At 38.3% G+C, this 72,089-nt stretch overlaps 2 long non-coding RNA genes across 2 annotated transcripts; both read right to left on the bottom strand.

Annotated features, from left to right (window-relative positions):
* Positions 1-21,733: 21,733 nt before the first annotated feature.
* Positions 21,734-37,848, bottom strand: LOC131421884 (uncharacterized). Its single transcript, XR_009223972.1, has 4 exons — positions 36,388-37,848; positions 31,356-33,827; positions 26,324-28,795; positions 21,734-23,763 (listed from the first exon to the last, which is right to left on the bottom strand). It is a non-coding gene; the product is annotated as an uncharacterized LOC131421884 (long non-coding RNA).
* Positions 37,849-38,677: 829 nt separating this feature from the next.
* On the bottom strand, positions 38,678-47,057 carry LOC131421885 (uncharacterized). Its single transcript, XR_009223973.1, has 3 exons — positions 46,452-47,057; positions 41,420-43,891; positions 38,678-38,859 (listed from the first exon to the last, which is right to left on the bottom strand). It is a non-coding gene; the product is annotated as an uncharacterized LOC131421885 (long non-coding RNA).
* Positions 47,058-72,089: the final 25,032 nt, after the last annotated feature.

Genomic DNA, 72,089 nt, shown 5'->3' with positions numbered 1-72,089 from the left:
CTTGCACACCTAACCGCTAAGCCACGGGGCTGGCCCTAAACATAGATTTTTAAAATGTCAAAATGAGTGGTACTCCTGGTATGTTGTTTCTGAATAACAGCTGTCATTGTCTTAGCTCTTTCCGCATAGTGTTTGCTCCTGCCTCACACCAGCCCTATGAACAGGGCCAGGGCGGGTATCAGTCCTGATTTCCTGATGAGAACGCTGAGGCCTTGTAAAGTTAGGAGATCTGTCTGGGCGCCGGTATTGATGATATCCTAGGATTTTTATCTACTATGTATTTTTCTTTATCTTCTGTAATTACCATTAGATTTCAATATAATTGGTAACTTGCTACCTTGGTTTTTCAAATGAAACCCACAAAGTTTGTGGGTATCTTTTGGTACCTTATTAAGCAAATGAGGAAAATGAGATTACCAGCTACAGCTGCTGCTCATATTGACAAACCATTTCATTTATTTTTCTACCTGACAATAGACATGCAATGTTCATGCAATAGACATTAAGTGGCTGTTATGAAGTTATCATGAAATTGTCAAGAGTGGGGGGATTGACAGGACAAGTGTGCACACTTCTCATGCTGAAGAGACTTTCAGTGCATTTGAGGGAAGATAAGATACACTCATGAAAGTGTTAAGCCGCTACCCTTCCAGACAGCACAACATTATTGTCAAAACGAGGGATGCAGGTGTGCCGTGTCTGTGTGTTGATTCCACAGGGGTCCAGGTGAGCTGGGGCTTCAACCTGACTTTACTGATTGACGAGACTCTGTGAGGGGAGGACCAGGGAGGGCCTTCTAGTGGAGTGGAGCTTGACTCAGGAAACAGGCAGAGACGAATTTGGGGGGTGGACGGGAGGCATGTAGAAAAATATAAGTGATAGTCTGGTTGAAGAGATGGCATCTGTAGACACTAAAAAGCCATGAAAAGAAATTGTGTTTTCCTTATTTTCTGCTACTGGAACCATGAGGTGAAGGAGAGGTTTTGAGATTACATCACAGCACTGTAATGTGTGAGAGCCCTGGGGTGTGGTTGAAAGCCTGGAGGACCAACTGAACTTTCCATATATATATAGTTTACATGGGGTTGTATAGAGTGCTTATAGCATACATTGTATTGGGGTGAACGTGGAATCCTAAGTGAAACCATTTATCCCTTTGGCTGTTGGTGCTGCCTGTTTTACATGGAGGCAGAGATGTCCAAGAATGAGTGGCATTGTATTAGGATGATGAAGCGCTCTAGGCAAGAGTCCATTCATCAGGTGATGTGCAGCTTGCTACCCGGATAGATGCCCGGCTACACCTTCCATGAAAGGTTCACATGATACAGATATGAAGGAGGCAAGATCCTGTGCCTAATGGCTGGCAACAGGCAGGGAGACATTTTCCTAAACCAGCAGCTGGCGCAGCACTGTCAGGACATCACACCTGACATCCTCGCTTGCCCGACTCTTATCTTCTTCCTCTAAGTATGAGGATATTCTCTGATGTTTTGGCCAATCCACATATACAGAATCCCTTCAGTTTCACCAATGAGAGCTCATTTCTAAATTCATGCTAATTAAACGAACCACTCATTTCACCAATGAAAAGCTATTTCTGATATTCAGTAAGCTAAGTAGCAAAGCCTGTGGTGCTTATCAAGATATGACTAGCTTAAAGATTTTATTTATTTATTTTTTCCCCTCCAATACCCCAGTAAATAGCTGTATGTCATAGTTGCACATCCTTCCAGCTGCTGCATGTGGGACATGGCCTCAGCGTGGCCAGAGAAGTGGCGCGTCGGTGCGCACCCGGGATCCGAACCCGGGCCGCCAGCAGCGGAGCGCGTGCACCCAACCGCTAAACCATGGGGCCGGCCCTAGATATGACTAAACAGCTTAAAGAGACATGAATAGCTGAAACGCACAGCCAGGTCTGAAATGTGACACTTTCTGATACAAGACTAGCTGACCCCTGGAATCTGAATTCTCTATTAGGGTCAATGACTGTCCCTGAAGGTAAAGCTTGAACTAACTCATCTATGCATTGTATATTACCGTCAATGCTGAAGAATATTTTATGAATTTCTTAATTTATTAAAAAAAATTACAGAAAGAGCATCTCCTGTCCATCAGTTAATTCAGTTTACTTTATAGTCTCAACATGATGACTACAGTATGTTTTTTGCTTTTAATTTGCTCTTTACCTCTGCCACACTCTTACTCTCCTCACTTTGCTTTATAATCAACAAAGGTTTAGGGAAATATACATATAGGTAAGGCAGATATCATGAGGAGAACCCGGGACATGCGGATATTGAACACACACACCCTAACCATGTTGTTGTTCTGAAACCCTAATGAGTAGCTTTGCAAGGTGTTTATAGGCCTCAAAGTGGCCTCCTTTGTGAGATTTCCACTTTACTCCCTGGTGCCAGGTGTAGTTATGAGCCTTCTCATTCTGTCCAGATTCTATTGGCCTGTAGCTGGGAAAAGTTTTCTTTGCCAGCAGATCCCTGTCCAATTCTTTTATTCTTGTCTGGTTTATTTACTTTTTCACTATATTTCTCCAAAACACTTCCCAACTTGGACCCAAGATAACTCGGTTTCCTGGGCCTTTTGTTGTTGAAGGCAGGGAAGCTATTATCATCCTGTGGTGCCTAGTATACGCTGTCCTTTGACTTTGCCACACGTATTCAAACAGATGGTAAAGGGACAGCATATTTGAATGTAGTAAAGATGCTAAGAAATTGCTTAAAAGATGCTTAAAGTTCAGGGAGATCTCCGATTGAGTGTCTGGATTTTCTGATTTTATAATCTCGGCCCACATGCCATCTCTACCTCTAAAGAAAGAGACTTATCGTCTCAAAGAATCAGCTCTTAGTTTCATTGAACGTTTCTGTTCTTTTTCTAGCCTCTCTTTCATCTATTTCTGCTCTGATTTTTATTTCTGTCCTTCTACTGACTTTAGGCTTTGTTTATTCTTCTTTTTCTAGTTCTTTTAGATACAGTGTTAGATTGTTTATTTGGGCTTTTTCTCATTCCTTGAGGTAGGCTTGTATTGCTATAAATTTCACTCTTAGTACTACTTTTGCTGCATCCCATATGTTTTCATATGATGTTTTTCATTTTCATTTGTCTCTAGGTATATTTTGAATTCTCCTTTGACTTATTCATTGATCCAATAGTTGTTCAGTAGCATGTGGTTTACTGTCCAAATATTTGTGACTTTTCCAATTTTTTCTTCTAGTTGATTTCTAGTTTCATGCACTTGTGGTCAGAAAAATGAGTGATATGATTTCAGTCTTCTTAGAATTATTGAGGCTTGCTTTGTTTCCCAACGTGTTTCTATCTTTGATAATGTTCCATGTGAACTTGAGAAGAATGTGTATTCTGCTGTTTTAGGATGAAATGTTCTATATATATCTATTAAGACCATCTGGTCTGATGTTTCATATAAGGCCACTGTTTCCTTGTTGACTTTCTGTGTGGATGATCAATCCATTGATGTGGGTGGGGTGTTGAAGTCCCCTACAATTATTGTGTTGCTGTCAATTTTTCCCTTTAAGTCTGATAATAGTTGCTTTATATAGTTTGTTGCTCCTGTGTTAGGTGCATGTATATTAATGTATTATGTCTTCTTGGTGAAATGTCCCTTTTATCCTTATGTAATGTCTGTCTTTGTCTCTTGTCAGGCAAGGGAAACAAAAGAAAAAATAAGGAAGTGGGACTACATCAGACTAAAAAGTTTCTGCACAGCAAAGGAAACTGTCAACAAAATGAAAAGACAACCTACCAACTGGGAGAAAATATTTGCAAATCATATATCTGACAAGGGGTTAATTTCCAAAATATATAATGAACACAAACAACTCCACAACAAAAAAATGAACGACCTGATCAAAACATGAGCAGAGGATATGAAAAGACATTTTTCCAAAGAAGTTATACAGATGGCCAACAGGCACATGAAAGATGTTCAACATCACTAATTATTAGGGCAATGCAAATCAAAACTACAATGAGATATCACGTCACACCCATCAGAATGGCTATAATTAAAAAGGCATGAAATAATAAGTGTTGAAAAGGATGTGGAGAAAAGGGAACCCTCATACATTGCTAGTGGGAATACAAACTGCTGCAGCCACAATGGAAAAAAGGATGGAGATTACTCAAATAATTAAAAATAAAAATACCATAAGATCCAGCTATTCTACCTCTGGATATTTATCTGAAGAATATGAAGTCAGTAATTCAAAAAATGTATGCGCCCCTATGTTCTTCACAGCATTATTCACAATAGCCAACACTGGGAAGCAACTCAAGTACTTATCAATGGATGAATGAATAAAGATGTGATATATATACATATATACCATGGAATACTACTCAGCCATAAAGAAGACAACCTCATGCCATTTGTGACAGTATGGATGGACATTGACGGTATTATACTAAGTGAAACGAGTCAGATAGACAAAGAAAAATACTGATTGATTTCACTCATATTTGGAAAATAAACACATAGATAAGGAGTACAGATTGTAGTTACCAGAGGGAAAGAGGGAAAGGTGTAAAGGGGCACATATGTATGGTGACAGATGAAAACAAGACTATTGGTGGGGAACATGATCCAGTCTATACAGAACTGAAATATAATAATGTACACCTGAAATTTACACAGTTATAAGCCATATGACCTCAATAAAATTAAAAAGAAATTTATTTTAAATATAGCAAGACCCATTTTACACCTGGGCTGCAGGCAGCCCACGCACTCACTGAATGATACAGAAGGGCAGTTTCCCAGGTGAGTCCTGTCTGTTTTGCCACCATCGGAACATCCTGATGAAGAACACAGGCCCTAAGGATGCTGAAGCAGGTGGGACCCCTGGGGCAGGGAATGTTCTGAGAGTGTGTGACACAAAGTATCTGTGCAGTGCATACTGGGTAGTGAGTTTGTACTTCTCTTCAAGGTATGCCTTTGGTCATAATCTGCCAATAACTCAAGGAAAATCACCCTTAGGCTTCTTAAATGGAAAATTCTCGTGTCCCAACTTCAAAGCTGCTGAGTTAGAATTCCGGGGAAGGGACACTGGACTTGTCCAGTTATTATCGTGTAGACTGAAGACTGAGAAGCACTGCTGCTGGTGTCCAGCTGTAGCCACTGCCCGAGGTCAAAGCTCCACATCTTGTGAGGCCTGAGACGGCTCGCAGGGGAGATTTCTGTCTGTCGTCTGCAGAGGGGCGGCCACCTCACCTCTTCCCGCTGACTCGCTTCCCTAACTGGCTTCGTTGTGCTTTTCTTAGTCCTTTTCTTTACCTTCAGAGATAACTGGGAAAGGCAAGATAGAGATACAAATTTTACTAAATCTAACACTTAAGTAATCTTTAAAAAATTGTACAGCGTTCAGATGTAATATTTATTTTTCTGTTGGGTTGTTTTTTGTCTTTCTCCCTTTTGTTGTCTTAAAGTATTTTGTGTTATTGGCTGGGAAGATAAGATGATATTAACATCAGCTTTGTATTGAGCCCCAAACCAGGAAAGCACTTTATATTTGTCATATGGAATTAAGAATCACATTTGTGTAACGATGTTTAAAGGAATTTGGTTGTTTTATTCCTTGTTTTTTCTTCTTTTTGGCATAATAAAGTCCCAGTTTCTTCTTGGTGGACTGATCAGGAATATTGATGTCTGATCTATAAGTGAAGAGTAAATAGAAGAGCATTGTTACTATTCATGAATCTCTTCCTCACTAACTTTTCCTAAATGATAACATGGGTGTTAGAGTTAAGAATTTTGATGTTTCCCCCATTGGATTATAGAGAGAAAGATAGTCATTAGAGACTTAACTTGGAGTTGTAGTCAAAGAGCATCACAGAAGAGCACTGAGCTTGGGCTCGGCCATGTATCAGCTTTGTAACCTGGCTGAGTTTTCCAGCCACTGTACCCGGTCTCTTCATCTATAAAATGATGAGAAGAACAACATCTACTACGTCGGGATATTTTGAGGGTTATGGGAGTTCATGTATGTTCAAGCACAGAATTAACATTCAGAGTGCAGTGCCTGGTTCAGTGGAAGTGTTTGCTGCTGTTATTTTAATTATCATTATTTCATGTCCTATCTTCCTCATGAGTTCCCTGTAAAACCAACAATATTCCACAGTGTAAACAGTTTTATTCCAGGTCCCTGCTTAAAGGCCTTCAGAGGGAGCCTCGTGCTCATAATCTCCTGTTTTTATCCCAGTCTCTAGAGGGATGCATTTATCTCTTTCTTCTTTGCACTGAGGCACTGAATGGGGGCCCACACCCAGCCCTGCATGTCCTCCTTTTAGTATCCGATGTTTTTGAGACACTGCTTAGTGTTTACTTGGTGGACTATACTCCTTGACATGAACAACTCATGGGAGATAAGACGTAGGAAACATTGTTCCATGTACGTCTCTGAGTTTATCATAACTCTGAGTACAGTTGATCAAGGGCCAAAGTAGAGTCCCTTAATGCAAAGATCTTCAGAGATGAGGGTGTTCTAATGTGACACCACCTGAAAATAAAGCAAGCACATAAAAGCATATGAAGTTTTCAAAGGAAAAGCACACAACTAGAAGAATTGATCCCATTAAATACACTATTCTATTTGTTTATGCATCAAATTACTGATAGGAAATAGCCAGATGTAGAGATAGTAGAATTGATCAATTTCATAGAGAATTCTTTTTAACAGTTGTTCATATCTTGTGTTTTACATCATTGATTAGGGTAATATTTTCATCATTTCCTTTCCTAGTGTCTTTATCTTTCTCAACTTTTGCAAGAGATATATTTATATTATCCTCTAAAATTTTAGGGCAATTTAAAAAAAGTTATCAAACATTTTAAGTTATTGATTTTGTATACTGGAGGAGATCTAGATTGAAAGTTAATTAGTGATAATTAGAGTTTTAGTTTGGTAAAGAATGGTAGTTGGAATTGATAACAGGATGTTTGTAACCTAGTTTTTTCTTCACTATTTAATGTAGTTTTCAAAATGACAGAGCAAGTAATTTTTCATGTAATATATTGTCTCATTTTAAAATATGTGTTCTTGGAGAGGGTGATGGAGGTAACTAGAAAATAATTTAATGTAGTGACTTGTTTTTCTCAAGTAGATCTGTTATAAACCCAACAGCTGTATAGCATCATTTTGTCCAAATGACCTGATGACACTTTCTTGACTTTCCTTGCTGTGACTCTAGCAATCTGAGGTCACACCACCTTCTCTCTCCTAGTCATGTTTTCAGTTGTAAGAGTGACACTATCAGTAATATAGTGACAACTTTGCACACAGTCTACTATTTACTAAAATATATATATCAATTGCAAACTTTGATAACATAATTATTAAGTAATGAACTATTTGCAGTGCACTTAACAACTGATTGCTACACATTATTGTGTAGTGACATCATGGTTAAAACCATTATTTGCAACATGTGACTCCTTTCAATTTTATTTTAAAGGAAAAGGTTCAATGACTTTTTTCTTTTTGAAGAAGAAAGATTTGCACTTCCATCTTAGAAAATTGAGAACTTGCTTTTTGCCTTTTTTTTGTCTTCAGCTCTTCTTCCTACTGGTTACTAATTCACATGTCCAGTTTCTTCAGACTCATGGTGCTACCTCTTCTGCCTTTTTCATGGTTCTCACTTTAATTTTTCTATAATCCCGTCTGAGAAAGATGCTTATCTCCACCTTCATATATCAAGGAAGGAACGGACCCTCCTTTCTGTGAACTTGGAGACAGAGGCCAAGGTGAAGCCTCGGTGCCCCTCCCCACCAGTGAGCTGCAGAAGGCCTGCAGAGTCCTGTGAATCTTTTGCTCCCCTCCTGACTCCCTACAGAGTTGGCATTGACTCCACGGAGAAGCCCAGCTTGGTACAATCGAATTTTTGAAGTCTATAGAAGCCTGCTGAAGGATAAGATTGGCTAGAAAGGACATCAGCAAGCAGTGTGCTCCAAAAGTTGGTGGCAGAAACATTAAGAAGAAGAAAATGTTTTCGTTTATCTTGTTTTCTTTTTATGTTCTCTATCTTCATTTTCCTTTACTTAGATGGTACGAACCCTGTCCACCCCCCATCGTGGTTCTTTTCCTGGAGTCCCACGGCAGTTTATTCATATCTCTTTCATTCAAATTATTTCTGTAGTGTAATTTATCTGGTCATATATATCTGTTTTCCTTGCAGACTGCCAACATTTCGAGACCTTTGGGCACATAGTGTATACTTAAGTATTTGAGTGAATAAATGAAGCTTTTTTGTGGCATAAGATCTAAATAAATAAAATACCTACTAAGCACATGAATGCAAGCATTTGAGAGAGAGTTTTGTGTCTCCTGAAGCAGCCTGTGGACCAGTTTAGGGGCTCAGTGCCAAGGTTACTTAATAGATTTAGATAAAATGAAAGAGATAATTAACTTTAGTTTTAAAATTCTTGGAGAACAGGAACAGCATATCTAGGTGTGGATCAGGACTTGATCATTCTTGTTGAATCTTTGGAAAATCCAGTCCTTTATCTTTCTATGAAAATGTGACTGGCCAAGAGAATGAACAGAGTACTGGCTTTTAGAAAGGCAATTTTGTCAGAGGAAATCCTGGAGGAAAAAATATAGAAGGAGAGCTGGTAGAAACACGGCAGAAACTTTTTGTGTAGAAACCCTAAAAATTGGGTTTACATGCTGTCTGAAAGAACTGTAACCCAACTTTTCTCCAATATAGATTTGAGCAGCTTTTAAATATCTAGGTATACAAAAGGATTAGAAAGGAAAATAGATCAAACTGAAAGGAATTTAGGATGGAACAATGAAATGAAGCTGAAGTAAGCCAGTGCACTGAAATGTGTTTCAGAAGGACCTGCAGTTTTTAAAGGTAGTTGGAAATGTATCCCTCAGGTTTCAAGTAGAAAGGGAAATGGGAACAATTCTGTATCACCTCATGTCCATGAGATTAAAAGCAACAGTCTCTCAGAGAAGCAATACTTTTCTGGCCTCTAATGTCCCAAAAAGTGTTTTGAATGGTGCCTAATGAAAGAGATTCTGTGTGACGTAATGCAAATACAGTATCATCGACTCATTTCCGAGTTTAGTTCAAACACTTTAGGACACGTTCAATTGAGGTAACGCAGAATTCTATAAGGGGCCAAGGAAGAGGCCGACAGCATTCTCTCTCAGCTTCTCACTTGACCAAGGGAGAAAATGTTCTTGAACAGATTGACCACATCTCCTAAAGACAATGCTGCATTTTCAATTTTTCTTTTTGTAAACTCAGTCTGCATTTCCCATTACATATGCAAGCTAAAGCCTATGTGTAGACATCCTTCGTTGGCAATGAGGAGCAGATCCATACTATTAAATAATCAAATAAGCAAAACATCTGGTTGGCCCCTTTTAGGAAAATTACAAGTTTAAGTCCACCTTCATTGGTGGAAGTACATGGTATATCAGAATTAAAATATCTACCACTGATTATGCAGCTAATCATAAGTCATGCTATTTAAATGAAACTGAATGAATTCTTCTTCTATTAAGTGGAATAGATTTTAGACAAACTGATGTATAATTTCATATAGGTGCATTTTTACTTAAAATGTAAAACTCTTTAGAGACCGTTTCATTCAGTTTTAGAGGCATATTTTGTATATTTTGATGATTTTATTTATTTTCCTTCATAGTAGAAAGGCACATCCTACTCTTTTTCTTGCTGCTTTCTCTCTACAAGATAAAACTCATCCAAGTTTATTTTGTTTTATAAGGCATAGGCTTACGTTGTGATGATAAAGAGATCATTTCTGAAACATGTTTGGAACTGTAGGGAGCCCAGAATTTTAGATTATGCTCAGAATTTTGTGAGGTAACTTCAAAGCAGATGGAACATTTAAAATTTGGCCAGAAAAGTTTTCTCTTACTTTTCTTCACAGTAATTAAAAAAAAAAGTTTAGTTTCTTAATTCTTCAGATGGGTGAGTGCAGGAGTTGGCAGGATTAAATGTACCCTTGAGAGAGCTCTTACTGAGTTACTCTTTCAAAACAACCATTGTGGGCCGACCCCGTGGCTTAACAGTTAGGTGCACGTGCTCCGCTGCTGGCGGTCCTGGTTCGGATCCCAGGCGCGAACCGACGCACCGCTTCTCCAGCCATGCTGAAGCCACGTCCCACATACAGCAACTAGAAGGATGTGCAGCTATGACATACAACTATCTACTGGGGCTTTGAGGGAAAAAATAAATAAATAAAATTTTTTAAAAAAAGTAATTAAAAAAAACACCACCATCCTAGTTTATGAGTATTTAATGGGGATTCTGTCAGTCCCAGAGCTGCTGACAGAGGCAGTTCCCAAAGCTCCAGCAGGTCCCGGGAGAAGACAGCACTGGTAATCAGTGTCACCAGAGTTTGCATGAGGAGTGGTCATTCTGTGGATGTTAGAACCGAGTGGAGTTCTCAAATGCAGGCCAGTGACTCTAGACATGCGCCCTGGTCAGAAGCCAGTTCACTTGTCATTCCCTCTGTACATGGTGTCTTCCCTCTGCTCGTGCCCCTTTTTGCCATTTCTCATGCTTCTCCTGACTCTTTCTCTTTCCTACACCTTCTTTCTTCTTTTTTCTCTCTTTCTTACTTTTACTCTCTGTTATATTCCTTCTCCTTATCATTTTTGTCTTCCTTTTCTTATTGTTCTCATTTATTTTCTTTTTATTTTGTAGCACAGTTACTCTGTACATCACGTTCATCTTAAAATCTTGACCCTCTACAACTCTTATATTTCAGTTAGCTATTTTGAAGAAAGTGTTTTGATAAATTTCTCTTAGATGTTATAACATGCTGATTCAAAGAGATAAAAACTCATGAAAGGGATGGGGATGGAGAATGAATTCAGTTCAGGTAGTCATGGAATTAGACAGAGGGAAACTGAAAGCTTAGGTGTTGATGTTCAAAATATTTCCTGATACATCTTTGTAGTTCATTGTTGTGGTAAACTGCACATGGTCTTATTTACTGTTGGAGCTCAGAAGTTTGCTCCTCTGGGCAGGTCAGCATGTCTCGGCCTATAGAAAAGAAGCTAGGAAACACTGCCTGCGTTTCTAACGTAAAGAACTGTTCGTGTTCCACCAGGAGATCTTTTGGGCTCTTCCCTGCACTATCTGAATAGAAAAAGAGGAACAGAAGCTTTTCTCCATCTGCACAAAGCCGGGACCCTATTTTGAGTTTGAGAGGATTTACATGTGACTGAAAACAAAAGTGTTCCCAAGTTTGGATTTGCTTTAACAAGATCTATTGGCCGGCTTTGATGTTAAAGGTCTTTATTCAAAATTGGCTACATCTAGTGTTAAGTTCAGAGTTGAGATTTCTCAGTATAAGACAGAAGAATGCCTTTTTGATTAACTCAGTGAAATACAATATTTGGGAAAATGGTTATATTTGAAAGCTACTTGTTAATATTCTGTTACCACAGTGACATCTGTAGGTAAGTGACTACTTCATGCTATTATCGATGATTTCTGTTTGAAAGACACGCCCTGAGCTTGATAAATAAATGGCAAGCAATAAGATATATTGGAGCATATGAGGAAGCGATTTGGAGTAAATCTAACTCGGCCTGAGTTTGTTTTTCCAAAAGGTCTTGTCACCTGTATTCTGTATCTGCTTTGCCATGTCTCCAAGAGAAGAGTAAATGCCCTTAAGATAAGAATGCAGCTTCCCCCTCATTGGCATTGCCTTAAGGATAAGCATTTCTCCCTAGGCTGTGATTTTACTGCTGCATTCATCCTGTGACCGCCCAGCTCCAGACAACAGACCTGACACCAGCCACATCCATCGAGACAGCAGACCTGCTCCCTGCTGTGTCCATCAATAGCTATTCTAGCAGGGCAACCTGGCAGGGCGATCTTGTGGTTATTGTAAAAGGTACATTACAATCCTATGTGATACATGCTCTTTGATGGTATATAACCACTCTGTACTCTCCACTTCTTTGGTGCCCTTCCTTCTTTAGGGAAGGAAGGCCCAGGGCCATGGTCCTCAAAAGTTAGTTCATAATAAACTCACCCTAATTTTGATTTATAGATTGATTATGGATTATTTACATCGACATGTTTTACAAGTAATAAAATATCTTGAAAGGAAACAGTAAAGCAGCAGCCCTGCATTACACATGAAAGTTGTGCTCCTCCTGGAGGGAAAATGAGGATACAACATGGGTCGAGTACTTGATTTTATAATCCACTGGTGCCTTTCAAAAATATAGCTATTATTGTAAGAGTAAAGATATCCTTAAGAATAGTGCCACAAAACAGGTTTTCCCAGTTTCTTTTGTCAGAGCTGAGACCGACATCAGGCTGGGGCACTTGAAGAGGCATGGTGGACTCAACTGAGGGTTACTTAATTACTGTGAGATGATTAGCCAATAGTGAATAAGATGCAGAATGATTAAAAACAGGTAAAGGGACATAAAGTTGGAAATAATTAAGAAAAATAATGCCTTCAAAATATCCTCTCATTATTTTTATAGCATATTTTGTGGCATGACTAGGATAGTATGTTAGATTTTTCTAAATCCTTATCTCCAGGGCATATATTACTGAGTTCTTCCTTGTATATGATAATGCCAAAGAAAACCTGGACAAAAGTATTCTGTACTATCAACAAGGACAAAACATGTACAACATTGTTGTATATATTAAGATTCCAGCTGTAATAGTCAAGATATATATTCAGGTGTGTAAAATTATAATGATTTTCTATTTTTCTCGGGCTGTGAACCATGGTAAAATATATAATAATAAGCAGAAAACCTGATGAACTAGGTGATTTAAAACACCTGATTTTACAGCTTGGACATTCAAGGGTGAAATACATCAATTTAAATTTCACACCTTCTCATTTCCTTCTAGCCAGTGAAGTGTCTGGAAGACACAAAATACATAAAATTAATTGAGAGTTAACAGTATTTGGAAGCAGTTGAGGTTAAGCCCTCAACAATGGTGGCCCTTACTTCTGGAACCATTGAATCTTTGTCATAAGTTTATTGTATAGACAAGTTCTCTTCTTAGATGATTTGTGCATGTTTCATAGACGAGAGACAGGGCAGGAGAATTAACTATTACTCTACACCCGTCCCTTTACTGTAGTACCTCATGCAATTCTTACAGTAATCCTTTAAAGTAACTATTATAATTCATATTTAACTGATAAAGAAAACCATGTTTAGCGGCCTGCCCGGTGGTGCAAGCGGTTAAGTGTGCTCGCTCCAATGCACCGGCCTGGAGTTCGCCGGTTCGGATCCTGGGCGCGCGCCAACGCACCGCTTGGCAAGGCATGCTGTGGTGGCATCCCGTATAAAGTGGAACCAGATGGGTATGGATGTTACCCCAGGGCCAGTCTTCCTCAGCAAAAAAAGATGAGGATTTGCAGATGTTAGCACAGGGCTGATCTTCCTCACAAACAAAATAAGACCATGTTCACAAAATTGATCAAGGGTGAGAGGGAAGATCTGAACATCAGTCTGTTGGGTTTTATGCCTCTATTCTCTCCACTGTGATAAAAATGGTGCTTCAACATGGGTACTCCCCATCTGGCTATTTAATACCAGTTCTTGCCCGCATCACTGGATGAGATGAGATGAGAAGTTTATTTCCAAAGTTATTCTATTATATTTAAACTATACTATTTATGAGTCAGATGTCAAGACATGTTTTAGAGGCAGAGAGAACAACTGATTACTTCACCTACACATTTTTCAGTTTTACTATAACTTTCGTGTGTCACATTGTGTCAACTTTGTGTCAACTTTACCAACTTTAGTGCTTCACTGTTCTTTTTTAAAAAACTCACAATTTCATTTTCCATGTAAAGCACCTTGCTGTTTTCTTCTTAGTCACTAGATGGCAGTTCTGTATCTCTGTATATTACCACTACAGCAGGAAACGAGAGGTCTTAAGCCAGTTTGCTCTGTACAAATGATGGACATAGGAGGATTTCTGGTCCATCAAGTCTGCCTGTGTTATTCCGTGGCCGTAACGGGGATGTCCAGGACTGCTTACTCAGAGGCATGAAGCAGAGTGAAAAGCATCCTCTAAGTTCTTCTTCAGATGTGAGTTCAGGCACCTATCCTCTCACCTGAGCACACTGGAGTTTATTGAATGTGTTCTGATTCTTACTCTCTCTCTGTAGTTAATAAGTCTGGGAGCTCCATACCCCTAGAAAAAACACACGACTCATAAAGCCTTTTCTCAACTAAACGGAGTTGAGGGCTATGGTGTTGCCCGAGAGTCTGATGCTTAAAGCAAACGCACCTGGTGCTCATGTGGAGGGAAAGAGCGACAACTACTCCTGGAGGGATTTTATTGATGCTCCTATGGAAGGAACAAGTTTAAAATAAAACCACATTGCTTAAACCTCACTAACTGATTATTTTATTTTCAAGTAATATGCTGTGAAAATCTGCTATGTCTAAAAAACTATTTCATAAAACTGAAACAATTCTGTTTTTTATTCTCTGGTATTTGAAATACGATTAAAACTGTAAATCCTTTAACATTCTACAATATACAAACAGGCAAATATGAATTATATTCTCAAAAAATGTCTGTTCCCATGCTAAAGATTAATATATGGTAGCAAAACGGGTTACCACCCAGTTTTTAACTAAGTTTTTGCTTTTGAAATTACATATAAAATTTGTGTTTTGAAGTATTTTCCTAAAACTCAGCAACTTTCCGATATAAATAGACTAGTTGACAGGTAACTAGAATGAAATTTGATCTTTAAAACTCTAGCTTTGTGTAAGAATTGATAATATCAAGCAGTTGAAAGTTGGGTCTCTCCACATTATGATATTTATTAATTGTGACTAGCCACATCTGTTACAAAGCGCTGAATAATAAAAAGAAATTAAACAATATCAGCACTCTCTTACCCCACATGTACAGTTTATATGCAAATAAACTCTCAAAGGTCAGAAAAATGCGTATGATTTCAGCTAACTGGTAAAATACTATCTCATTCCAGTTTTAACTTCATTTGAAATTGATTTAAAAAACTCTTCTCTTAGGATCCTGCTCTGATCAGTGCCCCCTGGTCCCCTCAATGTCTCATTTGGTTGCAAACCTATCTGAGGAATTGAATATTCTTTTCCATTTGTTCTCTTGAAGGTATCTGTGATAGTGCTTTTTATACAATTTATTATTATTTTCAGAAACATCTTGGGCCAGCCTCGTGGCTTAACGCCAAAGTGTGCAAGCTCAGCTACTGGCAGTCCGGGTTCGGATCCCGGGTGCGCACTGACGTACCGCTTCTCTGGCCATGCTGAGGCCAAGTCCCACATACAGCACCTAGAAGGATGTGCAACTATGACATACAACTATCTACTGGAGCTTTGGGGAGAAAAAAAGGAGGAGGATTGGCAATAGATGTTAGCTCAGAGACGGTATTCCTCAGCAAAAGAAAAAGAGGAGGATTAGCATGGATGTTAGCTGAGAGCTGATCTTGCTCACACACACAAAAAAAGAAACTATTTAGGAACAAATCAAGGAAACAGATGTGAGGAATGTGGGTTCGCCTAGTTGATGGTGCTTGAGGGATTCCTCACGTGAGTCTCGGCATAGAAAAGTTTAAAGAGTAAAGCAGCATTGGTCAGATCACAAGTGTGGGGTGAACATAATTCTGAAGGAATAATGATGGAGACATAAAAACAAGAAGCCACTTGAATTGCATTGGAAGATATTAGACACATCAAAGGGCTGGAAAAAAACCTTGTTTAATGTAAGTTCTTTCTAAACTCTAAGGCAAAAAGTAATATGAATTTACATGGTAATTATAAACCACAAAACATCAATTCACAAGACAAGTAAACAACTACAGTAGAAACCAGAATAAGAAAAATAGAGGTTAAAGGAGAGATGGAGAGAGATGATTGGGGTCAGAAAACATGGCTGAGTCATCCTTGAAGTCTCCCTCAGACTCTGATCATTCTTAGTGCTCAGTAAACACTTTGAGCCCATGAGCCTGGGGAGGGGCCAAGTGAGAGGTGGTTGGGAGGGGAGACAATGCATGGATACCCTTGTGGAGGCACTGACATTGAAAATCAGTGACATTTTGCCAAGGTGTTTACCATAATATATTAAGGATTATTCTGGAAAGTTAAGGATTTTTCTGGAATGTATATTTTCATTTTATGGAAACTCCAACTAGCCCAGAGAATGATTTAAACATTTCAGCTTTAGAAATAAAGAGAGGGGCCAGCCCTGTGGCACAGCGGGTAAGTGCACGCGCTCCGCTGCAGCGATCCCAGGTTCACATGATCAGATCCTGGCGCGCATTGATGCACCGCTTGTCAAGCCATGCTGTGGTAACATCCAATATAAAGTAGAGGAAGATGGGCACAGATGTTAACCCAGGGCCAATCTTCCTCAGCAAAAAGAGGAAGATTGGCATTGGAAGTTAGCTCAGGGCTGATCTTCCTCACAAAAAAAAAAAAGAAACGGAAATAATGAGAAAATTTTCTGTCAGTTTTAAGAATGAAAACCAGTTAGCATCTGGAAAACAGTTGCAATTTGAGATGAGAATGTGGAGAAAAATTAGATGTCACACGTTGTTTTTGCTTTTCTCTAGGGCAGTAAGGCTTGCAGGAGGAATGAAGTTCCATCTTTGCTCTATTGAGTTTGAGAAGGTGTAAAATTCATTTGTTCTGGGCAACACTGTTGACCTGTGGAGAAAGACAGATTGTTCAAGCAGCTGATCTAAAGGAATAACTGAGCTCATAAAAGTTTTTAGCTAATAAAGGGTGCTTCTTTATTGAACTTTACTGGACATCTATTGACCTATATATGCAAAGTATTTGTGGTAGGTATTGAGGGAAATACAAAGAATTGTAAGGTTCTAAGCTCCTCCACGTACATGAAATGGTTTGCAAGATGTAATTAGATTCTACCAAGGTATTAGTGTATGTTGTATTATAGAACTTAAAAAAATGGGAATGTTATCCAGAAATTGTAATTAAGGACAGCTTCTTAGGAGAGGTGAACTAGATCAAGTCCTCAAAGGGACCACTGTTGGGCAGGTGGAGGGAAGAAAGAGTGAGGATTTCAGATGGGGGAAGAGGGGAAATGTACAGGCATAGAAAGGAACATGGCATTTGGGCATGGGGGTGGGGAGGCCATGACAGGCACAGTCTTCCTGTGACTGAGAGGCAGCTCAGTTTCCTCCTCCAGGAGCCCAGCACTGCTTCACATCTCCTGGCCTCCTCCACCTGCAGACCCCCCCGCCTAAGCCAAGGCCTATCTTAGCTGGATCGCTGCCTAATCTCCCAACAGGACCCTTTACTTCCAGTCTTAATTTCTTCTAATCTTTCCTCCACAATGCCTCCAGAGTTACCTTCAAGAATCCAAATTTGTTTAAATGTGACATCTGCTTATACTCTTTCAATGACTGCTCAGAGAATCTGAGAGATCATTCAGATTCCTGAGCTGGCTTTCTATTGCTGTCCTCATCTTTAGCCTCATCACACACTGTTTCCTACATGTTTGCTTTGTTCCAGCCTTAAAAATACACCAATTTTGTGAAAGCTTTAGCATCCTTTATATCTGTATTTTTATATGTGTTTCTTCTGTCCTCCTACCCACTTTTTTGATCAACTTAATTCCTATTTCTTAACCTAAACTCATGTCAAATGTTCCTTCCTCTTGGACACTTTTCCTGAGAGGTCTCCATCTAGAGACCCCTTTTGATGTCCCCACTCTGGGCCCCTGTACTTATCTACTTTTCCATAACGGTTGTTTTATTCATGTCTCATAGACAGTGAGCTTCTTCAAGCGGAGACTATCCTACTTCTTGATGAATAAATGGCGAGCAATAGGATATATTGGAGCACATGAGGAAGCCACTTAGTGTAAAACTAATTGGGCCTGACCTTGTTTTTTTTTTTTTTTTCCCCAAAAGGGGCCTGTAGCCTCTGTTCATCCATTGTATATCTGCTTTAAACAATTAACATGTCCCAAAGACAAAAACAAAGCCCTTAAGATGTAAATGCAACTTTCCCCACATTGGTATTTCCTTAAGGATAAGCATTTCTCCCTAGGCTAGGATTTGATTGCTGTGCTCATCCTGTGATGACCCAACTCGAGACAACAGCCACGCCCATAGAGACAGCAGACTTGATACCCACTGTGTCCATCAATTGACATGCCGAGAGGTCAATGTCATGACTGCTGTAAAAGGGACATTGCAATCACATGTGATACGTGCTCTTTGATGGTATATAACCACTCTGTACACCCCACTTCTTTGGAGTGCTCCATTTCTTTGTGAAAGGACTCTCCTGGGCTATATGACCCTCTAAGTTTGGCTCATCATAAACTCAACCCAATTTTGATTTATAGATTGGTTATGGATTATATGCATTGACATTCTATTTGTCCCTCCAGTATCTAAACACAGTACCTGACACCTTTGGGTCACTCAGAAAATGTTTGATGAGTGAATATGTGGGAGACAACACTGGCTGGAGCAGAAGGGGCTTTTCAGGGAGTGGTAGAAAATACGCTCACATTCCTACCATAGTGGTTGAGGCTGTGGGCTTTGGACCAGTTTGTCTGGGTACCAATCCCAGTTATTCCACTTTTAACTGGGGAACCTGTGCAAAGTATTTACTCTCTGAGCCTTAGTTTCCTCATCTATAAAATGCGGCTAATGATTACTCCTGTCTCATAGGGTTTTAGTGAGATTTAAATGCATTAACTTATGTAAAGTACTTAGAAGAGCTGCTGGCACATAGTAGGCACTTAAATGTTAGCTGTTATGTTATCATTATTGCTCTTATATCTGAGCAATACTCTGGTTTTGAAAAGATGCTTTCATAATATAGTTGATCCTCATTATTTGTGGATTCCGTGTTTGCACACTTGTCCACTAGCTAAAATGTACTGGCAGCCTCCGAATAAACACTCACAGGGCTTTCATGTCCATTTGCAGATATGCACAAAGTGGTGAAAAATTTATTCACTGGATGAGCACGTTCCCAGCGGAGGGGAACCAGGTGACGCTCTGCCCTAGTTTCAGCTCATACTGTAAACAAGTGTCCTTCTTGCAGTCTATTTAGTGCCTCATTTCTTATCTTTTGTGCTTTGTGTTGGTGACTTTGCTATTTAATGTGTCCCCCATGTGTAGTGCTGCAATGTTGCCTGGTGTTCCTCAGGGCAAGAGGCTTAGCCTTTACAGAGAAAGTATGTGTGTTCAACAAGCTTCTTTCAGACACGAGGTACAGTGCTGTTGGTGTGAGTTCAATGTTAATATATCACCAATTATCTTAAATAAGGTGACTTTAAAGAGAAACACACAGAAAATAAGGTTATGTATTGATCAGTCGAAGAAAATGTAACTAAGGCTTGCAGCAACCTAACCCTGCATTTCCTGTAGTAGCAGTGGTTCATATTCACCAATTCAGTGTTCACGGTGACTTTATAGAATGTCACACTGTGCATAACAAGAACTGACTGTATCTTATGTAATCTTCACATACTCCTTTATAGTAGGCAGGGTAAGGATCAGGGTGTCCACATTCTACAGGCTATTACAGACCTTATGAGCAAAGTAGAGAATTTAAAATGTCTTGTGCTCAGCATAAGAGCCATGAGATTTTGAGCAAGGAAGATCTATGATGAACTGATGTTTAAGGAACAGTTACCTGGCAAGAGAATGTAGTTTTGAGAGGAAGAGGGAGAACTGAGCCGGAAAGGAGGACCAGCTGTTAAAGTCTCCAAGTATTCCCATTGTTAGGTGAGGAGATTCGGAGCTAAGGTGCTGATGTGATAAAGGAAAAGTAGCAGCCAAAGGATGAAATAATGGATTTGGTAACAATATATAGGGTGTAAGTTAGGCTGTGGTTCTCAAAGTGGGGTCCGTGGACCAGCAGCATCAGCATCACCTGGGAACTGGGTTTAAATGCAAATTCTCAGGTGCTGCTGCAGATCCGCAGAACTGGAAACTCTGGGGTGGGGCCTGGCAATCTGGGTTTCAACAAGGCCTCCAGGTGCTTCTGGTGCCCATCAAGTTTAAGAGCCAATGAATTAGAAAATGATTCAAACACGTCACCGTGCCCCGGTAAGCTGCATGGCAGGGACGTGGTATTTGTTTAGAGGATAAGATGCATTTTAAATTTTAGGCAAAAGTAGTTCAGTGTCTGTTTCACCGTAAGGATTCCAGAGATGCCATTTTAGCTCTCTGCGTTTAAGCTCTTTTTTCCACAATAAGTTCTCTTTTAGAGACCCTTTGATAACTTATTTACCACTTAGCACATATTCTGAGAGTCCCTTCTTTCTTGTAATCCCGTTTCAGACGTGAAAATATATTTTATTTTTGTGCACAATCTCCTTTATTTAAAATCTGGATGTCTCTTCCTATAGGATCATGTATTGCACGTGCAAACTTACTGTAAATGTGGAATGCCATTGGTTTGATCCAAAACCTTAGAATGTTTTAGAATTTAGAACCTGATGAATAGAGAATGTATAAGCTTCTGTGTAGGACTCATATTTTTCAGATGTCTAGAGGTATCCCAACTTGCCAGTAATGTGGCCTTAGATTTAGCAGAACTTGAAAATCTGAATATAGTAGAAAATGAATTACGTCTCTCATATTAACATTTACAAAATAAATGATCACAATGTTAACTTACCAATAAGCACTCTCTATATTTTAGGCTCTGAAAGTATCTTGCTTACATAATAAACATGATAAAGTTTCAAAGATGAGCCAATTAACTTTTCAGCAAAAGCTTTACTTGAGTGTATCTTGGCTTCCTTTTTGATAGTTTTAGCCTTAATGTTACAATATTGTTTTCTTTTTCTGGGAATCAGATAATCTTGTATTTGGTGAACATTTTAATTTTTAATGGCCACTTGTATTTTGTGATATGCAGGTGTTCAAACAATCTATAAGAACTAACCATTACTACCCACATATAGGATTATACAGGAATGGAGGAGTTTTGGCTGACTTGTATATAATGGCAGACTCTACCACTTACAATAATTTAGGGATTTGAAGCAGTATTTTTAAATACAAATAATCTCAAAATCAGTAATATATAAAGTATATTACTTACTGTGTTAACTAATCAAAATAGTTAAACTTGTTATTTTTCCTCCATTTATAAGGATGCACCCATTATACAGATTCTGTATAAATTGCAAAGATCACTTTTTTCCTTTTCAAAATTTATTTATTTTAATTTTTATAGTGAGAATCTTAGTGTTGGGTAAACTGCTGCACAATTACTGGAAATGCTGAGAGTCTTTTGGAAAAGTGTAGAAGTCGAAAGAGAATGTAAAGTACATTTCTCCAATGTCAAGTCCTTTGAGCCTCTGTCTAGTTGTACCTTGAAGAGATGGAAGATTAAGTACCAGCAAAGGACACAAGAGAAGAGGCTGCCAACTTGAGAGCTTCCCACTGACCACAGAATGCCTGGCAGATGCTTGGAGATGTCGGGGGAAGAGGGAGAATCTCTCTCTGCCCTTTCCCTTAAGGTTCTTCTGGCTGGCCAAATAATCAACAAGACAGGTTAGCAGGAGAAAATAATACCAAGGTTAATAACATGTATACATGGGAGAAAGCAGGGACACTGCGTTTCTCAACACAATAGCAGAAATTCTCATCTTAAATACCATTTTCAGCCAATGACAAAGGAGGATTTTGGGGGTGGGGGGAGTCAGTTACAGGAGATTACCACTAAAGCACAATAAACAAGAGTAAGGTTTATTATGTAGCTCAAGGCCTCACCTTCCACATTGATAAGTCACTAGAAATGAGCTCATCCCCCTCTCTTCCCAATACAGAGAGGGAGATACCTTTACAAATGGAGACTTCCCTTGTAAATGATTGTCTGGCAACTCCTTGCAGGGCCATCCAAAGAATGTGGCCAGAGAGACAGAACTCCTGATAAGATGGGCTTCTTGGTGCCTTTTCTATTGTAACCTCTATCCTACATTATCTTTATAGCAGTCATGATAGATCTGTTCTAGGAAGGAGCCACCATGTCAAATTCTTTAGGCAGTTAGTGGGGGAGGTCAAATGTCCCTAGAGAAAACAACCAAGGTAAAGAGATAGATTTCAGGGTGGCCAAACCTTGATCTCCCACAGTCCTGCCTTTGAAACTAAAAGTTTCACAGTCCTTTTGAAACTTAAAGAAGTTTCATAGTCCAGAAGCTGAGTTGGTAGATTGTTTCATCTCACTGAACACATTTCTTAGTCCTGATAATAGATCAGTTCAATTAAGTTCATTTTGGAAGGTGGTGATGCAGGTGGGCTCTCAAGGTTACGCCTATATTATGGAAGCAAGCAATCAAGTATTTAATAGAAGCATTTCTATGGAAACAAAAGAAAAACAAGGTTAATGGTTAGAGCAAGTCATAAAACAGTTTTTGAGTTTAGAGGACAGCCAGTGAAGAAGAATTTCAGATGTCAGCGTCAAAGCATCTTTTGCAGTTTAAAATGTCTCCGATGATGTCATCAAGTAATCTCTTAAGTTTGTATCAAGTCCATCAGCTTCAGTTTGTAAGGCTTCAGGAAAAAGGGCAGGTTCAGTTTTCAGTGATTTCAAATGAAAATGATGGAAAAAATCAAAAACGTTAGTTTGGACATCTGTAGCCAGATATTTTAGGAGACTAGAAGAAATCAGGATCCAGTCCAGTCAACAGATATAAAACAAAAACCTCAAAAGACAATTAACGAAACTAGGATCTAATATCCGCAAATGTATACTATAGTTTTTACTGAAACATAATTTTTTTCTCAAAAATCACCCTCATTTTTATCAAAGATAGCCAACTTAAAACTAACTAGTTTGCAAAATAAGTCTAGTTTCAATAGAGTTGGCCCAATTATTTCCATAAGTACAGCAAGAATAGCAATTGACCACATAGGCTCTTTTAAATCTGCTTTGCTGGAACTTTTGTAAGGAATCTCACATTGAACTTCAAAAGCCTCTCAAGGCCAGGAAAGCCAAACCAAGGATTTTGTCATCAGACTTTGCCTGCAATACCTACAGATTTGGGTGAATTCCTCTCTTCCAAGGTTCCCCCCAAATATTTCAACGTTCCTTGTACCTGCCAGACAAGTGACATTCTTTACTTATCCTGGTAAGTGCTACTTGGAACATAAGGTACCAGGCCAATATTTCCAAGTGTCTTTATTCCATAAAGTCCAATCTTCATTCCTCAAAAGCTATATGGTTATATCGCAAATATGATGTTCCAGTCACAACCTTGGTAATATAACAAGTGTTTCCAATTGTGTCCTGTTATAAGGAGAACAGATTCTTATTGAACTTATGCAAATAACCATATTGCCATGAAAACAACAATACTCACTTACTAAGAGTTTCCAAATCCTGGAGGGATCAGGTAGAGAGAAAAAGATAAATATTTCCATTTTACTTACAAAAATATCATTTACCAAATTGTTATAAGTCATAGCTAGCTCAGGAGAAACAAGAAAAAGTTTTCCTTAAATCTGAAAAAAACAAAACATTAAAAATTCAGCAATACTTCAAATGAAAAATCATAAAAATTATAAGCATCCTTATCAGTTTATTCAGTCCCGTATAATCCATTCTTGATCTCAATCTTTTTGTTAGCAGCTTCATGAAGTTATCAGTCTCTCCATCAGATGTCTGTAATTTCTTACCAAGTTTAGTTTTATGATCAGAAAGTTTATCAGAAGCCTGTACTTCAGTGTAAATGTCAGAGTCCTTTCCATGAATTTTTCTGAAGTTAAAACATATTTTGCAAAAACATTAGAGGAAAGAAATGAGTCTGTAAACAACAAGACCTCAAAATGGCAACTGACAAAGAAATTTGGTTAATTTTGTGACATACAACACTTTAAAATAATAATAACCAGAATTATGACTGATAATCAGGACAGATCAGAATTTCAGTAATGTTATACAATTTTAAAACACCTATATCAATAACATTTGCCCACATAATACCACCTAAGAAGGTTTTATCTTCACTTATCTGACAATGTTTTCTATGTAATTTAACATACTGAATAAGCCTAATAAGTTTAGTATCTTCCTCCTTATAGGAAGAGAGCAAATTTCTTTGAGAAATTTCAGAGCCCTTTGAAAATTCTCAAAGAAAAAAAGACTTATTTTAAGATATGAATTTTGGTGGAGCTTGTCAAAAATATAAACAATCAAAGCAAACAGAACATTAACAGTCCAAAAAGCCTTAATAGCGAGACCTCAGTCTTTTGAACGTAGGAAATTATTTTAACAGGTTTTTTTTTTTTTTTAGGTAGACTTACTCAAAGGTAAAGAAAAATCTTTTATAACCTCTTTATCAAGTTTAAGCAAATTATCTCTTTTTACGAGAAATTTCAATTTTGCACCAGCTTACTTCTGCTATTAAAACTCATTTACTTAATTAAATTCATTTCAATCTTAGCCAACTTGACCATACAAAAACTCCTTTTCCAGAATTCCTCTTCCACAAACCTTCTATAACTTTCTTTTTACATCTAGAATTTGTCCCATGTCTTTCTTTTCCCTTCTAGTACTTGAGGACAAATTTATCTTTCTTAACCAAACAAAATATTTCCATTCTTTGCACCTTCTTTATACATCTTACTTTCCTTGTACACAGACATATTTTTCTTAATATTTAGTAGCTTCAATCACATATATTAATTAGAAATTTTAACCTTTAGAAACCTTAATTTGTAAGTAAAAACTAAACAATTATAAACTTTTTTTTACATTAGTATCTTGTGGATTGGAAAATTTATAAACACTTCATAACTTCTAGAAACATGTTACTTTATAGTACAATCTTTTAATAAAATACATGTTTACCAATAGACCCAAAACACCTTTTAGTTTTCCTGTAATGAAAAGCCAAAAGTAGACAAACGTACATTTAGCAATCAATGTCTAATATCTTATCTTATTTGGAAATGATGATACTCAGAGAATTTTTTATCATAAATTTTAGCAAAACTCTAAAAGTCACCAAAAAGAGTTTGGAAGCTGTAACCACCACAACACATAATTATTGTTATAGTTCATCCAACATTTATCTTTTTCACAACTATTTACTTGTTCCCAATAATTATTTAGATTGCCTATAAGACTTCATAAGACTTCAGATAAAATTAGCCATCATTTAAATTACTATTTTTGTTAACCAGTTCTGTAATAGAAATAACATCAGTTTTTTCCTACAAAATTTCATGCAAATTTTATCACCTCTTATACCTTTAAACATAGTTATCATTAAGATTTTTATCAATAGGTCTTGGTCTTCTAATTTTGGACAATGGAAGCATTCCCAGTCAGACATTTTAAAACATACTCAGGCAAAGTTGATGTAACCTCTATATAAAATTAGCTCAAACATTCCAACCTTTATAATCTTATCAACACTTACACTTTTACATGTTCTCAATTCAATTGTAACCTGAGTCAAGGTCTTAAGGCTAGTCAAATTTTTCCCTTCTTTTTTTTTTTGGCCTTTTCTTAGGTACCAAATAACTAATTATGTGAGAGCTCTCAAAACATTTTTTTTCCCCCAATTTAGAAGTTTTTCCAATTCAAAGGATCCGTCGTCTGGCCATTGACTAGTAGGATCTTCATTTGTATATTTATTCCAATAGTGACTCGAACAATAAGCCTTTTTAAGGAAAGAACCGGAGGTAACTTTCCATGCTTAGAATAAATCTACCATGGACGCAAAGAGGCGTCCCTGGTGAGGGCGCAAATGATGTAGCCCCCGTGATCCACAGAATTCACTCCCAAAGATATTCAGAGAAAGTAAAGACCTTCGTTGCACAGGCGGTAAGGATGGTGTCTCCGGTCTCCCACAATAGTGTGGGACGCCTCCAGTCACAGACCCGCTAATCTGTGACACCAGGCAGGCGATACTGGAATGGGATTTTTCCAGCACTAACAAGCAACGAAGGTAAAGACGACAAAAGCCCTTATGGACTGGGCCCTTTATGACAAATTCCCCTGAGAGCTTGGCACAGCCGGACAAAGAGACAGTTCGGAACCCCAGTCTACTCGACTGGCCACCGAGGTGCACCCCGGTAAATGCACCTTCCGTATGGTGGAGACCAAGGAGAAGATTCTCACTGGTCACAAAGCCAAGTTTTCTCAGGACGCAGAACAAGACAGAGATTACTCTGGGAGGAAAAGGGATCAAGATCAAAACCAAGAGTACTCTACCAAATTTAAACCAAGAGTCACTAAAAGCCCAAGAAACTAGTTTCCCAAATATTTTCTCCTGCCAATCTAAATTTAGAAAGAGAAAAAATTCTCACCATTTCCTTCCGCCGGACTCCGCAGATAGAGATTCCGGGAGGCTGACATGGTAAGAAGTCTTACCTTTTGCCAGCTTTTGTCAGGCGTTCCCGTATCTCACCATCTGCAGTGGTCCAGGGAGAAGGCAGGTCTTCCAGCCAGAGAAGGCAACTTGTCAGCCAGTGTGGCTCCTGGCGACTACGCCAAAACTGTCGGGGGAAGAGGGAGAATCTCTCTCTGCCCTTTCCCTTAAGGTTCTTCTGGCTGGCCAAATAATCAACAAGACAGGTTAGCAGGAGAAAATAATACCAAGGTTAATAACATGTATACATGGGAGAAAGCAGGGACACTGCGTTTCTCAACACAATAGCAGAAATTCTCGTCTTAAATACCATTTTCAGCCAATGACAAAGGAAGATTTTGGGGGTGGGGGGAGTCAGTTACAGGAAATTACCACTAAAGCACAGTAAACAAGAGTAAGGTTTATTATGTAGCTCAAGGCCTCACCTTCCACATTGATAAGTCACTAGAAATGAGCTCATCCCCCTCTCTTCCCAATACAGAGAGGGAGATACCTTTACAAATGGAGACTTCCCTTGTAAATGATTGTCTGGCAACTCCTTGCAGGGCCATCCAAAGAATGTGGCCAGAGAGACAGAACTCCTGATAAGATGGGCTTGTTGGTGCCTTTTCTATTGTAACCTCTATCCTACATTATCTTTATAGCAGTCATGATAGATCTGTTCTAGGAAGGAGCCACCATGTCAAATTCTTTAGGCAGTTAGTGGGGGAGGTCAAATGTCCCTAGAGAAAACAACCAAGGTAAAGAGATAGATTTCAGGGTGGCCAAACCTTGATCTCCCACAGTCCTGCCTTTGAAACTAAAAGTTTCACAGTCCTTTTGAAACTTAAAGAAGTTTCATAGTCCAGAAGCTGAGTTGGTAGATTGTTTCATCTCACTGAACACATTTCTTAGTCCTGATAATAGATCAGTTCAATTAAGTTCATTTTGGAAGGTGGTGATGCAGGTGGGCTCTCAAGGTTACGCCTATATTATGGAAGCAAGCAATCAAGTATTTAATAGAAGCATTTCTATGGAAACAAAAGAAAAACAAGGTTAATGGTTAGAGCAAGTCATAAAACAGTTTTTGAGTTTAGAGGACAGCCAGTGAAGAAGAATTTCAGATGTCAGCGTCAAAGCATCTTTTGCAGTTTAAAATGTCTCCGATGATGTCATCAAGTAATCTCTTAAGTTTGTATCAAGTCCATCAGCTTCAGTTTGTAAGGCTTCAGGAAAAAGGGCAGGTTCAGTTTTCAGTGATTTCAAATGAAAATGATGGAAAAAATCAAAAACGTTAGTTTGGACATCTGTAGCCAGATATTTTAGGAGACTAGAAGAAATCAGGATCCAGTCCAGTCAACAGATATAAAACAAAAACCTCAAAAGACAATTAACGAAACTAGGATCTAATATCCGCAAATGTATACTATAGTTTTTACTGAAACATAATTTTTTTCTCAAAAATCACCCTCATTTTTATCAAAGATAGCCAACTTAAAACTAACTAGTTTGCAAAATAAGTCTAGTTTCAATAGAGTTGGCCCAATTATTTCCATAAGTACAGCAAGAATAGCAATTGACCACATAGGCTCTTTTAAATCTGCTTTGCTGGAACTTTTGTAAGGAATCTCACATTGAACTTCAAAAGCCTCTCAAGGCCAGGAAAGCCAAACCAAGGATTTTGTCATCAGACTTTGCCTGCAATACCTACAGATTTGGGTGAATTCCTCTCTTCCAAGGTTCCCCCCAAATATTTCAACGTTCCTTGTACCTGCCAGACAAGTGACATTCTTTACTTATCCTGGTAAGTGCTACTTGGAACATAAGGTACCAGGCCAATATTTCCAAGTGTCTTTATTCCATAAAGTCCAATCTTCATTCCTCAAAAGCTATATGGTTATATCGCAAATATGATGTTCCAGTCACAACCTTGGTAATATAACAAGTGTTTCCAATTGTGTCCTGTTATAAGGAGAACAGATTCTTATTGAACTTATGCAAATAACCATATTGCCATGAAAACAACAATACTCACTTACTAAGAGTTTCCAAATCCTGGAGGGATCAGGTAGAGAGAAAAAGATAAATATTTCCATTTTACTTACAAAAATATCATTTACCAAATTGTTATAAGTCATAGCTAGCTCAGGAGAAACAAGAAAAAGTTTTCCTTAAATCTGAAAAAAACAAAACATTAAAAATTCAGCAATACTTCAAATGAAAAATCATAAAAATTATAAGCATCCTTATCAGTTTATTCAGTCCCGTATAATCCATTCTTGATCTCAATCTTTTTGTTAGCAGCTTCATGAAGTTATCAGTCTCTCCATCAGATGTCTGTAATTTCTTACCAAGTTTAGTTTTATGATCAGAAAGTTTATCAGAAGCCTGTACTTCAGTGTAAATGTCAGAGTCCTTTCCATGAATTTTTCTGAAGTTAAAACATATTTTGCAAAAACATTAGAGGAAAGAAATGAGTCTGTAAACAACAAGACCTCAAAATGGCAACTGACAAAGAAATTTGGTTAATTTTGTGACATACAACACTTTAAAATAATAATAACCAGAATTATGACTGATAATCAGGACAGATCAGAATTTCAGTAATGTTATACAATTTTAAAACACCTATATCAATAAGATTTGCCCACATAATACCACCTAAGAAGGTTTTATCTTCACTTATCTGACAATGTTTTCTATGTAATTTAACATACTGAATAAGCCTAATAAGTTTAGTATCTTCCTCCTTATAGGAAGAGAGCAAATTTCTTTGAGAAATTTCAGAGCCCTTTGAAAATTCTCAAAGAAAAAAAGACTTATTTTAAGATATGAATTTTGGTGGAGCTTGTCAAAAATATAAACAATCAAAGCAAACAGAACATTAACAGTCCAAAAAGCCTTAATAGCGAGACCTCAGTCTTTTGAACGTAGGAAATTATTTTAACAGGTTTTTTTTTTTTTTTAGGTAGACTTACTCAAAGGTAAAGAAAAATCTTTTATAACCTCTTTATCAAGTTTAAGCAAATTATCTCTTTTTACGAGAAATTTCAATTTTGCACCAGCTTACTTCTGCTATTAAAACTCATTTACTTAATTAAATTCATTTCAATCTTAGCCAACTTGACCATACAAAAACTCCTTTTCCAGAATTCCTCTTCCACAAACCTTCTATAACTTTCTTTTTACATCTAGAATTTGTCCCATGTCTTTCTTTTCCCTTCTAGTACTTGAGGACAAATTTATCTTTCTTAACCAAACAAAATATTTCCATTCTTTGCACCTTCTTTATACATCTTACTTTCCTTGTACACAGACATATTTTTCTTAATATTTAGTAGCTTCAATCACATATATTAATTAGAAATTTTAACCTTTAGAAACCTTAATTTGTAAGTAAAAACTAAACAATTATAAACTTTTTTTTACATTAGTATCTTGTGGATTGGAAAATTTATAAACACTTCATAACTTCTAGAAACATGTTACTTTATAGTACAATCTTTTAATAAAATACATGTTTACCAATAGACCCAAAACACCTTTTAGTTTTCCTGTAATGAAAAGCCAAAAGTAGACAAACGTACATTTAGCAATCAATGTCTAATATCTTATCTTATTTGGAAATGATGATACTCAGAGAATTTTTTATCATAAATTTTAGCAAAACTCTAAAAGTCACCAAAAAGAGTTTGGAAGCTGTAACCACCACAACACATAATTATTGTTATAGTTCATCCAACATTTATCTTTTTCACAACTATTTACTTGTTCCCAATAATTATTTAGATTGCCTATAAGACTTCATAAGACTTCAGATAAAATTAGCCATCATTTAAATTACTATTTTTGTTAACCAGTTCTGTAATAGAAATAACATCAGTTTTTTCCTACAAAATTTCATGCAAATTTTATCACCTCTTATACCTTTAAACATAGTTATCATTAAGATTTTTATCAATAGGTCTTGGTCTTCTAATTTTGGACAATGGAAGCATTCCCAGTCAGACATTTTAAAACATACTCAGGCAAAGTTGATGTAACCTCTATATAAAATTAGCTCAAACATTCCAACCTTTATAATCTTATCAACACTTACACTTTTACATGTTCTCAATTCAATTGTAACCTGAGTCAAGGTCTTAAGGCTAGTCAAATTTTTCCCTTCTTTTTTTTTTTGGCCTTTTCTTAGGTACCAAATAACTAATTATGTGAGAGCTCTCAAAACATTTTTTTTCCCCCAATTTAGAAGTTTTTCCAATTCAAAGGATCCGTCGTCTGGCCATTGACTAGTAGGATCTTCATTTGTATATTTATTCCAATAGTGACTCGAACAATAAGCCTTTTTAAGGAAAGAACCGGAGGTAACTTTCCATGCTTAGAATAAATCTACCATGGACGCAAAGAGGCGTCCCTGGTGAGGGCGCAAATGATGTAGCCCCCGTGATCCACAGAATTCACTCCCAAAGATATTCAGAGAAAGTAAAGACCTTCGTTGCACAGGCGGTAAGGATGGTGTCTCCGGTCTCCCACAATAGTGTGGGACGCCTCCAGTCACAGACCCGCTAATCTGTGACACCAGGCAGGCGATACTGGAATGGGATTTTTCCAGCACTAACAAGCAACGAAGGTAAAGACGACAAAAGCCCTTATGGACTGGGCCCTTTATGACAAATTCCCCTGAGAGCTTGGCACAGCCGGACAAAGAGACAGTTCGGAACCCCAGTCTACTCGACTGGCCACCGAGGTGCACCCCGGTAAATGCACCTTCCGTATGGTGGAGACCAAGGAGAAGATTCTCACTGGTCACAAAGCCAAGTTTTCTCAGGACGCAGAACAAGACAGAGATTACTCTGGGAGGAAAAGGGATCAAGATCAAAACCAAGAGTACTCTACCAAATTTAAACCAAGAGTCACTAAAAGCCCAAGAAACTAGTTTCCCAAATATTTTCTCCTGCCAATCTAAATTTAGAAAGAGAAAAAATTCTCACCATTTCCTTCCGCCGGACTCCGCAGATAGAGATTCCGGGAGGCTGACATGGTAAGAAGTCTTACCTTTTGCCAGCTTTTGTCAGGCGTTCCCGTATCTCACCATCTGCAGTGGTCCAGGGAGAAGGCAGGTCTTCCAGCCAGAGAAGGCAACTTGTCAGCCAGTGTGGCTCCTGGCGACTACGCCAAAACTGTCGGGGGAAGAGGGAGAATCTCTCTCTGCCCTTTCCCTTAAGGTTCTTCTGGCTGGCCAAATAATCAACAAGACAGGTTAGCAGGAGAAAATAATACCAAGGTTAATAACATGTATACATGGGAGAAAGCAGGGACACTGCGTTTCTCAACACAATAGCAGAAATTCTCGTCTTAAATACCATTTTCAGCCAATGACAAAGGAAGATTTTGGGGGTGGGGGGAGTCAGTTACAGGAAATTACCACTAAAGCACAGTAAACAAGAGTAAGGTTTATTATGTAGCTCAAGGCCTCACCTTCCACATTGATAAGTCACTAGAAATGAGCTCATCCCCCTCTCTTCCCAATACAGAGAGGGAGATACCTTTACAAATGGAGACTTCCCTTGTAAATGATTGTCTGGCAACTCCTTGCAGGGCCATCCAAAGAATGTGGCCAGAGAGACAGAACTCCTGATAAGATGGGCTTGTTGGTGCCTTTTCTATTGTAACCTCTATCCTACATTATCTTTATAGCAGTCATGATAGATCTGTTCTAGGAAGGAGCCACCATGTCAAATTCTTTAGGCAGTTAGTGGGGGAGGTCAAATGTCCCTAGAGAAAACAACCAAGGTAAAGAGATAGATTTCAGGGTGGCCAAACCTTGATCTCCCACAGTCCTGCCTTTGAAACTAAAAGTTTCACAGTCCTTTTGAAACTTAAAGAAGTTTCATAGTCCAGAAGCTGAGTTGGTAGATTGTTTCATCTCACTGAACACATTTCTTAGTCCTGATAATAGATCAGTTCAATTAAGTTCATTTTGGAAGGTGGTGATGCAGGTGGGCTCTCAAGGTTACGCCTATATTATGGAAGCAAGCAATCAAGTATTTAATAGAAGCATTTCTATGGAAACAAAAGAAAAACAAGGTTAATGGTTAGAGCAAGTCATAAAACAGTTTTTGAGTTTAGAGGACAGCCAGTGAAGAAGAATTTCAGATGTCAGCGTCAAAGCATCTTTTGCAGTTTAAAATGTCTCCGATGATGTCATCAAGTAATCTCTTAAGTTTGTATCAAGTCCATCAGCTTCAGTTTGTAAGGCTTCAGGAAAAAGGGCAGGTTCAGTTTTCAGTGATTTCAAATGAAAATGATGGAAAAAATCAAAAACGTTAGTTTGGACATCTGTAGCCAGATATTTTAGGAGACTAGAAGAAATCAGGATCCAGTCCAGTCAACAGATATAAAACAAAAACCTCAAAAGACAATTAACGAAACTAGGATCTAATATCCGCAAATGTATACTATAGTTTTTACTGAAACATAATTTTTTTCTCAAAAATCACCCTCATTTTTATCAAAGATAGCCAACTTAAAACTAACTAGTTTGCAAAATAAGTCTAGTTTCAATAGAGTTGGCCCAATTATTTCCATAAGTACAGCAAGAATAGCAATTGACCACATAGGCTCTTTTAAATCTGCTTTGCTGGAACTTTTGTAAGGAATCTCACATTGAACTTCAAAAGCCTCTCAAGGCCAGGAAAGCCAAACCAAGGATTTTGTCATCAGACTTTGCCTGCAATACCTACAGATTTGGGTGAATTCCTCTCTTCCAAGGTTCCCCCCAAATATTTCAACGTTCCTTGTACCTGCCAGACAAGTGACATTCTTTACTTATCCTGGTAAGTGCTACTTGGAACATAAGGTACCAGGCCAATATTTCCAAGTGTCTTTATTCCATAAAGTCCAATCTTCATTCCTCAAAAGCTATATGGTTATATCGCAAATATGATGTTCCAGTCACAACCTTGGTAATATAACAAGTGTTTCCAATTGTGTCCTGTTATAAGGAGAACAGATTCTTATTGAACTTATGCAAATAACCATATTGCCATGAAAACAACAATACTCACTTACTAAGAGTTTCCAAATCCTGGAGGGATCAGGTAGAGAGAAAAAGATAAATATTTCCATTTTACTTACAAAAATATCATTTACCAAATTGTTATAAGTCATAGCTAGCTCAGGAGAAACAAGAAAAAGTTTTCCTTAAATCTGAAAAAAACAAAACATTAAAAATTCAGCAATACTTCAAATGAAAAATCATAAAAATTATAAGCATCCTTATCAGTTTATTCAGTCCCGTATAATCCATTCTTGATCTCAATCTTTTTGTTAGCAGCTTCATGAAGTTATCAGTCTCTCCATCAGATGTCTGTAATTTCTTACCAAGTTTAGTTTTATGATCAGAAAGTTTATCAGAAGCCTGTACTTCAGTGTAAATGTCAGAGTCCTTTCCATGAATTTTTCTGAAGTTAAAACATATTTTGCAAAAACATTAGAGGAAAGAAATGAGTCTGTAAACAACAAGACCTCAAAATGGCAACTGACAAAGAAATTTGGTTAATTTTGTGACATACAACACTTTAAAATAATAATAACCAGAATTATGACTGATAATCAGGACAGATCAGAATTTCAGTAATGTTATACAATTTTAAAACACCTATATCAATAACATTTGCCCACATAATACCACCTAAGAAGGTTTTATCTTCACTTATCTGACAATGTTTTCTATGTAATTTAACATACTGAATAAGCCTAATAAGTTTAGTATCTTCCTCCTTATAGGAAGAGAGCAAATTTCTTTGAGAAATTTCAGAGCCCTTTGAAAATTCTCAAAGAAAAAAAGACTTATTTTAAGATATGAATTTTGGTGGAGCTTGTCAAAAATATAAACAATCAAAGCAAACAGAACATTAACAGTCCAAAAAGCCTTAATAGCGAGACCTCAGTCTTTTGAACGTAGGAAATTATTTTAACAGGTTTTTTTTTTTTTTTAGGTAGACTTACTCAAAGGTAAAGAAAAATCTTTTATAACCTCTTTATCAAGTTTAAGCAAATTATCTCTTTTTACGAGAAATTTCAATTTTGCACCAGCTTACTTCTGCTATTAAAACTCATTTACTTAATTAAATTCATTTCAATCTTAGCCAACTTGACCATACAAAAACTCCTTTTCCAGAATTCCTCTTCCACAAACCTTCTATAACTTTCTTTTTACATCTAGAATTTGTCCCATGTCTTTCTTTTCCCTTCTAGTACTTGAGGACAAATTTATCTTTCTTAACCAAACAAAATATTTCCATTCTTTGCACCTTCTTTATACATCTTACTTTCCTTGTACACAGACATATTTTTCTTAATATTTAGTAGCTTCAATCACATATATTAATTAGAAATTTTAACCTTTAGAAACCTTAATTTGTAAGTAAAAACTAAACAATTATAAACTTTTTTTTACATTAGTATCTTGTGGATTGGAAAATTTATAAACACTTCATAACTTCTAGAAACATGTTACTTTATAGTACAATCTTTTAATAAAATACATGTTTACCAATAGACCCAAAACACCTTTTAGTTTTCCTGTAATGAAAAGCCAAAAGTAGACAAACGTACATTTAGCAATCAATGTCTAATATCTTATCTTATTTGGAAATGATGATACTCAGAGAATTTTTTATCATAAATTTTAGCAAAACTCTAAAAGTCACCAAAAAGAGTTTGGAAGCTGTAACCACCACAACACATAATTATTGTTATAGTTCATCCAACATTTATCTTTTTCACAACTATTTACTTGTTCCCAATAATTATTTAGATTGCCTATAAGACTTCATAAGACTTCAGATAAAATTAGCCATCATTTAAATTACTATTTTTGTTAACCAGTTCTGTAATAGAAATAACATCAGTTTTTTCCTACAAAATTTCATGCAAATTTTATCACCTCTTATACCTTTAAACATAGTTATCATTAAGATTTTTATCAATAGGTCTTGGTCTTCTAATTTTGGACAATGGAAGCATTCCCAGTCAGACATTTTAAAACATACTCAGGCAAAGTTGATGTAACCTCTATATAAAATTAGCTCAAACATTCCAACCTTTATAATCTTATCAACACTTACACTTTTACATGTTCTCAATTCAATTGTAACCTGAGTCAAGGTCTTAAGGCTAGTCAAATTTTTCCCTTCTTTTTTTTTTTGGCCTTTTCTTAGGTACCAAATAACTAATTATGTGAGAGCTCTCAAAACATTTTTTTTCCCCCAATTTAGAAGTTTTTCCAATTCAAAGGATCCGTCGTCTGGCCATTGACTAGTAGGATCTTCATTTGTATATTTATTCCAATAGTGACTCGAACAATAAGCCTTTTTAAGGAAAGAACCGGAGGTAACTTTCCATGCTTAGAATAAATCTACCATGGACGCAAAGAGGCGTCCCTGGTGAGGGCGCAAATGATGTAGCCCCCGTGATCCACAGAATTCACTCCCAAAGATATTCAGAGAAAGTAAAGACCTTCGTTGCACAGGCGGTAAGGATGGTGTCTCCGGTCTCCCACAATAGTGTGGGACGCCTCCAGTCACAGACCCGCTAATCTGTGACACCAGGCAGGCGATACTGGAATGGGATTTTTCCAGCACTAACAAGCAACGAAGGTAAAGACGACAAAAGCCCTTATGGACTGGGCCCTTTATGACAAATTCCCCTGAGAGCTTGGCACAGCCGGACAAAGAGACAGTTCGGAACCCCAGTCTACTCGACTGGCCACCGAGGTGCACCCCGGTAAATGCACCTTCCGTATGGTGGAGACCAAGGAGAAGATTCTCACTGGTCACAAAGCCAAGTTTTCTCAGGACGCAGAACAAGACAGAGATTACTCTGGGAGGAAAAGGGATCAAGATCAAAACCAAGAGTACTCTACCAAATTTAAACCAAGAGTCACTAAAAGCCCAAGAAACTAGTTTCCCAAATATTTTCTCCTGCCAATCTAAATTTAGAAAGAGAAAAAATTCTCACCATTTCCTTCCGCCGGACTCCGCAGATAGAGATTCCGGGAGGCTGACATGGTAAGAAGTCTTACCTTTTGCCAGCTTTTGTCAGGCGTTCCCGTATCTCACCATCTGCAGTGGTCCAGGGAGAAGGCAGGTCTTCCAGCCAGAGAAGGCAACTTGTCAGCCAGTGTGGCTCCTGGCGACTACGCCAAAACTGTCGGGGGAAGAGGGAGAATCTCTCTCTGCCCTTTCCCTTAAGGTTCTTCTGGCTGGCCAAATAATCAACAAGACAGGTTAGCAGGAGAAAATAATACCAAGGTTAATAACATGTATACATGGGAGAAAGCAGGGACACTGCGTTTCTCAACACAATAGCAGAAATTCTCGTCTTAAATACCATTTTCAGCCAATGACAAAGGAAGATTTTGGGGGTGGGGGGAGTCAGTTACAGGAAATTACCACTAAAGCACAGTAAACAAGAGTAAGGTTTATTATGTAGCTCAAGGCCTCACCTTCCACATTGATAAGTCACTAGAAATGAGCTCATCCCCCTCTCTTCCCAATACAGAGAGGGAGATACCTTTACAAATGGAGACTTCCCTTGTAAATGATTGTCTGGCAACTCCTTGCAGGGCCATCCAAAGAATGTGGCCAGAGAGACAGAACTCCTGATAAGATGGGCTTGTTGGTGCCTTTTCTATTGTAACCTCTATCCTACATTATCTTTATAGCAGTCATGATAGATCTGTTCTAGGAAGGAGCCACCATGTCAAATTCTTTAGGCAGTTAGTGGGGGAGGTCAAATGTCCCTAGAGAAAACAACCAAGGTAAAGAGATAGATTTCAGGGTGGCCAAACCTTGATCTCCCACAGTCCTGCCTTTGAAACTAAAAGTTTCACAGTCCTTTTGAAACTTAAAGAAGTTTCATAGTCCAGAAGCTGAGTTGGTAGATTGTTTCATCTCACTGAACACATTTCTTAGTCCTGATAATAGATCAGTTCAATTAAGTTCATTTTGGAAGGTGGTGATGCAGGTGGGCTCTCAAGGTTACGCCTATATTATGGAAGCAAGCAATCAAGTATTTAATAGAAGCATTTCTATGGAAACAAAAGAAAAACAAGGTTAATGGTTAGAGCAAGTCATAAAACAGTTTTTGAGTTTAGAGGACAGCCAGTGAAGAAGAATTTCAGATGTCAGCGTCAAAGCATCTTTTGCAGTTTAAAATGTCTCCGATGATGTCATCAAGTAATCTCTTAAGTTTGTATCAAGTCCATCAGCTTCAGTTTGTAAGGCTTCAGGAAAAAGGGCAGGTTCAGTTTTCAGTGATTTCAAATGAAAATGATGGAAAAAATCAAAAACGTTAGTTTGGACATCTGTAGCCAGATATTTTAGGAGACTAGAAGAAATCAGGATCCAGTCCAGTCAACAGATATAAAACAAAAACCTCAAAAGACAATTAACGAAACTAGGATCTAATATCCGCAAATGTATACTATAGTTTTTACTGAAACATAATTTTTTTCTCAAAAATCACCCTCATTTTTATCAAAGATAGCCAACTTAAAACTAACTAGTTTGCAAAATAAGTCTAGTTTCAATAGAGTTGGCCCAATTATTTCCATAAGTACAGCAAGAATAGCAATTGACCACATAGGCTCTTTTAAATCTGCTTTGCTGGAACTTTTGTAAGGAATCTCACATTGAACTTCAAAAGCCTCTCAAGGCCAGGAAAGCCAAACCAAGGATTTTGTCATCAGACTTTGCCTGCAATACCTACAGATTTGGGTGAATTCCTCTCTTCCAAGGTTCCCCCCAAATATTTCAACGTTCCTTGTACCTGCCAGACAAGTGACATTCTTTACTTATCCTGGTAAGTGCTACTTGGAACATAAGGTACCAGGCCAATATTTCCAAGTGTCTTTATTCCATAAAGTCCAATCTTCATTCCTCAAAAGCTATATGGTTATATCGCAAATATGATGTTCCAGTCACAACCTTGGTAATATAACAAGTGTTTCCAATTGTGTCCTGTTATAAGGAGAACAGATTCTTATTGAACTTATGCAAATAACCATATTGCCATGAAAACAACAATACTCACTTACTAAGAGTTTCCAAATCCTGGAGGGATCAGGTAGAGAGAAAAAGATAAATATTTCCATTTTACTTACAAAAATATCATTTACCAAATTGTTATAAGTCATAGCTAGCTCAGGAGAAACAAGAAAAAGTTTTCCTTAAATCTGAACAAAACAAAACATTAAAAATTCAGCAATACTTCAAATGAAAAATCATAAAAATTATAAGCATCCTTATCAGTTTATTCAGTCCCGTATAATCCATTCTTGATCTCAATCTTTTTGTTAGCAGCTTCATGAAGTTATCAGTCTCTCCATCAGATGTCTGTAATTTCTTACCAAGTTTAGTTTTATGATCAGAAAGTTTATCAGAAGCCTGTACTTCAGTGTAAATGTCAGAGTCCTTTCCATGAATTTTTCTGAAGTTAAAACATATTTTGCAAAAACATTAGAGGAAAGAAATGAGTCTGTAAACAACAAGACCTCAAAATGGCAACTGACAAAGAAATTTGGTTAATTTTGTGACATACAACACTTTAAAATAATAATAACCAGAATTATGACTGATAATCAGGACAGATCAGAATTTCAGTAATGTTATACAATTTTAAAACACCTATATCAATAACATTTGCCCACATAATACCACCTAAGAAGGTTTTATCTTCACTTATCTGACAATGTTTTCTATGTAATTTAACATACTGAATAAGCCTAATAAGTTTAGTATCTTCCTCCTTATAGGAAGAGAGCAAATTTCTTTGAGAAATTTCAGAGCCCTTTGAAAATTCTCAAAGAAAAAAAGACTTATTTTAAGATATGAATTTTGGTGGAGCTTGTCAAAAATATAAACAATCAAAGCAAACAGAACATTAACAGTCCAAAAAGCCTTAATAGCGAGACCTCAGTCTTTTGAACGTAGGAAATTATTTTAACAGGTTTTTTTTTTTTTTTAGGTAGACTTACTCAAAGGTAAAGAAAAATCTTTTATAACCTCTTTATCAAGTTTAAGCAAATTATCTCTTTTTACGAGAAATTTCAATTTTGCACCAGCTTACTTCTGCTATTAAAACTCATTTACTTAATTAAATTCATTTCAATCTTAGCCAACTTGACCATACAAAAACTCCTTTTCCAGAATTCCTCTTCCACAAACCTTCTATAACTTTCTTTTTACATCTAGAATTTGTCCCATGTCTTTCTTTTCCCTTCTAGTACTTGAGGACAAATTTATCTTTCTTAACCAAACAAAATATTTCCATTCTTTGCACCTTCTTTATACATCTTACTTTCCTTGTACACAGACATATTTTTCTTAATATTTAGTAGCTTCAATCACATATATTAATTAGAAATTTTAACCTTTAGAAACCTTAATTTGTAAGTAAAAACTAAACAATTATAAACTTTTTTTTACATTAGTATCTTGTGGATTGGAAAATTTATAAACACTTCATAACTTCTAGAAACATGTTACTTTATAGTACAATCTTTTAATAAAATACATGTTTACCAATAGACCCAAAACACCTTTTAGTTTTCCTGTAATGAAAAGCCAAAAGTAGACAAACGTACATTTAGCAATCAATGTCTAATATCTTATCTTATTTGGAAATGATGATACTCAGAGAATTTTTTATCATAAATTTTAGCAAAACTCTAAAAGTCACCAAAAAGAGTTTGGAAGCTGTAACCACCACAACACATAATTATTGTTATAGTTCATCCAACATTTATCTTTTTCACAACTATTTACTTGTTCCCAATAATTATTTAGATTGCCTATAAGACTTCATAAGACTTCAGATAAAATTAGCCATCATTTAAATTACTATTTTTGTTAACCAGTTCTGTAATAGAAATAACATCAGTTTTTTCCTACAAAATTTCATGCAAATTTTATCACCTCTTATACCTTTAAACATAGTTATCATTAAGATTTTTATCAATAGGTCTTGGTCTTCTAATTTTGGACAATGGAAGCATTCCCAGTCAGACATTTTAAAACATACTCAGGCAAAGTTGATGTAACCTCTATATAAAATTAGCTCAAACATTCCAACCTTTATAATCTTATCAACACTTACACTTTTACATGTTCTCAATTCAATTGTAACCTGAGTCAAGGTCTTAAGGCTAGTCAAATTTTTCCCTTCTTTTTTTTTTTGGCCTTTTCTTAGGTACCAAATAACTAATTATGTGAGAGCTCTCAAAACATTTTTTTTCCCCCAATTTAGAAGTTTTTCCAATTCAAAGGATCCGTCGTCTGGCCATTGACTAGTAGGATCTTCATTTGTATATTTATTCCAATAGTGACTCGAACAATAAGCCTTTTTAAGGAAAGAACCGGAGGTAACTTTCCATGCTTAGAATAAATCTACCATGGACGCAAAGAGGCGTCCCTGGTGAGGGCGCAAATGATGTAGCCCCCGTGATCCACAGAATTCACTCCCAAAGATATTCAGAGAAAGTAAAGACCTTCGTTGCACAGGCGGTAAGGATGGTGTCTCCGGTCTCCCACAATAGTGTGGGACGCCTCCAGTCACAGACCCGCTAATCTGTGACACCAGGCAGGCGATACTGGAATGGGATTTTTCCAGCACTAACAAGCAACGAAGGTAAAGACGACAAAAGCCCTTATGGACTGGGCCCTTTATGACAAATTCCCCTGAGAGCTTGGCACAGCCGGACAAAGAGACAGTTCGGAACCCCAGTCTACTCGACTGGCCACCGAGGTGCACCCCGGTAAATGCACCTTCCGTATGGTGGAGACCAAGGAGAAGATTCTCACTGGTCACAAAGCCAAGTTTTCTCAGGACGCAGAACAAGACAGAGATTACTCTGGGAGGAAAAGGGATCAAGATCAAAACCAAGAGTACTCTACCAAATTTAAACCAAGAGTCACTAAAAGCCCAAGAAACTAGTTTCCCAAATATTTTCTCCTGCCAATCTAAATTTAGAAAGAGAAAAAATTCTCACCATTTCCTTCCGCCGGACTCCGCAGATAGAGATTCCGGGAGGCTGACATGGTAAGAAGTCTTACCTTTTGCCAGCTTTTGTCAGGCGTTCCCGTATCTCACCATCTGCAGTGGTCCAGGGAGAAGGCAGGTCTTCCAGCCAGAGAAGGCAACTTGTCAGCCAGTGTGGCTCCTGGCGACTACGCCAAAACTGTCGGGGGAAGAGGGAGAATCTCTCTCTGCCCTTTCCCTTAAGGTTCTTCTGGCTGGCCAAATAATCAACAAGACAGGTTAGCAGGAGAAAATAATACCAAGGTTAATAACATGTATACATGGGAGAAAGCAGGGACACTGCGTTTCTCAACACAATAGCAGAAATTCTCGTCTTAAATACCATTTTCAGCCAATGACAAAGGAAGATTTTGGGGGTGGGGGGAGTCAGTTACAGGAAATTACCACTAAAGCACAGTAAACAAGAGTAAGGTTTATTATGTAGCTCAAGGCCTCACCTTCCACATTGATAAGTCACTAGAAATGAGCTCATCCCCCTCTCTTCCCAATACAGAGAGGGAGATACCTTTACAAATGGAGACTTCCCTTGTAAATGATTGTCTGGCAACTCCTTGCAGGGCCATCCAAAGAATGTGGCCAGAGAGACAGAACTCCTGATAAGATGGGCTTGTTGGTGCCTTTTCTATTGTAACCTCTATCCTACATTATCTTTATAGCAGTCATGATAGATCTGTTCTAGGAAGGAGCCACCATGTCAAATTCTTTAGGCAGTTAGTGGGGGAGGTCAAATGTCCCTAGAGAAAACAACCAAGGTAAAGAGATAGATTTCAGGGTGGCCAAACCTTGATCTCCCACAGTCCTGCCTTTGAAACTAAAAGTTTCACAGTCCTTTTGAAACTTAAAGAAGTTTCATAGTCCAGAAGCTGAGTTGGTAGATTGTTTCATCTCACTGAACACATTTCTTAGTCCTGATAATAGATCAGTTCAATTAAGTTCATTTTGGAAGGTGGTGATGCAGGTGGGCTCTCAAGGTTACGCCTATATTATGGAAGCAAGCAATCAAGTATTTAATAGAAGCATTTCTATGGAAACAAAAGAAAAACAAGGTTAATGGTTAGAGCAAGTCATAAAACAGTTTTTGAGTTTAGAGGACAGCCAGTGAAGAAGAATTTCAGATGTCAGCGTCAAAGCATCTTTTGCAGTTTAAAATGTCTCCGATGATGTCATCAAGTAATCTCTTAAGTTTGTATCAAGTCCATCAGCTTCAGTTTGTAAGGCTTCAGGAAAAAGGGCAGGTTCAGTTTTCAGTGATTTCAAATGAAAATGATGGAAAAAATCAAAAACGTTAGTTTGGACATCTGTAGCCAGATATTTTAGGAGACTAGAAGAAATCAGGATCCAGTCCAGTCAACAGATATAAAACAAAAACCTCAAAAGACAATTAACGAAACTAGGATCTAATATCCGCAAATGTATACTATAGTTTTTACTGAAACATAATTTTTTTCTCAAAAATCACCCTCATTTTTATCAAAGATAGCCAACTTAAAACTAACTAGTTTGCAAAATAAGTCTAGTTTCAATAGAGTTGGCCCAATTATTTCCATAAGTACAGCAAGAATAGCAATTGACCACATAGGCTCTTTTAAATCTGCTTTGCTGGAACTTTTGTAAGGAATCTCACATTGAACTTCAAAAGCCTCTCAAGGCCAGGAAAGCCAAACCAAGGATTTTGTCATCAGACTTTGCCTGCAATACCTACAGATTTGGGTGAATTCCTCTCTTCCAAGGTTCCCCCCAAATATTTCAACGTTCCTTGTACCTGCCAGACAAGTGACATTCTTTACTTATCCTGGTAAGTGCTACTTGGAACATAAGGTACCAGGCCAATATTTCCAAGTGTCTTTATTCCATAAAGTCCAATCTTCATTCCTCAAAAGCTATATGGTTATATCGCAAATATGATGTTCCAGTCACAACCTTGGTAATATAACAAGTGTTTCCAATTGTGTCCTGTTATAAGGAGAACAGATTCTTATTGAACTTATGCAAATAACCATATTGCCATGAAAACAACAATACTCACTTACTAAGAGTTTCCAAATCCTGGAGGGATCAGGTAGAGAGAAAAAGATAAATATTTCCATTTTACTTACAAAAATATCATTTACCAAATTGTTATAAGTCATAGCTAGCTCAGGAGAAACAAGAAAAAGTTTTCCTTAAATCTGAAAAAAACAAAACATTAAAAATTCAGCAATACTTCAAATGAAAAATCATAAAAATTATAAGCATCCTTATCAGTTTATTCAGTCCCGTATAATCCATTCTTGATCTCAATCTTTTTGTTAGCAGCTTCATGAAGTTATCAGTCTCTCCATCAGATGTCTGTAATTTCTTACCAAGTTTAGTTTTATGATCAGAAAGTTTATCAGAAGCCTGTACTTCAGTGTAAATGTCAGAGTCCTTTCCATGAATTTTTCTGAAGTTAAAACATATTTTGCAAAAACATTAGAGGAAAGAAATGAGTCTGTAAACAACAAGACCTCAAAATGGCAACTGACAAAGAAATTTGGTTAATTTTGTGACATACAACACTTTAAAATAATAATAACCAGAATTATGACTGATAATCAGGACAGATCAGAATTTCAGTAATGTTATACAATTTTAAAACACCTATATCAATAACATTTGCCCACATAATACCACCTAAGAAGGTTTTATCTTCACTTATCTGACAATGTTTTCTATGTAATTTAACATACTGAATAAGCCTAATAAGTTTAGTATCTTCCTCCTTATAGGAAGAGAGCAAATTTCTTTGAGAAATTTCAGAGCCCTTTGAAAATTCTCAAAGAAAAAAAGACTTATTTTAAGATATGAATTTTGGTGGAGCTTGTCAAAAATATAAACAATCAAAGCAAACAGAACATTAACAGTCCAAAAAGCCTTAATAGCGAGACCTCAGTCTTTTGAACGTAGGAAATTATTTTAACAGGTTTTTTTTTTTTTTTAGGTAGACTTACTCAAAGGTAAAGAAAAATCTTTTATAACCTCTTTATCAAGTTTAAGCAAATTATCTCTTTTTACGAGAAATTTCAATTTTGCACCAGCTTACTTCTGCTATTAAAACTCATTTACTTAATTAAATTCATTTCAATCTTAGCCAACTTGACCATACAAAAACTCCTTTTCCAGAATTCCTCTTCCACAAACCTTCTATAACTTTCTTTTTACATCTAGAATTTGTCCCATGTCTTTCTTTTCCCTTCTAGTACTTGAGGACAAATTTATCTTTCTTAACCAAACAAAATATTTCCATTCTTTGCACCTTCTTTATACATCTTACTTTCCTTGTACACAGACATATTTTTCTTAATATTTAGTAGCTTCAATCACATATATTAATTAGAAATTTTAACCTTTAGAAACCTTAATTTGTAAGTAAAAACTAAACAATTATAAACTTTTTTTTACATTAGTATCTTGTGGATTGGAAAATTTATAAACACTTCATAACTTCTAGAAACATGTTACTTTATAGTACAATCTTTTAATAAAATACATGTTTACCAATAGACCCAAAACACCTTTTAGTTTTCCTGTAATGAAAAGCCAAAAGTAGACAAACGTACATTTAGCAATCAATGTCTAATATCTTATCTTATTTGGAAATGATGATACTCAGAGAATTTTTTATCATAAATTTTAGCAAAACTCTAAAAGTCACCAAAAAGAGTTTGGAAGCTGTAACCACCACAACACATAATTATTGTTATAGTTCATCCAACATTTATCTTTTTCACAACTATTTACTTGTTCCCAATAATTATTTAGATTGCCTATAAGACTTCATAAGACTTCAGATAAAATTAGCCATCATTTAAATTACTATTTTTGTTAACCAGTTCTGTAATAGAAATAACATCAGTTTTTTCCTACAAAATTTCATGCAAATTTTATCACCTCTTATACCTTTAAACATAGTTATCATTAAGATTTTTATCAATAGGTCTTGGTCTTCTAATTTTGGACAATGGAAGCATTCCCAGTCAGACATTTTAAAACATACTCAGGCAAAGTTGATGTAACCTCTATATAAAATTAGCTCAAACATTCCAACCTTTATAATCTTATCAACACTTACACTTTTACATGTTCTCAATTCAATTGTAACCTGAGTCAAGGTCTTAAGGCTAGTCAAATTTTTCCCTTCTTTTTTTTTTTGGCCTTTTCTTAGGTACCAAATAACTAATTATGTGAGAGCTCTCAAAACATTTTTTTTCCCCCAATTTAGAAGTTTTTCCAATTCAAAGGATCCGTCGTCTGGCCATTGACTAGTAGGATCTTCATTTGTATATTTATTCCAATAGTGACTCGAACAATAAGCCTTTTTAAGGAAAGAACCGGAGGTAACTTTCCATGCTTAGAATAAATCTACCATGGACGCAAAGAGGCGTCCCTGGTGAGGGCGCAAATGATGTAGCCCCCGTGATCCACAGAATTCACTCCCAAAGATATTCAGAGAAAGTAAAGACCTTCGTTGCACAGGCGGTAAGGATGGTGTCTCCGGTCTCCCACAATAGTGTGGGACGCCTCCAGTCACAGACCCGCTAATCTGTGACACCAGGCAGGCGATACTGGAATGGGATTTTTCCAGCACTAACAAGCAACGAAGGTAAAGACGACAAAAGCCCTTATGGACTGGGCCCTTTATGACAAATTCCCCTGAGAGCTTGGCACAGCCGGACAAAGAGACAGTTCGGAACCCCAGTCTACTCGACTGGCCACCGAGGTGCACCCCGGTAAATGCACCTTCCGTATGGTGGAGACCAAGGAGAAGATTCTCACTGGTCACAAAGCCAAGTTTTCTCAGGACGCAGAACAAGACAGAGATTACTCTGGGAGGAAAAGGGATCAAGATCAAAACCAAGAGTACTCTACCAAATTTAAACCAAGAGTCACTAAAAGCCCAAGAAACTAGTTTCCCAAATATTTTCTCCTGCCAATCTAAATTTAGAAAGAGAAAAAATTCTCACCATTTCCTTCCGCCGGACTCCGCAGATAGAGATTCCGGGAGGCTGACATGGTAAGAAGTCTTACCTTTTGCCAGCTTTTGTCAGGCGTTCCCGTATCTCACCATCTGCAGTGGTCCAGGGAGAAGGCAGGTCTTCCAGCCAGAGAAGGCAACTTGTCAGCCAGTGTGGCTCCTGGCGACTACGCCAAAACTGTCGGGGGAAGAGGGAGAATCTCTCTCTGCCCTTTCCCTTAAGGTTCTTCTGGCTGGCCAAATAATCAACAAGACAGGTTAGCAGGAGAAAATAATACCAAGGTTAATAACATGTATACATGGGAGAAAGCAGGGACACTGCGTTTCTCAACACAATAGCAGAAATTCTCGTCTTAAATACCATTTTCAGCCAATGACAAAGGAAGATTTTGGGGGTGGGGGGAGTCAGTTACAGGAAATTACCACTAAAGCACAGTAAACAAGAGTAAGGTTTATTATGTAGCTCAAGGCCTCACCTTCCACATTGATAAGTCACTAGAAATGAGCTCATCCCCCTCTCTTCCCAATACAGAGAGGGAGATACCTTTACAAATGGAGACTTCCCTTGTAAATGATTGTCTGGCAACTCCTTGCAGGGCCAAAGAATGTGGCCAGAGAGACAGAACTCCCAATAAGATGGGCTTGTTGGTGCCTTTTCTATTGTAACCTCTATCCTACATTATCTTTATAGCAGTCATGATAGATCTGTTCTAGGAAGGAGCCACCATGTCAAATTCTTTAGGCAGTTAGTGGGGGAGGTCAAATGTCCCTAGAGAAAACAACCAAGGTAAAGAGATAGATTTCAGGGTGGCCAAATCTTGATCTCCCACAGAGATTAAATCTGGGCTTTGTCTATGGGTGGACCCTGAAAGGAGGATTTTGCTTAAATGACCAGAGAATACACAACCATTTTTCTTGATAATAAGTAATACTTACCATGTAAATTTCTTCATAAATCTCTGAATAAAATAAAAATATATAACCCATATAGATATAAACTCTTACTGACAAACCCCACAGCCTTCTCTAGAGAGCCCAACAGAAAATGTCTCAGCTGACTGTGAATTGGTCTTCTGTAAAAGCCAGCCAGCCCTTCACTGATAGCCCTGGATAAGGAAGGGCAGATAAAATTCTTTGAAGATGTTTAGCTGAATTCAGAAGCAAAAATCCTACCTCCAGTTGGCTCCTCTGTGAGAATGGATGGCCAGCCTTATTTCACAGGCTGGGCAGCTGAGGTTTCAGATGAGCTTATTTGCCCTGTTCCCCGGGGATGCAAAAGGAGGAATGTGACATTCATTCAGGGCTGAGATTTTGCAGGTAAAGATAGGGTTGTCGGGATAGAGGGAGACTCTCCCTCTGCCCTTTTCCTTAAGGTTCTTATGGCTGGCCAAATAATTAACAAGATATGTTAGAAGGATAAAATAATACCAAGTTTAATAACATGTATGCATGAGAGAAAGCAAGGACACTGCGTTTCTCAACACAATAGCAGAATTCTCATCTTAAATATCATGTTCAGCCAATGACAAAGGAAGATGTTGGGGGTGGGGGGAGTCAGTTACAGGAGATTACCACTAAAGCACAGTAAACAAGAGTGAGGTTATTATGCAGATTTAAGGCCTCACCTTTTACATTGATAAGTTTCTAGAAATGAGGTCATTCCCCCTCTTCCCAATTCAGAGAGGCAGATACCTTTACAAATGGAGATTTCTCTTATAAATGTAAATGTCTGTCTGGCAACTCCTTGCAGGGCCATCCAAAGAATATGGTCAGAGACAGAACTTCTGATAAGATAGGCTTGTTGGTGTCTTTTCTATTGTAACATCTATTGTACATTATATTTACAGCCATCATGATAATAACTCCTTCCTGAAACAGATGTTTTGTTTTAAATTCTTTAGGCAGTTAGTGGGGGAGGTCAAATGCCCTCAGAGAAAACAACCAACGTAAAGAGATAGATTTCAGGGCGGCCAAATCTTCATCTTCCACCGGGTCATAGAAGGGAATAAAGATTTCAGCAAATTGGTTTTTTGTTCTCTACAATGGAAGTAATTTAAGAAGATAGTCTCTCACTCCAACTTCTCTTCCCTGTTCTCTATCTGTAATATCGCTGTAAAAATTCTCTCTACAAAAATTTCAGTCTTTTTTCTTTGCAGTCTATTATCATCTTTACGAATTCTTTGACTTCACCACCTTCTTGGCACTACAGCGCTAGCCATTGAGATATTATTATAGATTCAGTTTTGCAATTTCATCCTCTTATCTCTATTTCCTCTGCCATTTCTTAGTTTTAGTTCTTATTGTATCTTATGTTTGAAAACATTTCAAGCTTACAGAGTATATCAGTTCGTTATCTTCTCAACTTTTTATTATCTAAGTGCCCTCAAATATCACTTTTTTAAAAAAAGAAGTGAAATAGATAATAGAACAATATATTGTAATAAATTGACCACTTATAAAATTAAGTTCAACCTGCAATCCCTCCCCACTTAACAGCGACCATCTTTTATAACTCACCATGCTTTAGTTTGGGCAGGGTCAGTTTATCAATGATTTCTGGATGTTTTAAACCACATGAGACAAATACAGTGTAAGGTAAAATTGTTACTCTTGCAGAAGTTGTAGAATATCCTGATGGTTATGGAAGTTGGTGGCGGAGAACCTGAATCATATGAAAAGTAGTTGATTAATTAGCACCTGACAGAATTTGTTAATTGGGTAAGGACAATAATAAGACATAAATGTTGAAACGATAACTTTGCATATCAGAGTATTGTCAAAGGCCACTGGGGAAATTCATAATATTCTCAAATAGCACAAAAAATGACCACTTTTTCATAAAAGATGTCATACATGATGGCACCATATACTTCTGTCAGAAAATTTGCAATGAAGGAAATTAAGACGAGTCATTTTAATTTTAACGATTTGTTTCTGCTTACTATTAGGTTAAAAAACCCTTTTAGAAATAAAGTGATAAGGGATGTACTTGCTTAATTTTTATTTTTTTTTTAAGAAAAAGTCTTTTTCACATTTTAAAAAAATATTTATTTGTATTTATTTTATGCTGAATTTATTTGTGCGCCCAAAGCCTTTTTTTAATTAACTACCACCAATTCTTTTCAAACTCTTTCAAAAAGTTGAAGAGGAGAGAATACTTCTAAAGTCATCCTATGGAGTTAGCACTACCCTGATATGAAAGCCAAAGACACTAAGAGAAAAGAAAACTACAAGTCAGTATCTTTGATGAATATTGATACAAAAATCCTCAATAAAATAATAACTAACCAGATTCAGCAGCATATTAAAAGGATTATACATCATTTTTAAGTGGGATTTATTTCTGGAATACAAGGATGTTTCAATATATGAAAATGAATCAATGTAATAAAGCACATTAACAGAATGAGGGAAAAAAACACAGGATCATCTCAATGGATGCAGAAAAAGACTTGACAAAACTAAACATGTTTTCATGTTAAAAACACTAGAAAACTCTCAGAGTAAAAGGAAGCTACTTCAACATAATAAAAGCCAGATATAGAAATACACAGAGAACATCGTATTCAAGGGAGAAAGACTGAAAGCTTTTCTTCTAAGATCAGGAAAAAGGCAAGAATGCCCACTGTCACCATTTCTATTCAACATGGTATTAGATGTTCTAGCCAAAGCAATTAGGCAAGAAAAAGAAAGCAATAGCATCCAAATTGGAAAGGAAGAAGTAATATTATATTTGTTTACAAATAATATCTTATATGTTGAAACCCCTAAAAATTCCACAAAAAAATTTTTAGAACTGATAAATTCTGCAGAGTAGTTGAACACAAAATCAACATGAAAAAATTAGTTGTTCTTCTATACATTAATAATAAGTAATCTGAAAAGAAATTTAAAAACTTTACATTTTTATTTACAATATCATCAAAAAGAGAAAAATACTTAAGAATCAACTTGCTCAAGGAGGTAAAAATTCCAATGATTTTTTTGCACAAATAGAAAAATCTATCCTAAAATTCATATGGACTCTCAAGGGACCCTAAATAGCCAAAAGAATGTAGAAAAAGAAGAACAATTTAGAGAAGTCACACTTCCTGATTTCAAAACTTACTACAAAGTAATCAAAACAGTGTGGTACTGGCATAAATACACACAATATACTAATGAAATAGTATAGAGAGCCCAGAAATAAACCTTTGCATATACGGTCAAATGATTTTTGACAAGGGTGCAAAGACCATTCATTGGAGAAAGGATAAGATTTTCAACAAATAGTGATGGGAAAACTAGATGACCACATGCAAAAGAATGAGACTGGACCCTTACCTTACACCATATACAAAAATTAACTCAAAATGGATCAAAGATCTAATATTAGAGCTGAAGCTATAAAATCCTTAGAAGAAAACACAGGGTAAAAGCTGCATGTCATTGGGTCCAAATGCCATTGCCAACAATGATTTCTTTAATATGACACCAAAGACATAAGCAACAAAAAAAACAACAAATTGGACTTCATCAAAATGCAAAAGTTTTCTGTATCACAAGATACTATCAACAAAGTAAAAAGGCAACCCACAGAATGGTTGAAAATATTTGCAAATCACATATCTGATAAGGGATTAATATCTAGAATATATAAAGAACTCCCACAATCAACAATAAAAAAACAACCCAATTTAAAAATGCACAAAGGACTTGAATAGACATTTCTCCAAAGACATAAAATGGCCAGTAAACACATGAAAAGATGCTCAACATCACTAAGTATCAGGAAAATGCAAAATAAAACCACATTGAGATACCTCTTCACACACATTAGAATAGTTTTACTATCACAAAATCAGAAAATAACAAGTGTTGGCAAGGATTTTGAAAAATTGGAACCCTTGTGCTTGGATGGTGAGAATATAAAACTGTGGAAAACAGTATGGCAGTTCCTTCAAAAATGAAAAATAGAATTACCATATGATCTAGAAATTCTACCTATGGGTTCTGAAATAACAGAAAATATATTTATGGATCTCTGTCTCCAGTTCCTGGCACAGAGCTCCTAAAATCCTTGTAATTTCCTAAATGATAAGAACACTAGGAGCATCTCTTGTTCTAATATTTGTCTTTGACCCCATCCCTGACACAGAGCTCCTAAAACCCTTGTAATTTCCTAAGTGATAAGAACACTAGGAGAATCATTTCTTCTATTGAGGCAACTCTGGGTGGGCTCCTGGATGGCTCCTGGATGGGGGCTGGTCACCAGAAAGACCAAGCCCCGATTAGAAGCTTGGAATTTTTAGTCCTATCCCTTATCCTCCAGAGAGGGGAGAGAGGCTAGAAACTGAGTTAATAATTGATCATGCCTACGTGAGGGAGCCTCCATAAAAATCCCAATAGAATGAGTTTCAGAGAGCTTCCAGATTGGCAATGACAAGGAGTGCTTGGAGAGTGGTGCACCTGGAGATGGCATGAAAGCTCTGTGCCCCTTCTCCATACCTTTTCCTATGCACCACTTCCATCAGGCTGTTCTTGAGTTATATCCTTTTATAATAAACTGGTGATCTAGTAAATGTTTCTCTGAGTTTTGTGAGCCACTCTAGCAAATTAATCAAACCCAAGGAGGATGTTGTGGGAATCTCTGGTTTACAGTCACTCAGTCAGAAGTACAGGTAACAGCCTGGGCTTGTAACTGGCATCTGAAGTAGAGGTGAGGTTGGGTGGGTGTGCAGTCTTATAGGACTGAGCCCTTAAACTGTGGAATCTGATGTATCTCTGGGTTGACAGCATCAAATTGAGTTGAATTATCTTACAACCAGCTGGCATTCCCAGAATTGCTTGTTGGAGGTGTGGGGAACCCTCCCACATGTGAAAAAATGAATCTCAGAACACCATATATGGGTATAAACCCAAAAGAACTGAACGCATATATAAAGACATATACGTACACCCGTGTTCTTAACAGCATTATTCAAAATAAGCAGAAGCTGGAAGTAGGCCAGGTGTCCATAAATGGATGAGTTGACAAAAATTGTTGTGTAAAACACAGTGGAATACCATTCACTCTTAAAAAGGATGGAATTCTGACACATGTTATGACATGGATGAACCTTGAGGACTTTATGCTAAGTGAAGTAAAGCCAGACACAAAAGGAAAAATACTGCATGATTCCACTCATATAAGGTACTTAGAGTAGTCAAATTCATAGGAATAGAAAGGAGAATGGTGGTTCCCAGGGTCAAGAGGGAGGGACAACAGGGAGTTGTTGCTTAATGGGCACAGAGTTTCAGTGCAAGGTGGAAATAGATCTGTGGATGGTTAGAGGTTATCACTACACAGTTATGTGAATGTACTGAATGTCACTGAACTGTACACTTAAAAATGGATAAAGTGATCAATTTCATGTTATGCATATTTTATGACCATCTAACAACATTAATTATTTTCAACAAATGAACTAACACTAGCTACATGCAATAGCATGGATGAATATCACAACCATAGTGCTGAATAAAAGAAATTATATTCAAAAGGCTATATATTTTATAATTCCATTTATATAAAATGCAAAAAAGAAACAAAACCGAGGTCTAGCTTCCAGTACTAGTGGAGTAGCTTGTTGAACTAACACTCTCACAGATAACAATGATAAAATCTGCATGAAATATTATATATATTTATATAGAATCATGTATTTATATGTAATACACATATAATAAATGTGTATATGTATGTATGCATAAATCTCTTCCAAAGGCAAGCAGAACTGAAGGGGAGTCTTCCCTTGAATCATGGGAATTTTACCAGGAGATATTTGCAAGCTTGAGTCTTTTGCCTCAAAGCATTCCAAAATCCGTACATGGCCCAGACGGGAAAAACTATAGTATTACTTGTAATGTTAGAGGATGTATTTTGGGGCTGGCAGAGTAGCCGGAAAGTTAGGGGAGAAATTCTGGAAGGGAGGGAACCACAAAGAGGAAAATCTTAAAATATGTATGAAAGTCTGCCCCCCACACACACAGCAAATTGGCAGATCTTTGAACAACACACCTGCAGGGTAGGCCCCAGAGGGCGTAGTGTAAAAACAGCAGTTGGAAGATGAAAGAACTGAATGAGGATTTCAGCTATACCCATTGTAAAGGAGATAGGATTGGAGTTTCAGTCCAGCCAAGTTAACTCTCTGCTAGAAAAATAACAACACTCTTCACAGGGATACAATAGAATCCAGAGTCTCTATAACTATCATCCATGGTTTCCAGTACATAATTTAAAAAATCATGAGATTTGAAGAAATAGGAAAATATAATCCATATAAGACCAAAAGTGGGCAGTAGAAACTATTCCCAAGGTGTTGCAATTAGCAGACAAGGATGAGAAAACAGCTTTTATAAAGATGATCATGGTGGTAAAGAAAAATATTCTCATAATGAATGAACAGATGTAGAAACTCAGCAGAGAAATGGAAATTACAAAAAAGAACCAAATAGGAAGATGAAATACAGAAAATATTTTTGAGTTTACTGGTAGATTAGAAACAGTAGAAGAAACATGAATATAGAGCAATAGAAATTATCCAGTCTGAAGAAAAGAACATAAAAGTTTTGAGAAAAATGAAGACAGCCTTAAGACCTGTGAGATGAGTGAGTCCCCATCAGAGAGGGGAGAGACAAAAAATTAAATGAAGCAGAAAGGCAAATCAATGAGTAATAGCATAAAACTTCCAAAATTTGGTGAAAAATCTAAAATTTTAGATCCAAGAAAGTCAGGAAACACACAAAATAAAATACAAAATAAAATCATACCTAGGCACATGATAGTCAAGCTGCTAAAATCCAAAGATAAAAAGAAAATCTTGAAAGCAGTCAGGGAAATACATATATACAGGGGAAGACATTACATACAGGGAGAAATAATGTGAATGATGGATGATATATTATCAAAAACAAAAGAGACAGGGGCCGGCCCGGTGGTGCAAGCGGTTAAGTGCGCGTGCTCCGCTGCGGCGGCCCGGGGTTCGCTGGTTCGGATCCCGGGCGCGCACCGACGCACTGCTTGGTAAGCCATGCTGTGGCGGCATCCCATATAAAGTGGAGGAAGATAGGCACCGATGTTAGCCCAGGGCCGTCTTCCTCAGCAAAAAAGGAGGAGGATTGGCGGATGTTAGCTCAGGGCTGATCTCCTCACAAAGAAAAAAAAAAAAAAAAAAAAAAAAAAAAAACAAAAGAGACAAATCAACAACAAAATGACATCTCTCAAGTGCAGAAAGAAAACCCAAAAGTCAACACAGGATTTTATATTTAGCAGAACTCACTTTCAAAAAGGAAGCAGAAGCCACAATAAGATACCACACACCTATTAGGTGGCTAAAATAAAAAATAAATTTGCAACTACAGAGTGCTGGTGAGGACTAGGAGCAACTAGAACTGGGAATGCTACATGATAGTTGCATTCGGAAAACACTTAACAGGTTCTTATAAAGTTAAACATACACTTATTATATGACTCAGATATCCCACTCCTAGAGATTTACTGAAGCAAATTGAAAACTAATGTTTAAACAAAACTCTTTGCATGAATCTTCATAGCCATTTTATTCATAATTGTGAAAAGCCGGCAACAAACTAAATGTCCTTCATCAGGTGAATGGAGAAAGAAACTGTGGTGCATCAGTACATTAGAATACTACTTGGCAATAAAAAGGATAAACTCTTGATTCACACAACAACAAGGATTAATCTTGGATGCATATCTCTAAGTGAAGGAAGCCAGATTCAAAAGGCTATATAGTATATGATTCCATTTATATGACTTTCTAGAAAAGACAGCATTACAGGGATGGAAAATGATCAGTGGTTGCCAAGGAATGGAGTGGGGGAAGGGGTTGACTACAAAGAGACAGTATGAGAGAATGTTGGGAGTGAAAGAAACAGCTGTGTATGGTACCGTGGACATGGATACATGACCATAAAGTTGTCAAAACCCATACAACTGTACACCACATAGAGTGAATTTTACTCTGTAAATTTTAAAAATCAATCAGGATGCTGGGGAACTCAGATGGAATGCAGTGACAAATGTACCTCACTGTATTACAAGCATGTGACATAACCACACAGAAGGGGTGGGGATGAAAGGTCCTGACCAAAGTAACTTTGGAAGACAGTGTTTTGATGGGATACTGTAAAACTAAAGTACTGTACAAAAACACTGTACTCTAGGTGGTAAATTTGTTTTTCATACGGGTATGGATTAGCGATTCTAAACTAATTGACACATTAGTAAATATATTGTAGATAACTGGAGTTAAGTTTCTCACTGTTGGTGAAAGAAGTTACAAATAAACAAAAGGAGAATGCTGGAATAAACTCTGTGGTGCTGGATTGGAGTTGGAAGTATCAGTATGAATCCATGTCTCTTTTAATATATCTATCCAGATAGATAGATAGATTGATAGATTGATATATCGATAGGTAGATGTGTATACCTGAGTTTACATTCATACATACATTTCCAAGCTCTGCTGAGAGGGTCTAGAAGCAGTGACACCCTCGTATCAATGGTCACACCTAGCTCCCAGATTTTGGTTTCTAAATATCATTCTTCAATAAAAAGAACCAGGTTTTCTTGGAGAAATGGCTAATTCAAATCTGGGGATGGGAAATACAATATGAGCCTGGAGCTTCTTGTAGTGCCAGAAAGTAGGAAAGTGCTTTCAAAAAAAAAACACAGAAAATGATGAGATGTGTCAAAAGGAATCAATCTGGGCTGGCCCTGTGGCTTAGCGGTTAAGTGAGCGTGCTCCGCTGCTGGAGGCCTGGGTTTGGTCCCGGGCGCGCACCACATCTCTGGCCATGCTGAGGCCATGTCCCACATACAGCAACTAGAAAGATGTGCAACTATGACATACAACTATCTACTGGGGCTTTGTGGGGAAAAAATAAATAAATAAAATCTTTAAAAAAAAAACCAAAAGGAATCAATCTTAAAGACTTCCGTACGGCTCAAGCTGGAAAACTGGGAGCAACAAAATAAATAATGGTAGCATTGGATTATTACCCAGAGAATAAAATAAATATCCATGAGTCTATACTGATATAAAGAAGATTAAATAAGAAAGGAAGAAAGAAAAAAAGGGGGGGGGAGAATGAGAGAAAGAGAGAAAGACAGGAAGAAGGCAGGGAGAGGGAGGGGGGAATATTCCTCACAGAATTCCAAATAATAAACGCGGCTGTATAGCATGAAACAGAAAATCGCCACTAGACCACCACAGTAATAATTACTGTGGGCAAGACTGACTGATGAATGCAAAAACTGTGAGTGAAACTTAGAGAAGAAACAGCACATTTGCAGAGCCTCAAAGCATCTCCCTCCAAATACTTAACTTTTTACTCTTAATTTCTTTAAAAGACCTATGACTATTTAAAGAAAAATCATAACACTGTATTGTGGGATTTATAACATGGGTAGATGTAAAATTTATGACAACATAGCACAAAGGACAGACAGAGGTAAATGGAACTGTTCTGTAGCAAGGCTTCCATAATTTACATTGATTAAACTGGTGCACTATTAAGTCTAGGTAGGCTGTGATATGTTAAAGATGCATATTGTAATCTGGATCAACCACTAAAAACTGCAAAGGTGTGTCACTTAAATGCTAATAGAGGAATTAAACAGCATACAAAAAGGGTTTGTACAAGAATGTTCACAGGAGATGACCTGCACGTCCCCAGGAGGAAGACGAGCCCACTTCGGGGCATCCACAGAGCAGAACGCCCTCAGCCATGCTGAGGAGCAAACGCTGACACACACGTGCTGGGTGAGTCTTGATGGTGCTCAGGGCAAGCTGCCCCAGGAAGCACCACTCTGGTATGCGGATTATTTCGAGCTGAAGACAATAAGGACTCAGAGAGCTCAGGAAAAATATTTGAGTTTCCCCTCCCAAACTGCCTAAAAAATTTAAAACCAAAAAAAATCTGTTTTAGGAAGGGGTTATTATCATGACTGCTATAAAAGATAATTTAGGATAGAGGTTACAATAGAAAAGGCACCAACAAGCCCATCTTATCAGGAGTCCTGTCTCTCTGGCCACATTCTTTGGATGGCCCTGCGAGGAGTTGCCAGACAATCATTTACATTTATAAGGGAAATCTCCATTTGTAAAGGTATCTCCCTCTCTGTTTGGAGAAGAGAGGGGGGGTGAGCTCATTTCTAGTAACTTATCAATGTGGAAGATGAGGCCTTGGGGCTGTATAATAAACCTTACTCTTGTTTACTGTGCTTTAGTGGTAATCTCCTGTAATTGACTCCCCCACCCCCAAAATCCTCCTTTGTCATTGGCTGAAAATGATATTTAAGACGAGAATTTCTGCTATTGTGTTGAGAAACGCAGTGTCCCTGCTTTCTCCCATGTATACGTGTTATTAAACTTGGTATTATTTTCTCCTGCTAACCTGTCTTGTTGATTATTTGGCCAGCCAGAAGAACCTTAAGGGAAAGGGCAGAGGGAGATTAGCCCTCTTCCCCCGACAGTTTTGGCGAGCCAGGCAGGAGAAGCACTGGCTGGTAAGTTGCCTTCTCTGGCTGGAAGACCTGCCTTCTCCCTGGACTACTGCAGATGATGAGATACGGGAACGCCTGACGAAAGCCGGCAAAAGGTAAGACTTCTTACCACGTCAGCCTCCCGGAATCTCTATCTGCGGAGTCCGGCGGAAGGAAGTGGTGAGAATTTTTTCTCTTTCTAAATTTAGATTGGCAGGAGAAAATATTTGGGAAACTAGTTTCTTGGGCTTTTAGTGACTCTTGGTTTAAATTTGGTAGAGTACTCTTGGTTTTTGATCTTGATCCCTTTTCCTCCCAGAGATAGTCTCTGTTTTTCTCTTTTGTCTGTGTCTTTTGTCATAAGAAGGAAATACCATAGGGTAGGACGCAGGCATAGGCCCTACAAGCCTGCTGTCCGGCCGGCCCCACAGACTGGTGAGTTTGCGGGTCTCACCAGACCGGCGTCTACAAACTTTGCTGTGGGTTATTATGCACATAAAGTGAAGGTCATTGCCAAGGGCATCTTGGAAGCCAAAAAGGCCGCAAATTTAAGTGGGCGCGGGTCGAGCAGTTAAGAGCCATTAGGGCGCTCGCCACTTTCAGAAGACTCCCGTGTCAGGATAAGTTGGGTCACGGAACGGGGTAGATGACACAGGTCCCCCGCCAACTGCAAGAAAATGTCCGTGCAACGACGAGGTACTCTGTAAAAGCACACAGTCCCCAACCCCGCGGCACCTCCCCCTCTAGGTATTATTCTGGCTCCAAGAGACCTAAGGCGTGACTAAAGCTGTCATTGTGCAAAGAAAAAAAACCGGATGAGGTTTTTCCTTCTGTCTTGTTCTGTGTCCTGAGAAAACTTGGCTTTGTGACCAGTGAGAATATTCTCCTTGGTCTCCACCATACGGAAGGTGCATTTACCGGGGTGCACCTTGGTGGCCAGTCGAGTAGACTGGGGTTCCGAACTGTCTCTTTGTCCGGCTGTGCCAAGTTCTCAGGGGAGTTTGTCATAAAGAGCCCAATCCATAAGGGCTTTTGTTGTCTTTACCTTCGTTGCTTGTTAGTGCTGGAAAAATCCCATTCCAGTATCGCCCGCCCGGTGTCACAGATTAGCGGGTCTGTGACTGGAGGCGTCTCACACTATTGTGGGAGACCGGAGACATCCTTACCGCCTGTGCAACGAAGGTCTTTACTTTCTCTGAATATCTTTGGGAGTGAATTCTGTGGATCATGGGGGCTACATCATCTGCACCCTCACCAGGGACGCCTCTTGCATCCATGGTGAAGATTTATTCTAAGCGTGGAAAGTTACCTCCGGTTCTTTCCTTAAAAAGGCTTATTGGTTCGAGTCACTATTGGAATAAATATACAAGTGAAGATCCTACTTGTCAATGGCCAGACGACGGATCCTTTAAATTGGAAAAACTTCTAAATTGGGGAAAAAAAAAATTTTTGAGAGCTCTCACATAATTGCTTAATTGGTACCTAAGAATTAAGGCCAGAAAAAGGAAGGAAAAAAATTTGACTAGTCTTAAGACCTTGACTCAGGTTACAATTAAATTAAGAACATGTAAAAGTGTAAGTGTTGATAAGATTATAAAGGTTGGAATGTTTGAGCTAATTTTATACAAAGAGGTTACATCAACTTTGCCTGAGTATGTTTTAAAATGTCTGACTGGGAATGCTTCTCTTGTCCAAAGTTAGAAGACCAAGACCTATTGATAAAAATCTTAATGATAATTATGTTTAAAGGTATAAGAAGTGATGAAAATTGCATGAAATTTTGTAGGAAAAAACTGATGTTATTTCTATTACAGAACTGGTTAACAAAAATAGTAATTTAAATGATGGCTAATTTTATCTGAAGTCTTATGAAGTCTTATAGGCAATCTAAATAATTATTGGGAACAAGTAAATAGTTGTGAAAAAGATAAATGTTGGATGAACTTTAAACAATAATTATGTGTTATGGTAGTTACTGCTTCCAAACTCTTTTTGGTGACTTAAAACTTTAGAGTTTTCTTAAAATTTATGATAAAAAATTCACTGAGTATCATCATTTCCAAATAACATAAGATATTAGACATTGATTGCTAAATGTACGTTTGTCTACTTTTGGCTTTTCATTACAGGAAAACTAAAAGGTGTTTTGGCTCTATTGGTAAACATGTGTTTTATTAAAAGATTGTACTATAAAGTAACATGTTTCTAGAAGTTATGAAGTGTTTATAAATTTTCCAAGCCACAAGATACTAATGTAAAAAAAAGTTTACAATTGTTTACTTAGTTTTTACTTACAAATTAAGGTTTCTAAGGGGTAAAATTCCTAATTAGTATATGTGATTGAAGCTACTAAAAATTAAGAAAAATATGTCTGTGTACAAGGAAAGTAAGATGTATAAAGGTACAAAGAATGGAAATATTTTGTTTGGTTAAGAAAGATAAATTTGTCCTCAAGTACTAGGAGGGAAAAGAAAGACATGGGACAAATTCTGAATGTAAAAGGAAAGTTATAAAAGGTTTGTGGAAGAAGAATTCTGGAAAAGGAGTTTTATGCATGATCAAGTTGGCTAAGATTAAAATGAATTTAATTAAGTAAATGAGTTTTAATAGCAGAAATAAGCTGGTGCAAAATTAAAATTTGGTCTTCTGTCTCTTAAAAGGATAATTTGCTTAAACTTAATAAAGAGGTTACAAAAGATTTTTCTTTACCTTTGAGTAAGTCTACCTAAAAGACAGAAAAAAAAAAAAAACTGTTAAAATAACTTACTACGTTCAAAAGACTGAGGTCTCTCTATTAAGGCTTTTGGACTGTTAATGCTCTGTTTGCTTTGATTGTTTACATTTTTGACAAGCTCCACCAAAATTCATATCTTAAATAAAGTCTTTTTTTTTTTACTTTTTTCTTTGGGAATTTTCAAAGGGCCCTGGAACTTCTCAAAAAAATTTGCTCTCTTCCTATAAGGGGAAAGATACTAGACTTATTAGGCTTATTCAATATGTTCAATTACATGGAAAGCATTGTCAGACAAGTGATGATAAGCCTGCTTAGGTGCTATTATGTGGGCAAATGTTATTGGCATAGGTGTTTTAAAATTATATAACATTACTGAAATTCTGATCTGTCCTGGTTATCAGTCATAATTCTGGTTATTATTATTTTAAAGTGTTGTATGTCACAAAATTAACCAAATTTCCTTGTCAATTGCCATTTTGAGGTCTTGTTGTTTACAGACTTATTTCTTTGCTCTAATGCTTTTGCAAAATGTTTCGACTTCAGAAAAATTCATGGAAAGGACTCTGACATTTACACTGGAACTGTACAGGTTTCTGACAAACTTTCTGATCATAAAACTGAACTGGGTAAAAAATTATAGAAATCTGATGGAGAGACTGATAACTTCATAAAGCTGCTAACAAAAAGATTGGGATCAAGAATGGATTACACAAGACTGAATAAACTGATAAGGATGCTTATAATTTTTATGATTTTTCATTTGAAATATTTCTGAATTTTTAATGTTTTGTTTTTTCAGATTTAAGGAAAACTTTTTCTCTTTTCTCCCGAGATAGCTATGACTTACAGCAATTTAGTAAATGATATTTTTGACACAATTGGAAACACTGGGTCTATTACCAAGGTTGTGACTGGAACATCATATTTGCAATATAACCATACAGCTTTTGAGGAATGAAGATTGGACTTTATGAAATAAAGCCACGTGGAAATATTGGCCTGGTACCTTTATGTTCCAAGCAGCACTTACCAGGATAAGTAAAGAATGTCACTTATCTGGCAGGTACAAGGAACCTTGAAATATTTTGGAGAAACCTCAGAATAGAGAAATTCACCCAAATCTATAGATATTACAGGCAAAGTCTGATGACAAAATCCTTGGCTTGGCTTTCCTGGCCTCGAGAGACCTTTAAAGTTCAATGTGAGATTCCTTATAAAGAGCCTATGTGATCAACTGCTATTCTTGCTGTACTTATGTAAATAATTGGGCCAACTCTATTGGAACTAGACTTATTTTGCAAACTAGTTTTAATTTTGCTATCTTAATAAAAATGAGGGTGATTTTAGAGAAAAAAATTATATTTCAGTAAAAACTATTTCAGTATAAGTTTGCAGATATTAGATCCTAGTTTTGTTGTCTTTTGAGGTTTTTGTTTTATATCTGTTGACTAGACTAGATCCTGATTTCTTCTAGTCTCCTGAAATATCTGGCTACAGATGTCCAAACTAACTTTTTTGATTTTTTCCATCATTTTCATTTAAAATCACTGAAAACTGAACCTGCCCTTTTTCCTGAAGCCTTACAAACTGAAGCTGATAAACTTGATATAAACTTAAGAAATGACCTGACGACACCATCAGAGACATTTTAAACTACAAAAAATACTTTGACGCTGACATCTAAAATTCTTCTTCACTGGCTGTCCTCTGAACTCAAAAACTGGTTTACAATTTGCTCTAACCATTAACCTTGTTTTTCTTTCGTTTACACAAATATGCTTTTAGAGTCTGCCATGCTGTTGACACAATTTGAAAATCCTGTAGATTCTTATCTTCTGCAAGAACTCCTATTGCTAATGGACACTTAATTGCAGCCTTATTACAAGCTATTCACCTTCCTTCAAAAATTGCCATTGTTCATTGTTCAGCCCATACTAAAGAGACTGATGTCATATCTTTAGGGAATGACAGGGCTGACAGAGCTACTAAACATGCAGCTCACTATAGACCCCCTTATCCGTTTTCCACCCAATTTTTAAATCTGCCTTTATCCCTGACTGATGTTATTAACTATTAGGCAAATGCCCCACAATCTGAAAAAGACAATTAGATACAAAAGGGTGCCAAACAATTATCAGATAGATTATACATTGGACCAAATAGACTTCCAGTAGCTCCTTTTCTTTTGACTTTTTGGCTTGCACTTATCTCCCACCAAGTGGGACATATGTGCAAACGGGGGATAGTTAAGGAACTGAAAGACAATTGGTTTTGCCCTGGCATCCATAAAATTTCTGACCAAATCCCCTCCCAGTGCCCAACTTGCAAATCTTACCAAGTCTCTGGGAGAAATCAGTGTGATCCAGGAAGTCCTCCCAGGCCCACGCTGCCTTTTGTGGCACTCCAAATGGATTTTATAGACTTCCCTTCAGCTTTAGGTTACTCTCACTGTTTGGTTATTGTCTGCATGTTTAGTGGATGGACTGAATGCTATCCGACCAGACATACAGATGCCACAACAGTGGTAAAAAAATTAATAACTAAGTTATTCCTCGCTTTGGCATTCCTTTATAGATTGAATCAGACCAAAGAACTCATTTTACAGCAGAGATAAACCACTTGCTTACAAAAACTCTGGGGTATTCATTAAAATTTCATACCCCATATCACCCTCAGTCATCAGGGCAAGTGGAACGTAAAAATCTAGATATAAAAAGAACTCTAAGAAAAGTCTGTCAAGAAACTGGACTTAAATGGTCAGAGGCTCTGCCCTTGGCCCTTATGAAGATTCAAAATACTCCAAATAGAAGACATGGACTGACTCCTTTTGAAATAGTTTTTGGACGTCCGATGCCTACTGGCGTCTCTAAACCTTCAATTCCTGGATTAAATGAATATTATGGGAACTTAAGTGAACAATTTGATGCTATGACTTGTTATATACAAAAATTAACTAGTATACTTGAAGCATATCGTCAACAGGTAAAAGAGCCATGGCCACCACCTTCTGACAAGCCTTGCCATCCCTTTCGACCAGGAGACCGGGTGTACATCAAGGTCTTTAGAAGAAAACACGCACTGTCACCTCGCTGGGAAGGACCTTATGAAGTCTTACTGATGACCTGCACTGCCATCAAAATAAAGGAAAAATCTTCCTGGATCCATGCGAGCCACGCCAAAATAGACCCAGAACATCGCTCTCAAGACAACTGGGAGATAATCCCCACAGGTGACCTTAAACTAAGGATTTCGAGGGCCAAAAGCCAGGCCCCAGAAGCAGCCGACATCACGAAGTAGACAGCTTTTCCCAAGATCACGGATCAAAAAAACCTACTTTGACCCATTTCCTCCCCCTTGCTTCAAAACTCCCTATATATATACGCACTCACACACACAAACTATTAGTGGATATATATATATATATATTTTTTTTAATCATTTAATAGAAAGCTGACTGGAGAGTGCTAGTCTCTATCTGCCCCTCTTCCCCTCTCTAAGTCTCCGCTAAGGGCTCTTTTCCCATCCGTGTCTTGCTTTTACTAACCCTCTCCTTTTCAACAGGTCGGGCACAGACCAAACACCCCCTTATGCCAGTTTACCAAGCCCTAGCCACGCTAACTAATCAATCTGACTGTTGGTTATGTCAACAGCTAGATAGTGCAAAAGAACCTGAACTAGTCTTTGTTCCTGCTGATATGAACACCTGGTGGACTAAGTACGGAAAATGGACGAGTAACAGAGTATGGTATCCGCAAGAAGGGAAACTTCACTCTGCTTCTTCTCCTGGTGAGTCACTTGGGCCCCAAAAAGATTACTTAGAAGGTCAAGGACTGTCCCTTGCCCAAGCACAAACAATAAGTGAAAGTTTTTCCCTCTGCATTGAAAGTAAACATGGCACTAGACCTTTCCTGGGTGATATACCGAGACAATATTGCCGTCAAACTCTGTGGTTTGATTCCGCAGGTGGCATCTTCAGAATTCTCAAGGGAATTGTAAGTGACTCTATCACTACTCCCTCTGGCACAAACATTTGCCAAATCACCAAGTGCTCTGGATGGCTTACGAGCCACCCGTGTGCAACTTGGGGTATAGCAGCTATCCACATGGTTAAGCTGCCCAATGCCACAGACTATATATGGGTGGATCAAAAATCTGGACTCACCTGGTCAGGTGACAAGACCAGGCTTTATAGCTGTCAGAATCAGACTGCAGGCCTCCTGTACCAGCTATTCCGCAATCTGTTCTGTTCTCGCAGACTGATAGGAGTTCATGGGAAATGGAGATATTTAGGTAGTAACAGTGCAAGTGGCACAGATCATGAAATAGTCCAGATCCTGGGAACTACAGACTCAATTCTAACCTTGTCTTTAAACTACACTGGTCTTTTCATTTTATGCGGCAACAAAGTGTATAAAGGATTCCCACCTAATTGGTCAGGACGATGCGGACTTGGATACCTGGCTCCTTCTGTCACCAAACACTCCACCTTAAATCCTAGCCAAATTACAAACTTGGGTTCGTTTGTTCATAAGATTGTGCCACATAAATGTGCCAGTCGAGAAATCGTGGAAAATCCACTTGTGTATCACAACTCCAAGTTCTTTTCAGCCTTGAGAGTCCTATTCCCCGGCTTTGGAGATTATGAGTTGGAGAAAGCAATATTAAATCTCTCTATGGTAATGGAACAAGAGTTCAACACCACCATGCAAACCTTAAACATACTCCAGTCAGAGATTAACAGCCTAGCATCTGTGGTGCTCCAAAATCATCGTGCTCTGAACGTACTCACTGCCCAGCAAGGAGGAGCATGCGCAATCATTGGAGAAAAATGTTGTTTTTATGTGAATCAAACAGGTCAAGTAATATCTAACTTAAATCTATTAAAAGAGAAGATTGACATTTTTCATCAGATAAACGAAGCTCACACATTTTATTGGACTGACTTGTTTCCAGGATTGGGGGACTGGTTTAATGGAGTGTGGGGAAATGTGCTCCGATTTGTTCTTTTCTGCTTGTTCATCCTCATTCTAATCTATGTTCTTTTCTCTCTTTGCAGACTTCTTATCACCCGGGTACTAACACGATTTCTCTCTCCACAGTCACCAGCTCAGCTTTTAATATGTGAAACTTCTAGGGAAGTTTCAGAGGAGGGAACTGATGGTGCTCAGGGCAAGCTGCCCCAGGAAGCACCACTCTGGTATGCGGATTATTTCGAGCTGAAGACAATAAGGACTCAGAGAGCTCAGGAAAAATATTTGAGTTTCCCCTCCCAAACTGCCTAAAAAATTTAAAACCAAAAAAAATCTGTTTTAGGAAGGGGTTATTATCATGACTGCTATAAAAGATAATTTAGGATAGAGGTTACAATAGAAAAGGCACCAACAAGCCCATCTTATCGGGAGTCCTGTCTCTCTGGCCACATTCTTTGGATGGCCCTGCGAGGAGTTGCCAGACAATCATTTACATTTATAAGGGAAATCTCCATTTGTAAAGGTATCTCCCTCTCTGTTTGGAGAAGAGAGGGGGGGTGAGCTCATTTCTAGTAACTTATCAATGTGGAAGATGAGGCCTTGGGGCTGTATAATAAACCTTACTCTTGTTTACTGTGCTTTAGTGGTAATCTCCTGTAATTGACTCCCCCACCCCCAAAATCCTCCTTTGTCATTGGCTGAAAATGATATTTAAGACGAGAATTTCTGCTATTGTGTTGAGAAACGCAGTGTCCCTGCTTTCTCCCATGTATACATGTTATTAAACTTGGTATTATTTTCTCCTGCTAACCTGTCTTGTTGATTATTTGGCCAGCCAGAAGAACCTTAAGGGAAAGGGCAGAGGGAGATTAGCCCTCTTCCCCCGACAGTCTCATCTACCTCGTGCTGAGGGATGCAAGCTAGACAGAAAACAATACACGTGGGCTGATTTCTGCCAAGATGAACATATGGTGAAAAAAACAGATCAGTGGTTGCCTCGGGGGAAGGAAAAAATTGCCTGGGAAGGAACAGGAAGGAGTTTTCTGGGGGTGAAGGAAATACATTATTCTTAAAGGGGTGAAGGTTATATGGGCATGTTTATTTGCTAAAACTGTACGATTGAGATTTGTGCCTTTCAGTGTGTGTACATCTTACCCCCCCACACACAAAAAGGACTAAAAGAATAATAAAGTGAGGTGAGAATGGGATGGAGTCTAGATAAAACAAAAATGGCAGATGATTAGTAGTTGTCGAAGTTGGGTGACGGGCCTACTATGCTTTTTTGTTTATTTTGTATATTGTTTAAATTGTCCTGTACTAAAACACTTGTATAAGAAGACAAACTCGATATACAGTGTTTGCTGGTAAGATATTGGTTACCTTTGGGGAGGAAGGAGGGAGAAAGGGATTGTCGGGCCTGAATGAAGCTGGTGCTAGTTCTTGGTCACACAAGTGTGTTCACTTTGTAATAATTCTTTGAGGTTTACATGGATGACCTCTGCATATATTTCTGTATGAATGTTATACATCAATAAACACTTTAAATCCTGCATATTTGCACAAAGATAAACTCAATATCTGAGAACAACAGCTGTGTTTTGTTTTAAAGTGGAACACATTCACTCATGACACCATTAGATGGATTTTAATACTCCCAAGTATCGATTAATGCCCTCACCCTTCCTTGGTGCCCTAGGTCTTTCCATTTTTGCCTCAATTTGGCAAGTGGCATGGCTTTGAGTTTTTATGATGCAATCTTTTTCCATCAACGTCCACCCCCATAATGATGCTCACCAAGGCCTTGACATCTAGCACAGTGCAGTGTTCACAGCAATCACTCAAGACCTGTGGGACTGGGTTGAATGAGGAAGAAAACGAGGAGCAATGATGTTCATAACTTCTGTCTAGGTGCCATATCGTGACTTAGGAAATTGGAAGGATTTTTCGATAGATTTGCTATGCCTTCTAATTTTTCCTATTTAAAACAATGGGAAATAGGGTCTCAGAGTTCTTTCTCAGAGAAAGTCTCACATTTCAGACACAGATTACTGACAAATATTAATGGTATATGACTTTCCCACCTCATCTTAGTTTTAAGTTTTTAATTCCTTACCATGGAAATGACCTAACTTTGCTTCTTCCAAATCTTGTAGTAATACTGATGCTCCAGAAAGTCGGGCCACGGATATTCTGCTGTTGTGCATCCTCTCTGCAAAGAAGTGGAGCTGTGCATCCACCAGTCTGAGAAGCACGTGGTGCTGTAGTATTTGGAGTCAGAGTAGCTAAATGGAAAAACGACTTCAGAGAGTTATCACCACAACCCCCAACAGCAACAAATTATTTTGCTTAATTATTTTGTGATTCTGAGGGTATATTTAAAAAGGGATATTAAAACTGGTTGCCAAGGAGCCAGCCCTATAGTAGAGCAGAAATTGAATATTACCTTCCTACAAAAACTTCCCTGACATTGTGGGAAGGACCAACGGGAAGTTTCAGTGCTGTTGCCTGTGTTAATGAGGCCACGAGGTCCACACTGGGATAAAGAAGTCCAGTGAACAAGCCTGTGTGCAGCGTTGGAGAAGGGGTGTGCGTGTGGTCCCCTGAAGTGGCTTAGGAGTCACTTACCAGTGCATCTAAGTTTCCCATCTGTATATGCAGGAATTGGGGCTGTCCACTGTGATGTTTTCTCCTTTTTATGACATGGCTCACGGCAGTCCTTCTAAAATGCCTGACCAAGGTATGGGCCCTTCAGGCAGGCGGGGTCCAAAGGGAGGATCTCTGCAGCGAACCTGACCACAGGGTCCAGAGGGAGGATCATGGCAGCCTGGAGGGATGGAGGGGATAGCAGGACAAGTGGCCTTGAAAAGGCAAATTCCAGGATCCCAGTCACCCGGTATTTCCATTTTAGATATTGAATTTACATTTCAAATACTGGCCAGGGAGCTTCAAGGAGGGCTGCAAGCATCCTCAGCAACAGCCAGGCTGGTGAGCCCCACCCCTACCTGAGTACCGGCCTCAAGGGATGCAGCCCAACCACACTGCGCATACTCCAGGTGGTGGGCAGGGCATGGAGGGTGGGCGTGGTAGAGAGAAGAGGCATGATAGAGGGTGGGGTGGACAAGGAGAGGAGTGGGGCCCAGGGGTGGAGGGACAAGGAGGGAGTTGGGGCCCCTAGCTGTGCATGCTGGGAGATTTGTGTCTCACCGCTCCAGGCTGGAAGCTTGCAAGACTACAGGACTACAACTCCCACGATGCTCTGGGCACGGGGCGGTGCCTAGCCCTGAGGGGAGGAGCAAGGAGGTGTGCTCTGCACTGTGGTCCTGCACCTGCTCCACTTGGACTGAGTCTCAGAGGGATGTGACAGGACAAGAGGGACCAAGGATTTAGGAGGGTGTGGCGGCTGCATGGGCAGCCGCGGGCCTGCATCGTGCAACTGCTTTTGTCCAAAATTGAAGACGGACTCATGTCTATTCCACACCGCCTCCCTCCGTTGCTTGATTCCTCCTCCCACCTGCATGTCTGTGGGTCTTGCCACAGCCTCCTACCTAGTCCAGGGCCAGGTGTTTCTCTAAAGTGCTTATGGGAACTGGTTTGACATCCCAGAAACTTTCCTCTGCCTGCTGCCCTCTGCCTTCTCCAGCCAAAGTGCCATCATTTCATCAGCTTTTGGGAGAAATTGGCCCTTGTGGCCCCTCTTGCAAGCACAACTTAAGAGCTTTGCAGGGTAGTAACAGTGGCTGTTGCTTGCCTTTTTCACAGAAGTGGAAGTTGAGGCATCCGTGAGGTTAATCATTGGTTTCCCCAGGATCCGCTAAGAGCAGAGGAGAACAACCCAATTCCCAGACAAGTATCTAATAGAACATTTTCACCAACACCTTCCAGTGCAGGGGCCTCTGAAACAGCATCCTTAAGACGAAAATAGCTTAAGCATTTTGCCCTTTAGATTGATAGCCTAATCTCAGCTCAGGCCTGAGTGACCAGTCTCTCAGGGACACGGGTGACGACTCTGATCCCTCAGGAAGAGACCGGTGGTCCAGCTTTGGGAGAGGGATGTTCAAGGTAGACAGCACTTGGGAAGCATTTGAAACCCATCAGCTTTAACATCTCTGCTTTGGATTCTGGCAAGGTTCCAGGATAAATACGCCTAGGGATAGTCAGATGTACCATATTCTTTAAAAATTGTTTAGAGTAGTGAAAGGAACAGAGCATAAAATATCCTGCTTATTTGCAAAAGATGAAATGCAACCAGACCTTGTTCTTTTCTTTTGTTTTTTGAGGAAGATCAGCCCTGAGTTAACATCCATGCTAATCTTCCTCTTTTTGCTGAGAAAGACCGGCTCTGAGCTAACATCTATTGCCAATCCTCCTCCTTTTTTTTCCCCAAAGCCCCAGTAGATAGTTGTATGTCATAGTTGCACATCCTTCTAGTTGCTGTATGTGGGACGTGGCCTCAGCATGGCCGGACAAGCGGTGCATCGGTGTGTGCCCGGATCCTAACCCGGGCCACCAATAGCAGAGCGTGCACACTTAACCGCTAAGCCACCGGGCAGGCACAAGACCTTCTTGTTAATTTTTTTCTGCTCATTCTCTTGCCTGTACTGTACGCTTGAATGCAGAAACAAAAAACATGAATTGCCAAATTCTTTTTTCCTGAGATTGGTAAATTAACTTAAAAGTCTTATTGAAACCTGTGGAGGAACGGTTAGCAGCTTTCATGATTTATGTCATCTCTAAAAATCTGGGCGTTGATCTACATCAAAAAAAGTCCTTGTTTATATTACACATCCCAATAGGTTACATTTCTGATTCCTGAATGTGGGATATTATCAAAACAACTGAAAAACCTCTGTCACTTTGTCAAGAATTTGCCCCTTTATGAATTAATGACACATGAATTCTTTGACATTTTTGTAAAGAACGGAAGAGAAACTCTGTAGTGTCTCTGAATGTGGCAAGACGGAGAATTCTCATTAGACCACATCCTTGGGTTCTTCTCTCGTGTTCAATAGGCCCGGGTGATAGTCTGTGTGGTCAGGTGCAGCGCCACTCTCCCAGTCCCCAGTGTTCCATCCTATTCTGGCCTGTGCCTTCTTCAGGGGGTTCTGATTACACTCGTCCACAAGGGTTGGAAAGAGACATTGTAACATGAGGATATTCATCATCTTATTTTATTTTATTTTTTTAGATTTTATTTATTTATTTTCCCCCCCAAAGCCCCAGTAGATAGTTGTATGTCATAGCTGCACATCCTTCTAGCTGCTGTATGTGGGACGCGGCCTCAGCATGGCTGGAGAAGTGGTGCGTGCCCGGGATCCGAACCCGGGCTGCCAGCAGCAGAGTGCGCGCACCCAACTGCTAAGCCACGGGGCTGGCCCTTTTTTTTTTTTTAAAGATTTTATTTATTTATTTATTTTCCCCCCAAAGCCCCAGTGGATAGTTGTATGTCATAGCTGCACATCCTTCTAGTTGCTGTATGTGGGACGCCACCTCAGCATGGCTGGAGAAACAGTGTGTTGGTTAGCGCCCAGGATCCGAACCCGGGCCACCAGCAGAGGAGCGCAAGCACTTAACCGCTAAGCCACGGGGCCGGCCCTCATCATCTTAAAACAAGGATTAATGGAGAGGAAAGTCTCAGGCTGTGTGTGCTCCGAAGCACTGCTGTTGGGGTGTGGCCGCAGTGACCACTGTGCTCCCAGCAGTCCCCACAATGACTGTCTCAGACGTTTGATCTCCTGGTGCAACCACAGCAGCTGTTGACAAAGCTGGGCTCTTGTGGTTCAGTGTCTTCCTTCAGATTTTGTGGCTCTGACCCTCCTCTGCTCGCCGCCTTCCTATTCCTATCTGCTGCGTTGATTGCTTTTAGTTGTTTCCTAGGAGCCACTGTGTGTAACTGTATTTCACAGTGTCTTTAGGGACCCACCCTCACTACACGAGTCACTGTACAACAGCCGCTTATCCTGGTGTAGCCCATGTTCATCCTCTCCAGTGGAGCTGTGAAGAACCCTACTTACTCGGAGCTCCTCTCACTCTCATGCTGCTGGGGCTGTTATGAAGCTGGGCATCTCGTCTTTGGTCTCATCATTATTCTTTTCATCGATTATTCTGAAGTCGGAGACGGCTTTGTTAATAATGTGGACACTGGCTGTCACAGGCACTTTTATGTATCTTCACCAACAGCTCTGTGAAGTAGGCCTGTGATTCCCATTTTACAGGGGGGGACACTGAGGCTCAGGGAGGTCGAGTAGCTTCCTTCACGCAGTTTCTTGGTACATTTTGAGTCTCCACCTGGAACTCCACCTCTCAGGTGTGTGCCCTTAGCTGGTGTTCGACTTTGTGCCTCTCTACCAGCCTCCCCAAAGACACAGGCCCCATCCTGAGTCCATTGTCTGCTTG

The sequence above is a fragment of the Diceros bicornis genome, chromosome 25 (assembly GCF_020826845.1).
Source record: "Diceros bicornis minor isolate mBicDic1 chromosome 25, mDicBic1.mat.cur, whole genome shotgun sequence".
NCBI lineage: Eukaryota > Metazoa > Chordata > Mammalia > Perissodactyla > Rhinocerotidae > Diceros > Diceros bicornis.
This window is presented reverse-complemented; position numbering and strand designations above follow the sequence as displayed.